This window comes from Sabethes cyaneus, chromosome 2, assembly GCF_943734655.1.
Source record: "Sabethes cyaneus chromosome 2, idSabCyanKW18_F2, whole genome shotgun sequence".
NCBI lineage: Eukaryota > Metazoa > Arthropoda > Insecta > Diptera > Culicidae > Sabethes > Sabethes cyaneus.
This window is the reverse complement of record NC_071354.1, coordinates 165,228,434-165,281,096: the sequence shown is the minus strand read 5'-3', so window position 1 is coordinate 165,281,096 and position 52,663 is coordinate 165,228,434. Positions and strand designations below refer to the sequence as shown.

General features: G+C 40.5%; 1 protein-coding gene across 1 annotated transcript; it reads left to right on the top strand.

Moving 5' to 3' along the window:
- The first annotated feature begins 21,736 nt into the window (after positions 1 to 21,736).
- LOC128737295 (troponin C, isoallergen Bla g 6.0101-like) lies at positions 21,737 to 49,501 on the top strand. The gene is made up of 6 exons (XM_053831901.1): positions 21,737 to 21,844; positions 31,265 to 31,292; positions 41,321 to 41,587; positions 41,786 to 41,917; positions 41,983 to 42,003; positions 49,479 to 49,501. Exons 1-6 carry the CDS (start codon positions 21,830 to 21,832, stop codon positions 49,499 to 49,501), a joined length of 486 nt encoding a protein of 161 aa, XP_053687876.1. The 5' UTR covers positions 21,737 to 21,829.
- Positions 49,502 to 52,663: the final 3,162 nt, after the last annotated feature.

Here is a 52,663-nt window from a genome sequence, read left to right as displayed (position 1 = left end):
GGCAGTGAATGCAAAAAAATAGTATTGAAACATACTCTACAAATCAATTATATGAGCCGCTAGTAGCTGAGTTAAAATATTTTATAATTCAATTGGTAAAAAAACTCACGCTAGTTAAAAACACTTTTGCATGCAAAATGCTTGTTTAGTGGAAATATCGGAGCAATCTCAATTAATTGCTAATTATAATATTTAATTAATTGGTGACCTCTGATTTCTAATTGATTGCAATCAATTCGTTATTTGGAACAAAAATGTTTGAAACTAAAAGTAATGCCGCCTCATAAGGTATATGTATTTGATATTCAATACATAAGGGGTACTGGTGTGTTCTAATTGACTACGCATGATTAACCTTTAGCAGTTTGAAAACAAGTCTATAAGTCACAAATAGTTGTCACATACCTAGTTGACCAACTAATCAACTTTCCTTCTACAGTGTAGAGTGGTTATCAAGCTTCATAAAAAGAAAGATTTACGGCAATATGGTTCGTTATACTGATGGGTCCCCGTGCGAAAATCATACTAGAGCAGAGGTGTGGCAGGTGTTTGATACCTGTTAGGCACCTGTTTGCTGCTATTGAAAAATTGGTTTCGGTTAGCAAATGTTGCATCGTTTTCTAAGCTACAATCTATGCGATTATATGCAGAACTCAGTTCGCGTTATTACTTTTTTCCGCGATTGCTGTTCATACTTTACGAACTGCCTATACCAAATGATGAAGTTAATCTAGCGAGTTGTAAATCAGGACCCCAAGTCGATACTAAATAATTTAAAACCAATGGACTTTTTTGAGACTCTAGTAAGAGAGTAAGAAAGAATCGTCCGTAACAGTTATACACTCTGAAAACTCGACACGTCCCACTCACGTGAAAATGAATGTATATTTCTGACAGCAATTTGCATGAACTTCAAATATGTGTACACATTTCGTGGACTGCCCATAAATGAAGAATTGGCTAATACGCCACGAACATAAAATTGAGAAAAATGCAATTTTATTAGTTTTATCTGTCAAAGAGATTTTACGCGGTAATCGCAATCTATTTAATGCGCATATTACTCGTCATAGGGTACGGGAGGGTATTTCCAGCTCATTAAGCGGTAGCCTGAACAATATTCAGGAATTACGTTGAAATTATATTTATTCGAGTCAAGATTTTTATACCAGTTGATAGAATAATATTTACTGAATATCAGCGTGTATTTTGGTCTTAATAAAACGCTACTGAATTTGAGTTATAGCGAGAAATGATGAAGTCGTTGCGGCTAAATTGAGCCCATTTTCTATAGTGGTGACTGTGTTTTTTAAATCCGACCGGCCGAAATAGCCAGCACAGGAATTAAATGCTTTTCAAAAACAGATCAAACGAGAGACCGATGGATAACGTGTCGATATTGCCTATATACCGGCTCTTTGAAGATAACTAGTTTAGCAGTGACAACTGCTTGCTGCTGGCGCTACCGTATCATTGAATCGTGCATATACATTAGCACCAGAAGCAAGTGGTTGTCACTCAAATAGTAGCTATGCCAACACGATAGAATAGTTTCAGGAGCAACTGCCTCACACGTTAGTAGTAGTGTAAATAGAGCACCATACGCTGGAATTAAAAATAAAATGCTGCATGTGCTAGTGAATGCAAATTGATTTATATTTTCATATCAGAAGGGAATTTTTGTATTCTTCCGTGATAAAAAGAAGTAGAATTGTTTTGTGATACCATATTCACAGCTGTTTAGTTTCTGGAATAAGTAAACGTGATCATAATTGTATGTTTTCCAAACCATCATCAAGAGCGGATACGTGTAAGCGATTGCTGCTGGTTTTTTCAGCCCGATTACGTGCCAGTGGAAAAACAGTGGCTTTGAAGTTTATTGAATAAAATTTAGTAAATTACTTATATTTTTATGAAAATAGTCATACATGCCAAAACCTTGCCGTTGAACTGAAACAATGATAATTGTGGCCAAATTCCCTCCGGGGAACATTTTTAACACAGTAGCCATTTTTTCGGGTATGAAATGGAAAGAGTTACCTGGTAGGAACGTCAAACATAGCTCTGACTCTCTCAAGCTCCCACCTAGCGCCTCCACGCAGATCTAAGTCAAATGATGACGGTCGGTGGCTTTACCCGGAAATGCTTCATGTGCTTACCGAAGCAGCTAAGCTAGGAGGTGTGAACCAGAGCACCTGCTCTCCAGGTGAGAGGCGGCTCACACAGCGTCTGTCTCGAAACGGGCAGCTGAATATGAAATGCTGTATCCCGCAAGCAATACCTAAGATGGCAGGTGAGGTAGTATACCAAAAAACTCAATTACCACGAATAACGAAGAAAGAAATTCAGGACGGAGCAATCGGTATAGGACACGGCAAGGGACAAGGAAATGATTAAGGGATAATGATTAGAAACTTGGTACCTGGAATGTCCGAACTCTCCATGAACCGGCATGGGCTGGCTTGCTTTTTTTTCTGTATGGACTCATCACTGCGACAAGTATCGTTGATCTATTGCGATTTCGCCCGGGTGTTTGCCGCACCCGCACCCGCACTGCATTTTTATTTTTGCTATAATCGCTATTGATTGAGCGAAATGCTTATTGAATTTTATGCGTGCTTGTGTGTAATTGGGTACACTTTCTTCAATGCTTTTTTCTACTTTACCCACCTCGTTCCACATGACAGCGCGCAGTTCCCAATTATAGCCATCCCTGGCGTGGCAAAACCAGTGCATTTTACTACAAGGGTCTCATTTTTGCACTGTCAATAGGTCATATCGGGATAATATAGAATTCAGCATGAAAGAAAGGTGCTGAGGGGCCTGAGAATAAAGCCATGCGAAAGTCACTTTGACAGCGAATGGCCTGATTCTACTAAGATTCGAACCCATGACCATTCGCTTGTCAAAGCAGACTCGGTAACCTTGCGGCTGGCTTGCTTGCTCGAGAGCTGAACCAACTCGGAGTGGAGATCGCTGCCATTCAGGAAGTTCGGTGGCCAAATTCTGGAGAACGGGAGTTCCGTGCAGTAGACCCTATTGCAGGCACTTCTTTCAAGGACCACATCTACTACAGTGGTGGTAAAAAAGCAGAACATGGAGTCGGTTTCGTAGTGTTGGGGAAACAAACGCATCGTGTTCTCCGGTGGAGGCCCGTAGATGACCGTATTTGCGTGTTGAGGATTAAGGGCAAATTCTTCAATTACAGTCTAATCAACTTGTACGCACCGATAAATGATAAATCCGATGATGCTAAGGACGAGTTTTACAACTGGCTTGAGAGGACCTATGGAGAGTGCCCAAAACACGACGTGAAAATCATCATCGGAGATGCAAATGCGCATTTCGGAAGGGAGGAATTCTTCCGTCCAGTCATTGGAAGACATAGCCTTCATCCGTCGACCAATGATAACGGTCTGAGGCTCATATACTTTGCCGCGGCCAGAGGAATAGCCATCTGTAGCACCTACTTTCCACGTTTGAATATTCGGATACACACCTGGAGGCATTCAAATGGAGACTCTAGCTGTCAGATCGATCATGTCTTGATTGACAGTCGACACTTTTCGGATGTTATCGATGTACGGTCTTTTCGGGGACCAAATATCGACTCTGACCGCTATCTCGTAGTGAGTAAACTTCGTGCGAGGCTGTCGAACACGGCGAAAGCTCGCACTGAGAGGACGCTGCGTTTCAACATCCAGCGGTTAACGGCAGACGGCGTAGCAGTGCAGCACGCCAGGAAACTCAACCATCGAATCGCAGAACAGCAGGTAGAAGGAGAAGATATAAATGGTCTGTGGAGGAACATCCATGGTGCCATCAAAACAGCTGCGAGAGAGGTGGTAGGCACGACGCGTGGAAGACAGCATAAAGCTGGTTTGATACCGAATGCCAGAGGGTGACAGTTGACAGATGAAAAGAACCAGACCAGGAGTCGCAAGCTCACTGCGGCAACGCGTCAAAACAGAGAGAAGTACAGAGAGAATAGAGCTGCGGAAAAAAGAATCCATCGTCTAAAGAAACGCGAGTACGAGGAGCACGTGCTCGCCGGTGCAGAGGAGCGATACGCCAGCAACGACCCACGGAGTTTCTATAAAACGGTGAGCATGCAGGAATTTTGCCATGCCTGTGATGTGCAATGATAGTGCTGGCAACCTGCTTACCGACAAAACGGCGGTAGCAACCAGGTGGAAGGAGCACTTTCAGACACTATTGATTGGAGAGGTAAATGCGGAGATCAGCAGGGACAGGATAAAAATTGTAAGCGATGGTCAAGCTGTGGAGCCACCACCCAGCAAACATTTTCGTGCGTATATCAAAGTAACAAATATGATATATGTACCGATATATATCTAGAAAAATCGCATTCGATGCACGAAACCAGCATATGCGTACTGTTTTGGAGGCTATATGCGTACTACAAATGATATGAAAACAAGTAACATTCATAAGTATTTGTATACGATGAAATCCGACTCAATATGATTAGTGCCATAATGCTATACAATTCTGTGACGAAAATCGAATGTGAATCAGTTACTATCATTTTGTACGAATAAATGTAAACTAGGGTGCGCTTTATCAAGCTTTATGTACGATTTCGAGTTTGTTTAGCGATATTTAAGATGATTTTCACACATTATTATACGATTTATGGTTTGCTGGGCAATACAGGAGGAGGTTAAAAAGGCAATCAGTGAGCTGAAAAACGGTAGGGCTGCTGGGAAGGATGGTATGCCGGCTGCACTTCTAAAAGCGGGAAGCGAGCGGTTGTACGAAGCAATCCACCGGATCATTGTCAGAATCTGGGAGGAAGAACAAATGCCGGAGGAGTGGTTGGATGGCCTCAATTGCCCGATTTTCGAAAAAGGACATTGACTAGAGTGTAAAAATTATCGAGGGATTACATTGCTCAATTCTGCCTACAAGGTGCTTTCCCGTATCCTGTTCTGCAGACTGAGACCGTTAGCGGAGTCCTTCGTTGGCGAGTACCAAGCTGGTTTTCGTGAGGGTCGCTCCACGACTGATCAGATTCTTACCCTGCGTCAGTTGCTAGACAAGTTCCGGGAGTACAACTTCCAGACACACCATCTGTTTGTAGACTTTAAAGCGGCGTACGATTCAGTCAAACGAAATGAGCTGTGGCAGATAATGCTAGAACATGGTTTTCCGACGAAACTAGTTACGCTAATTCGTGCGACGCTAGACGGATCCACATCATGCGTTAAAACAGCGGGTGAGACCTCAGCTGCTTTTGTGACGTTGGATGGACTGAAGCAAGGGGATGCACTCTCTTACTTACTAGTCAACATTGCCTTGGAAGGTGCATTACGAAGGGCAAACGTGGAAAGGAATGGAACTATCATCACGAAATCTCACATGCTTCTTGGTTTTGCGGATGACGTCGATATCATCAGAATCAACCGTAGAGCAGTGGAAGAGGCCTTCAGGCCTTTTAAAAGGAAAGTGGCAAGATTGGGACCTACCAATGTTAATGTTAACACCGCCAAAACGAAGTACATGGTTGCCGGTAGGGAACGTGGGAACCCAAGTGGTGTTGGTGCCGAGGTGCAGTTAGATGGGGAACGCTATGAAGTAGTGGAGGAATTTATATACCTTGGTGCACTCGTGACATGTGACAGCGATGTAAGCCGCGAAGTGAAACGACGAGTTGCAGCTGCGAATCGGGCTTTCTACGGATTACGTAGCCAGCTGAAGTCCCGTAGTTTGCAAATTTGCACAAAACTGGCGCTCTACAGAACACTAATCCTCTCGGTGGCCATTTACGGACATGAATCATGGACGCTAAAGGAAGCTGATCGGCGAGTGCTTGGGGTTTTCGAGCGTAAAATTCTGTGATCTATACTTGGCGGCAAAATGGAAAATGGAGTGTGGCGCAGATGCATGAATCACGAGCTGTACCAAGTAATAATGATAATGATGGGCCACCTCTTATCCTTATGAAGGTTTGAAGTAGACGATTTATCTATATGATAATTATCATAAAAATAAACCAGGAAAACAAAAAAACGGTCTGGTTTTTTTCACACAGATACAAATTCCTGATGGCACACACCAGCATGACTGCGAACAGCTAAACTCTCAAGTCATTCAAGCTAGAATACCTAGTAAAATCATTACACAACTTTCAGCAAACAAGGGATATTCAACATTTACATTAAGCTAACATCCATTGTAATCCGGTGCTGATCTAAGCAGTTCAGACGAAGCCATTCCCGCCATTGCCAGCAAGCAAAGCATAAGTCAAACTGCTTACCAAGCATTGAATTTATAAGGATATTCCCACCCAGGGCAGTCAAAGAAATTTCCCACCCGAAAAAAACCTTGACCAGCTAGGAAATTCTACCCCAGATAGCTTTCAGCTACTAATATGCTGATATAATGAAGGTAGTGCAATGTGGCAGGCTGCGGTGGGCTGGACACGTGGCCGGAATGCCCGATGAATGAGTAGCCAAAGCTATTCTCAGCAGAAAACCAGGAAGAAGCCGTAGACTCCGAGGCATACCCCGCATCCGGTGGGTGTGTGTTGTCGAAGACGATGCACGTTCAGCTGGTGTTCGTGGCGATTGGAGAACGGCAGCCCAGAACCGACGGTACTTGAGGACCATACTTCGTTCGGCGCAGAATCGGTAACGGACCGTTGCCACTAAAGTAAAGTAAGTAAGCCCTTTTTTTAAATTTATTTACAGAAAGAGAGTTTACAATCCAGGAAACTCCAGGAAAAATTTGGCTAAGATGCTTACGTTGTCAATTATCATACAAAATACAAAACAATAACAAATATTTTAACACAAAATTGTTAGAAGCTATAGCAAATGTATAACAAAATTAGTTATGATATGAACAAATTTATATCAAAATTTGTTATGATATTTTCAGCAGGTTTTGTTATAATTATGTTAAACTATAACAAAAACTTCTTTTCCTTCCCACCTACAATATCGACTTTTTCCCGGCGAATTGTCAAAGATAGTTACTATTTATCGGGAACATTGCACCCATGCACCTTCCAGCATTGGACAAAAGGTAGGAGTCACAACGACGACTTGTTAAGCGTAGCTACCTATTCCCTCTCCCCCCCTTACCTTTCCACTCTTACTCCTCCATTTTCCAAAAAAAAATTCATTACTTACCCCTCCATCCCGAACCATCGTTTCAAAAAACGCTCATAGAATTTTTTTCTTAAAAAAGTTGCAAAGCACACTAAAATACGCAACTTTGCTAAATATAGTAACTATCTGTCTCTAACTGGATGCAAAATATAATGGTTCGTTTCAACATAGCGTTTCAAAATCAATTCCGCTCAATTACTTTGCACGCGGTTGTTGTGGTGCTTTCAAATGTTCTACAAAATATTCAGTATATTAAAATACACATTTCTTCTACAGACTCTTTGTCGCTAAGATGCATATTTAATGAGTAATAAAATATTTAAGAAAAAAAAATGCACTGTTAAAAAATAGTTTCGGGCAACTTTGGGTACACCAAACAACTTTCATAGAAAAGTACTATATTTTATCCGCAAATCAATTTAATCAATTGAAAATTGTGTGATTGAAGCATGTTTTTTTAACGAGTAGGGAAATCTGCTATCAGACACCTGAGAAGACAACTCAGGGAGTGGGGTTTGGTATCCCAACCCCTCTACTGGGGCGTGAGGATCCAGACCCACTAAAACCCTACTCGAGTCTCCAGCCTCATTCCCCCCTGGCACCACGTTATCGGTATTACTTCAGAGAGAGGCTATTGTGCTAAACGCACACTCATAGACAACTACTGGACTATGGTAGTTAGGCTGTTTATTCGCCGTTGATCGGCTTTCCAGCGGTTTTGTAGCTCAAGTACGATCTGGGTAGCAGCCGCATTGACCGCTCCCCAGACGTCCGAGCTAGAACCCATCCTTTGGACTAAGTTATCCGGAGTAGTGTCCTGTCCGCTCACTGCCCGCGAAACAAGGGCATATGAAGAAAGCATGTTCTGCAGTTTCCTCAACGTCCACGCATTCGGGACACACGGGGGACTCCGCATGCCCAAACTTGTGCAGATTTATTTATTTATTTATTTTACAAGTCTTCGACTAATTCGTACAGACTGTCCCTACATATTACTTATTCTATGTTTAAAGGTTATTTTACTAATGTCAAAATCATAGCACTCTGAGATATTGTCAAACTCTCTACAGCAAACATTAAACGGATTGTTTTGGGCATATTGAGTACGATACACAGGAAGCCGAAGGAAATGAGGCTGGCGAGTAGGCCTTGGAGGCACGTTGATTGGAACACGGCTCAGCAAGTCGGGGCAGTCGATATTATTGCCAAGAAGGTCGAAAACAAAAAGCCGTTGCAGCAGTGTCCTTCTAGTTGTCAGCGTCGGTAGATGGATAAGCGCGCATCGGTTTTCGTAATGCGGTAGACGAACTGGATCACGCCAGGGCAGGAGTCGTAGTGCATATCGAACAAAGTGGCGTTGGATTCGTTCGATTCGATTTACTTGCACAGCATGATAAGGAGCCCACACAAGCACTCCATACTCCAGTATGCTCCGTACAAGTGCACAATACAACGACTTTAGGCAGTAGACATCTTGGAATTGCTTCGTGTTTCGTTTGACGAACCCCAATACAGCATAGGCTTTGGCAGTAGTAGACGCAATGTGCTGTGTGAAACTCAATTTGCTGTCTAGTAGAATGCCCAGATCTTTCACTGTATTTACACGGTTGATACTTGCTGCAGACATTTTATAATCGAATGTTATAACGTTGCGTCTTTTTCTGCAGAAAGAGATAGCATTACATTTCTGTACATTCACTTCCATCCCGTTCAGCGAGCACCAGTTTTCTAACGCGTCAATGTCAGCTTGGATTGCACAGCAGTCAACCGCTGACGTTACTACACGAAAAAATTTGAGATCATCTGCGAACATGTATTTAGGAGACTGTATGGTGGTGCACAGATCGTTTACAAATAGTATAAACAGCAGTGGACCTAGATGGCTTCCCTGAGGCACACCCGATTCGATCTCAAACGGGAGTGAACTCGTTCCATCTATGCGGACGTAAGCAGTACGCTCGGTGAGATACGACAGTATCCACCGTGTTAACCATTCGGGGAATCCAATTTTTCCTAATTTGGCCACCAATATGACATGCGGCACTTTATCGAAAGCCTTTGCAAAATCGATATAAACGGCATCGACTTGCTGTTGTTTATCAAGTGCACTGATCAGCGATGAAACGTAAGCCATCAGATTGGTCGTCGTTGATCGTTTTTTAACGAACCCATGCTGCCATTCGGAAATAATGTGGTGAATCTCCGGATACAGCAAATCATGGACGAGGCTTTCAAATATCTTTGGTAGACAGCTCAGAATCGAAATGGCACGGTAATTAGTGACTTCATTTAGACTACCTGCTTTATGAATCGGCGTAATTGCAGCGGTCTTCCACACACTTGGAAAAACTGTCTGATACTGTCTAAAACAACCATGCTCTGATAGAATTTGTGACCCACCCGGATAGTTCCGAGATAAGTCGATGTGTCCACCGGCCTTTTAAACCATGCCCGCTGCCATGTGGTCATCGAGGCCGATCTTGTGGTACTCCGTATGCCTCTAGTTTCACGTTGGTTGAAGCACTCTACGTCCTCGCTGATGATGATACCAATAGGCATCATACCCGCTAAGCCGCACATTGCGTTATGTGAAACTGTGCGATACGCACTCGCCACTCTTAAGCACATGAGACGATAGGTGCTTTCCAGCTTGGCTAGATAGCTTTTGGTACCTAACGCCGATGACCACACCGGCCCGCCATACCTGAGTATGGACTGGACCACGTTGGCTAATAGCCTTCGCTTGCTGCCATATACCGCAGAGCTATTAGACATCATACGAGACAATGCCGAAATAGCTATGGAAGCCTTCTTGCAGGTATAGTCGACGTGGCTCCCAAACTGGAGCTTGTCGGCGACCATGACTCCCAGGAGTTTTAAGGACCGCGTTGACGAAATAGTGCAGTTCCCGACGCTGATATTTGCTTGCTGCACCGACTTGCGGTTGTTCACCACGATAACCTCCGTTTTATGATGCGCTAGCTCCAGTTTCCTGGATCGCATCCAATCTCCAACAATGCTTATAGAGTGGGCAGCCGTCAACTCTACCTCTCTGATAGATTAACCATAGACTTACAAGGTGATGTCATCCGCAAAGCCGACAATCACCACCCGTACCGGGAACTTTAGCTTCAACACCTCGTCATACATGACGTTCCACAACACCGGGCCCAGTATGGAATCTTGCGGAACCCCTGCGGTGATTGGAACGCACTTCTGACCCTCCTCCGTGTTGTAGCATAGCACACGATTCTTGAAATAATTTTCCAGGATCCTGGTCAGCAACACCGGCACTTGGACGTTCCGAAGCGAGTTGGCTATGGAGTCCCAGCTAGCACTATTAAACGCATTTCTCACGTCGAGCGTGACAACTGTGCAATAGCGAATAGCTGTCCTCTTGCGCTGGATCGCCACCTCGGCTGTCTTAGTGACAGACAAGATGGCATCCACCGTAGATTTGCCTTTTCGGAAGCCGAATTGGTTCCTTGACAGACCGTTTGTATCCTCACTGTACTGTACGAGTCTGTTAAGGATAACCCTCTCCAGTATCTTGCCGGCAGTATCGAGCAGACAGATCGGCCTATATGACGAGGGGATACCCGCAGGTTTTCCGGCTTCGGCAATAGGACCAGGTTCTGTCGCTTCCATCTGTCCGGGAAGCGACCAGCTTCCAAGCATCTACTCGTTACTGCCCTGAATAATTCTGGAGCCTCTAGAATAGCCGCTTCAATGGCCATATTCGGGATTCCGTCTGGCCCCAGTGCCTTGGTCACCTTTAAGGATTTAGCGATCTCAATGAGTTCCTCGTTCGTAACCGTTACTTCCTCCCCGACCTCTGAACCGCCGTCGCCCACGTTACTTTGGATGTTCGGCACGGAGGCCAACCATCCTACGCTATGGTCTGAGATACTGGAACGTCGGCCGTGGGACGACTCAGCGACCTGAGGCCAGGGACTTGGCTCGTGGCGCGGAAAGAGGCCCTCGATGATCCGCTCCAGCATCTCTGGCGATCGCTCTGCGGGCGCCATCACGCCCTTGGTCTTTGCCATTACGACCCTGTAGGCATCACCCCACGGGTTCGTATTGGCACTGGCACATGACCTTTCAAAGCAGGCTCGCTTGCTAGCTATTATCCCACTCTTAAGCGCTGCGCATGTAGCAACTAGTGCTACTCGACATTCTGCTCTGCCCTCGTCCGAACGAGCTCTTTGAATAATTCTCCTTGCACGAAAGCAGGCTCCGCGGAGTTCCGCAATTTCTTCTGTCCATCAGTAAACCGGTGAACTATCATGCCTAGATCGGCTTTTCCTAGGCATGGTGGCGTAACACACCCGCGACAGCACCTCAACCAAATGATCAGCGTTCGGATCGGGCATATCGCGATCACCGCACTCTCTTCGGATCGCTTCCACAAATACTTCAGGATCGAAGTATGATGTCTCCCATCCACGGGTGGTTGGAGTGTTGGCTCTACCCGCCGCCTACCGCCTCGTTATCTGACCAACACCATAGCGGACCGCCTGATGGTCACTGTGAGTGTAGCCATTGTCTACCCTCCAGTCTCCTATCAGACCAGGACTGCCGAATGTCACGTCGATGATAGACTCTGCACCGTTCCTACTGATTGAAGCATGTAGATATAAGGATTCGCTACATGTTACAGTTTAAAAAGTTGTCTTATACCGAAACATGGTTTTAAAAAAAATTGCATTAGCGGTCGCCAATTTTGCTCTGTGTTGTGTGTTTACGGTTTTTGAACTAAGAACTATTAGTATTTTACAACTATTAGTATTTACATTATTTTGAAATAATGAACATCTTCATGGCGCCGATTTTGGAATGGAAAATTAGCTCTGGTATCGTTACCAGCTATGTCAAAGGGATTTGTTTTATAACGAGGTTGTCTTATATCAAGGTATCCCTGTAATCCTTATTTTATCCTGATGTAATGTTACGTATATTATAGTTATTGAAAAGTACTGTCGTTGTCAACACTTTCTTGAAGAGTAATAGGTGGTAATAGTTACGGTTTGATAGAAAATATCGCATTCGGTATTTGAGCTTTATACGTTGATGCAATAGAATCTCGAAGTTAAAAATTCCACTGAATTTACAGGGTAATCCTGAGCTGATTCGGGTTAAAACAAATTTGTATAACTTCTATTTATGTTTTTAAACTATTTTGGACCAACTAAATTTTAATTATGACGTCAAATGACATTTATGATATAATATATTACAACTGAGATTGAAATCCTTTAGAAGTCAAGAATCTACCCTGCTTTTACCGAAAAATAGATAAGCTGAAGTTCACGCCACGCTAAATCGATGCTTACTTCAAACTGTGAAATCACAGACAGAAAAGAAGACCGATTCACTCCCGCCATCCACAACCACAATCGATAGGTTGTCCAATTCGATTTTTCATCGTAATCTCATCGTCTATTCGTACGGTATTCGATCCACGATGGCAGCAATGATGGGGCAATTGAATCCCATGCGGAAGGTGGCACTGGGGGGGGGGGGGGGGTAAACGATTATATTTTTATTCTCGGACCAAACGGTGACGGAGCACGTGAAACTGCAAAAAGCACATTCGCCTAGCAGCTTCGTTGAACTGGGTTTTTTGAAAGGTGGATATTCACAGGTACTATTACTGCCTAATGCCTAGTCTCGAAACGTAGATTCCTGAAACTTAATTAGAAATTTAATAAAAAAAAATATTTTAAATCACAGACTGTGGGTGGATGAACAAGTTATTGTAACTCAGAACAGACTAAATAGTTGTCGATTGTAGCACTTTTGTTTTGGCGGGATGGCTCCTAACGTAACGACGCTCTGAATGCCAATATAGAAACGGTATAGAAAATGTACCACTTAATCATATGAATTTTCCGTCGATCTGAAACTGTGCGACAAAAGTGTCGTCTTAGGGTGCGGGTACGTTTGAACACGGTAGCAATACAAATGGGTGTTTTGCCTTCGGCAAAAACGTGAGCAATCCTGTAGCGCACCAGCCTTAATTGCTAGACGACGGATATGAAAATACAAAAAGAATAAAAAGAACGAAAGCAAAAGTATATCGTTTCAGCACATTTATTTTCCAGATTTAGTGGTCCATTTGGGTGGAAAACCAATATTTTCTATCCCAACCAGCATCGAACAATTATTTTCACGGCTCCGTGATCTCAGGCTGCCGTCATAAGTCAAAAACCGACAGTCATTGGTACTAGATTGCTTACCAGCCAGCAGTACTAGATGTACGAAAGCAAATCGCCAGACGTAATTTGTTTGCACAGTCCTCTAATTCTCTGGGACAGCTGTGATGGTTGGTGGGTGACATAGGGGTTTAATAAAATATTTCTGCAATCCTGGCAGATTTTGCTGTGCAACATTTGGTGCGCTTGGACTGATCCGGTCAGGAAGACGCTAGGTTTTATCGCAGCAATTTCTCATTTATACTCTACCAGTGAACGGATGACTAGAGATTGTATAACAGGTTACTTTTGCCAAAATTAGAGATGTGTTGCCATTCCCAATCGTATTATAATTATTCGGACTCGATTTTCGAGACACGTGATTTTGAAAAATAAAATTAAAAATATTTTCAATAATTTGCATACGCCTGGTAACCCGGACGGTTCGGTGTAAAGAATAAGAACGAAAATTTGCACAGGGAGGCACGTAAGCTCATGCCATCGTCACTGGCGGAGCCGTTCAGCGGAAAGGAATGTGAATTTTTAACGATGTTATCATTCGTCACGGTCGGATGGTGTCAATAAAATTCCTTCCAGACTCGGCTTTGAGCCAAGTTGGCGGTGGCAACCACTTCTCCGGTTTGTTTGGCGCGAGCGCCGTTTATGATTTTCTTAGCGATACAAATTTTGCGACTGCTGCCTGATGACTGACTGAAGGCAACATACAAAAACTTGTCGAAAATAAAAACACCTCGAATGGTGCCAAGTAAACTCGCGGACGAAACGTTTTCTTTTTTGTCAAAAATGATTCACTTTTGCTGTTAGCTCAAGCGTTAAGTGATTATGTTTTGGATTGATCGAAATTTTCTGGCTTCCGATCAAGTCCATGTTTAAGTTCAAGTTTAAAGTTCAAGTCTGTTTGAAATCACGGTACCTTCATGAAAATCAATGTAAAGATAAAGAATTGTAAATTTAGACATTATTTTCAAACATGGTCTATGGGTTGTAACTGGAATTTCTAGGAGTAGAAAGACTGTCGTCAAATGAAAAAGCGAAAGTTACTAACCATGCGTACCTACCGATTGAAAAAACATTTCCTGCTGGTTTGCACAATTTGCTTTCAAAGATTCCAAACGATATTCCACGTTGGATGGCTGACTATGAATTTTGTGGGCGAAAACTCAGCGGGGGAAACAGTGATTACTTTATCACTCACAGCGTGACTTCAAACAAAAAAAAATGTCGCAATAAAAAAATACAATTAGACCTGGTAAATGTGCTCTCAGCATTCACTTGGTGGATGGTTGTAAACTGCTGTAAGGTTATTTTGATTCAGACCGCAAAGTATGGTAAGCAATCAAATACGCAAAGGAAGTAATTAATGAGACTTTTTTCTACGAATCCTGCTGCTCCATTTGAATTCTATATACTAGCGTGGCACCGGTGCTCTTTAATTTGTGAGAAAGTTCAGTCATTAACCTATTGCAATTAAGCGTACAAAAATTCGTACAAAAAATATTGGTAATTTCAGCTTTTGGATAAGCAAATATTGTATTAGACATGGTAGAACTGTAATTTATTTCATTTATCGTATTCATACGTACGAATCACACATGCTTTTGATATCATACTGCCGATTCAATTTATGCTCTACCGAATTTATTTAGAGCTGGTAAATAAATGGTTATTTCATTCTGTTCGCTGCAGTAAAGAAATTAGTGGAATCATTTATTTTTTTGTGACATTTAATTACTCAATAAAGATTAAATCGTTTAAGTTTTACGACTCATTTAAATTTAGCCAATTTTCCCCAAACTAATGCTCCTGGATTCAGATATGAAACAAATTTATTACGACATGCTAATTATGCAAAAAAAGCATGGGCTCATGCTGGTTTACTGTCGAATCATTACTGTACTAATTTACTGAAGAATTTAAAGGGATAACCTCGTGTTTTTGTCTTGACCTATAATAAAGCCAGGCATTATTTGAATATTTTTTATTTTTTAACGATAGTCGCCTATTGTCGAAGGAAATGGTAACAGAAAGTAATGCCATGAAAGGTTTAAACCGTACCTTCAGAGCAGGTCGTAAAGGGAAATGAGCAGAAAATTAAATAGTGGCGAGTCATATGAGCACGCTTTTTTAGGTTCGTGGGTTGTTGTATTTTATAATGCTAAGAGATTTATGAGTTATTCGGCTCGAATTATAAGCCGGTTGTATTCCATTGCTACTTTTCTTAATTTTTGTCGTGTTGGAGACATTGTATTGTGAGATTTTTTACATTGTTCATTCCTTTTCTCAGAGATGATTGTTAGTATTGTCTTTGAACATGTGAAAATTTATCACTTCCGTCCACTAACTCCCAGTCTCCGCGTGGTACTGGTTTGGGTATGCAATATTGGTTGTCGTACGCTGACAGGAAAGAGGGAACTGTGGCTCTCGCCCTTTCTAAAATAAGCCCAAGCAACACAATTTTGGTCCTTCTAGTCACGGCGACTTATTTATAACCAGAAATAGTAATAGAATCAGTTGCTGTATCAACTTTATAACAACTGTGTTTTTAGGACAGCCCACAGCGGGATAGGCACCTTAGGCTAACAACCTTATCCGAAAATTAAAATTCGAGAAATCGATCTGGATTATTGCCTTACTCTGTTACATTTAATTTTGCTGTTTTCAGCAAGTATGTATTCCATTTCCTTCCGTTACCCTTTACATGCAAAGGCAGTGTTTTCATTTCATGGATTAAATGGGGGAATACCTCCATTTTGTGTTAATAAGAATAGTTGGATGACTTGGGATACTCGGTTCGTATCAGTTGATTTGGTCCTGAAAGGTGTTGCGAACAAAATTTGGTTGACTTAAACTGGATGCAATGCAATGCAATCGAGCATTTTAAAAACCTCAAAAACCCTCATTTAAGTGTGTGCGTGCAGAACAGTGGATCTATTTTGATTCTAACATTTGCACTTCTTCTCAATGTAGTCTTATAACAAGGTAGTGACTGTCAATCGCATCTTAACGGCGATATAATAGTAGCAGACGCAACGAAAGTTAACCTAGGAGTGCCTACAAACGATAACCTCGTGTCGGCTCCCGATCTCGAAGAGATCCGGCGAGAAATCAGACAACTGAAGAATAATAGGAATGGCCGCCGGAAAGGATCGACTCCCGGCAGAACTCTACAAAAATGGCCAAGAACCACTAGCAACGGCACTTTACTGAATAATTTCAAAGATTTAGATGGAGGAGCAACAATCGGAGGAGTGGATGGAAGGTGTGGTCTGTCCCATCTACAAAACGGGCGGTCGGCTAGATTGATATAATTACCGCGGCATAGCGCTGGTCAACGACACCTACAAGGTGATTTCCCAAATTTGATTACGTCGTCTATCCCCAACAGCAAGAGAATTCGTAAGCAGTATCAGGCGGGCTTTATGGAACCACGTGCTGCTGTGGGTCAAATTTTTACTCTTTGAAAAATCCTCCAGAAATGTGCGGAGTACGACGTGCCCACGCTTCATATTTTCAAGAATTTTAGGGCAGTATACGATACAGTTGAACGCGAACATCTATGGCAGAAAATGCATGAGTACGGTTTTCCGGACAAACTGACGCCGCTGATCAAAGTTATCCTGGAGCGAGTGATGTGCTAAGTGCGCGGTAGCCAAAGTAGCCAACTTTCGAGACCATTCGAATCGCGCAGAAGGTTGCGGCAATGGAATGGGCTGTCCGGTATGTTATTCAATGTCGTTATTGAGGATGTAATCGGGCGAACGGGTATCGAAACGAGAGGAACGATCATTAGCAAAAGTAGCCAACTTCTAGCGTTCACAGACGACCTCGACATCGTTACTAGAAATCTTGGGACGGCGGAGGTGATCTACCCCAGACTAAACAGGGAGGGTCGGAGGATTAGGTTACAAATCAAGGACCAGTAGTCCTATACGGACGTGAGACAGTAACTTTGCTAACGAAAAACATACGTGCTTACGGTGGGCCGGCCACGTCGGAACGATGCCGGACGACTGTGCAGTCTCCGTTTTCTCTCTTCAAGAACCCCACCGGTACCAGGAATAGAGGGGCCCAACGTGGCACGATCAGGTTGAAGCCGACTTACGTGTATCGAGACGAGATGAAGACGAGTAACCGAAGACGATGAATGAAGATGAAGACGAGTGAAACGAGTGAAACGAGTGAAACGAGTGGATGGATGGATGGATGGATGGATGGATGGATGGATGGATGGATGGATGGATGGATGGATGGATGGATGGATGGATGGATGGATGGATGGATGGATGGATGGATGGATGGATGGATGGATGGATGGATGGATGGATGGATGGATGGATGGATGGATGGATGGATGGATGGATGGATGGATGGATGGATGGATGGATGGATGGATGGATGGATGGATGGATGGATGGATGGATGGATGGATGGATGGATGGATGGATGGATGGATGGATGGATGGATGGATGGATGGATGGATGGATGGATGGATGGATGGATGGATGGATGGATGGATGGATGGATGGATGGATGGATGGATGGATGGATGGATGGATGGATGGATGGATGGATGGATGGATGGATGGATGGATGGATGGATGGATGGATGGATGGATGGATGGATGGATGGATGGATGGATGGATGGATGGATGGATGGATGGATGGATGGATGGATGGATGGATGGATGGATGGATGGATGGATGGATGGATGGATGGATGGATGGATGGATGGATGGATGGATGGATGGATGGATGGATGGATGGATGGATGGATGGATGGATGGATGGATGGATGGATGGATGGATGGATGGATGGATGGATGGATGGATGGATGGATGGATGGATGGATGGATGGATGGATGGATGGATGGATGGATGGATGGATGGATGGATGGATGGATGGATGGATGGATGGATGGATGGATGGATGGATGGATGGATGGATGGATGGATGGATGGATGGATGGATGGATGGATGGATGGATGGATGGATGGATGGATGGATGGATGGATGGATGGATGGATGGATGGATGGATGGATGGATGGATGGATGGATGGATGGATGGATGGATGGATGGATGGATGGATGGATGGATGGATGGATGGATGGATGGATGGATGGATGGATGGATGGATGGATGGATGGATGGATGGATGGATGGATGGATGGATGGATGGATGGATGGATGGATGGATGGATGGATGGATGGATGGATGGATGGATGGATGGATGGATGGATGGATGGATGGATGGATGGATGGATGGATGGATGGATGGATGGATGGATGGATGGATGGATGGATGGATGGATGGATGGATGGATGGATGGATGGATGGATGGATGGATGGATGGATGGATGGATGGATGGATGGATGGATGGATGGATGGATGGATGGATGGATGGATGGATGGATGGATGGATGGATGGATGGATGGATGGATGGATGGATGGATGGATGGATGGATGGATGGATGGATGGATGGATGGATGGATGGATGGATGGATGGATGGATGGATGGATGGATGGATGGATGGATGGATGGATGGATGGATGGATGGATGGATGGATGGATGGATGGATGGATGGATGGATGGATGGATGGATGGATGGATGGATGGATGGATGGATGGATGGATGGATGGATGGATGGATGGATGGATGGATGGATGGATGGATGGATGGATGGATGGATGGATGGATGGATGGATGGATGGATGGATGGATGGATGGATGGATGGATGGATGGATGGATGGATGGATGGATGGATGGATGGATGGATGGATGGATGGATGGATGGATGGATGGATGGATGGATGGATGGATGGATGGATGGATGGATGGATAATAACACAACCAGTTTTAACCTGATTTGAGTATTCTAATTTTTTTATTATTTCGTTATGATAATATCATATCATATCATTAATATCATAAAATGACATTTAAAATCTGGAGTAAAAGTTGGGTTCGAATTCTGTTATAATTGACCACCATTATAGCTTGGTTCAATACGCGCATCCCCCAGCTTGGGTAAAGAGGAATGTTCTATGAATCTAATAACCGTTACTTCAATAACGCTCCTTTACCTAAATTTCCACTCAATCCTCTTCACCTACCCAATTATCAATTAGTGCAATAAGATATTCGTATGTAACTTTTTTGGTGAAGCCATATGCTTACGATTGTAAGAAGTAGTGGCAATGGCCTGAAAACAAGTCTTAGAAATAAAAAGAACAGTTTTACACCAACAATTTATACTTGTTCGACCTTTAATAGTTATTGTAAAAATACTGATACTTCATGGCACGTACCTCTCGTAACGAATTGCAATATTCAGTACTTAAAGTTCAATCGCCAGTTTAACCTTTCGGTCATCGAATATTTTCATTAACTGAAAATTCAAATAACATACCACGTTGTGACTAATAAAATTTAATTACTGAGCCCCAAGCTGCAGGACTTTTGGTCCATTTGAAGTGGAATGACCTGCAATTGGTTTTTGCTCGGACCGACAGCTTTCAACATTCCGACCATGCGTTGGTACACGTTTATTCACACGTTCGTACTCTGCCAGGAATGCATTTCTGCCAGGGGGTTCAGGTTCACAAGTGCACACCCTGACCTCGGTAAATAATTCGAACGCTTGTGCAACACTAAAGAATATTTCGCACATGTTTTCATTACTCCATTTGCCGCTAAAAGTGTCAGAAAATTCATCTTCATTGTATGGATGTGGTACAATTTTCACACTTTGCGCTCTGCCCGGACATTTTTCCGGACACCTTGCAAACGGCACTGTGTGATGGTACATTAAACACAATTAGGACTGAGTTAATATTACGACGCAGTTCATAAAATTCTTCGCCGGTATCAAACGAAATCTATGGTAGCAGTAGCCGCAGCAGTCGGGGCCACTAGGTTCGCCCGCTATAGTATGTGTCCAACGCTGCTCGAGCTGTGTGTCTATACGGTACGGGTGACGGCGCACCCGAGGGGACGTTATGGCCGCGATCGTCATTTATCGCCCCGGCGTCGTCTAGTTTTTTTATTTTGGAAATATTGGTGGATTGTAGTGCTGGACCGTTAGCTCGTGAAACAGAGTAGCACTGGGTTGTACCGTGGTTTGTTATTTCCCAAATCGAAATTAAAATTACTCTCATGTTACAAATAGGAAAAAATGTATAAGCGAATCTCGATTTGTCTATTTATTTATACAATAAATAAACAAACATTAATTGTTATGTTATGAATAAAATAAGTATACTTGTTTTTGTGTACAGATGTAATCAAAGAAGGCTTTCTGGTTTGAAAGGAAAGAAGTTGAGAAAGTTAATCCCAATTTTTACGGAGTAAAATGACACAACTACAATGTGCGATCACCCATAAATTGTTTTTGGTAAACTTTTTCTGTATTACAACATTAGTAACTTAAAATTTTGAAATTTTATAGTATATCTTGGTATGCTCTAACGGCGGGTAAAGCTTCTCGCATATGATAAAAAACGCTAAAAAAAATTTTCTAAAATTTTCATCTTCCACCGTCATTTTCCGCCTGGTTGCACCTCTGGTTCCAGGGTCGGCAGCAATCGTAAGCGTGACAATTTTCGTTCCTCCAATCGCTGCCAATAGGAATGCCACCCAGCCGGGAGGGACCTCGCCCCGCCGACAGTGGCTGGGATTTTTCAGAATATGTCGACCATCCGCAGACGACTGCCAGCATCGGCTTCGGAAAGAGTGTGTGTGTGTGTGTGACGCGTTTCATCGCGGAACATCTCGCAGGATCGCGCGCCTGCAGCATTTGTCCGTTGTCACCGATCGTGGCGGAATCGATTTCGCGATTATTTTTTATTTCTCTGCTCCGTTCGGGATCGTGGAGCAGTTGAAAGTGTTTTCTTCCTTTTCTCAACATCCAGCAATGCTGGTGGCACATTTCACTGCGGACGGCGCTCGGTTCGCTTAGGATCGGTGTTTGGAACAGCTACCAAGAACCGGTGTCTTGGCGGAAGTTTCATTTGTTTATCGGAGTTAGCGTTCGTAGCGAGTGAACTTGTTCAATAGGAATATAATTACAAAAGGAGCAATTGCAGTAATTGCTGCCGTCGCCGATAGTTGATGGGTTGGATTGTGAATCTGAACCAGCCCAAAATAGACGCGACATTACGATCGATCACGGACATCACACCGGGCGAGGTGCTACCAAGACACGAGGGTCGAGTGGAATATCGCCAATTGGTGGTTTAGCAATCAATTGTAATTTGCTATTGTGAGAAGAAAGTGATTTTCGGTGACAAAAGGCTAGGTCGTTTGACAGCGGGCAGTCAATCGAATACTCGCTGGTATTAGCTTCGTAGTGTTACAAAAGTGCAAGCAACAGTTGAACAATTGTGCAACTGTCGCCAGACAAGGAAGTGATTTTGTATTGTTTATTGAAATTAGGTGTTTAACATTTATCCCTTGATTTCACAATGGATCCCAAGCAGGTTAGTATTGAAGGCATAACATTTCTAATGCATTTATTAAATAGCTGGAATTGAAACTGTCGTTCATCGCATACAATAATGAAGAAAGTGACATTCTTCCAAGGCCAACTGTCGTCATTAGCATAGACAGGTTGATGAACTCTTAATTTGATTTCATGCTGGGGTACGAATTGAAAAGAAATTGTATTATTTCTAACCCAGGCTTTCCCTGTTCTAGTTTAGTTTATAGCAATTGGTTTCCAACAAGTTTCATGTTAATTAAAAAAAAATTAATTATTTGTTTTTATAATATCAAACAATGACACACAATTTTAATGTTATGTAATGTTAGTCATAGCTCATAACTAAAAATCACCATATCAAAAAGTAATGACAAACAACTTAAATATTATGTAACAGCAGTAAAACTGCAGAAAACTATCTTGAGAAAAAAAAATTAAAATTAGTTCATATTTTCTTCTGACAATGGTTTATTATAAAATGATTATCAAAATAAGCTTTAAACATTTAAGGTTTATTTAGTTATCTTGAATGTGAGGAAAAAATAAAAATTCATTAATATGTGACGACCAGCTATTTTAATAATGAAATAAATAAATAACAACGCAGAACAAAGTTTATTTTAAAAATAAATCACTCATACAACCGAACTAGATTAAAAAACTGAAAAATAAATAAGACATATATCGTGATATCACACACACTACCTTACGACAACGTTTTAATACTAATACACCATTGTATGTAGTTGTGGTTTTCATTTTATGTTGTAATACAGTTCTACCTATTTCTAGATTACAACTTGTCGGATCGTATATTTGTGCAAATCTATTGGAGATGAATCCAGCAATTTGGGAAGTAAACATCTAGGGTTTATTGCTAATTCCCGTCGTGGTAAGGAAAGCCACGTCAATTTTCATCATTTCTTGAATGGATTCTGACGAATAATCCAAAAGTTTTTCTACTGATTTAGTTCAAACACAGTTACCTTTCGATCCTTGAGCTTTAATTTCACTAAAAAGCGATTACTATAAGCATTCTGTTGAAATTACGCAACGGACTTTATTTCTTAAATTCGTCTTACCGTTTTAAATTCCGCTCATCGAAATTTTCAATCGTCCAAAACTAACCTCACAATAATGCATGCACCAAGGGGTTTCCAGTAAGGCATATAAATGCGAAGCGTAATTATATATAATTTTTGTAATCTTATATGACTAAATTACGTAATCAATGCAATGGTAGACAACAGAATAATTAATGATAATCTTGAATAATCATTGGTAATTATTATTAACTTTTAGTAATCACAAGAGCTTGATTATCAAAAATTACTGTTAATCAGAAGTAATCAGTAATCAAAGGGGAAACTTTTTTTAAAGGAACATTGTAATCATAGCCGTTGCAAACCCCTTGGCATGTACGAAGTGATGTCAAATTGATAACCTCATGGTTTCCGAGGATTTTCGTATTGTAATATTTTTGGTCTAACTACAGTTGAATGACAAATATTCTCTTTTTATATGAATAAACATGCGCTGGTGATTACTTTACTTTAGTGGTGGTGATTAAATCAACTAATTACAGTAAACTAATCAAGACTAATTAATATATGGATGTGGTATAGTTTAAATGCGTAAAGCACTCGAGTACTAATCGAGAAATTCTGGGTTGGAGTCCCAGTGCCACACTAAGCCCAATATTTTTAGCCGCAGATCGAAACTTGCCCAGTATTCAGTCTAACATTTTTCGCACCAAACGCTCCTCTACTTAAATAAAAAAAATACACTAAACTAATTATGTTTTAAACTTTCAAATCGCCAATAACTCTGTAAATAAAGTAGAAAATTTATTTCGCATAAGGCCATTGCAAATTATTTTTAAAGTTTTTGTCAAACCCCCTTTGAAAATGGCTTGTAAAATCGGCGGGCAAAAACATAATTTGTGGGATATAAGTCAAGTTTTTTTTCTTATAAAATCAATTGTCTGTGGAACTTGAAAATTGAGTGTTCAGAGTATACGGATCGCTTCTAATACAAAACAGAAATGAAAATTTGAACAATGGAATTTCCGAACATGTAAACATTTGCGTGAAAAATATTAACGTACATATAAAAAGCAAGAACAGGTTTGGTTTTCATGTTTGAACATTAAGTAAAAATGCTTGAAACGCATATATTTTTGGTCGATTAAAAAAATCTCTCTGTTTTTTTTCGCCCCCCAATTCAGTGGCCCGACACCGGAAGGATAAAAACTTTATAAAATATGTGTAATGGCCATTGACTGATAGCCAAGCTGGCAACAAGGCTGGCGACATAATTGTTTTGATCGAAGAAACGAATATTTCTCACTGTTTGTGATGATTTTAAAACGCTTATCGCTCAGAAATCAATTCACCAATCTTAATAAGTTCGAAAAGCTCGGAAAGAATGGAAAGAACGTAAAGCTGAGAAAAAATGCTATAAGGAACATTCATCAAATTACATGTGTAGTGGCATTAAATAAACGAAACAATTGATTATCTGTATCAAGGCTTACAACTGTCATATAATGGAATATTTTGTTACAGAAAATTAATTGTTTTATTTAGTTAATGCCATTGCACACCTAACTTGATGATCATTTTTTCTCAGCTTTCCGATGGTTGTCTTGAAATTAAAATCGGTTGGGGGAACATGGCGAAAACGGCGATTTTTTATAAAATCCAACATGGCGGCAAACCCAAGATAACCGCCAATTTTTTTCACTTCTTTTATAAGCCCTATCTCTCTTCTTTATAAAACCGTGTCATTTGTAGTTTGTTTCATCGCAAATTTTGGAAATAACACAATAATTATATGAAAATTGTGAACCTTGCTACAAATAACTAGTTGTTTTACTCAGTTAATGCCATTGCATACCTAATTTTATGAATGTTTGTTGTAGCAGTTGTTGTCAGCTTTCCACTGGTGGTCTTAAAATGAAAATTGGTCAGGGGACTCATAGTGAAAACGGCGTTTTTGATAAAATTCAATATGGCGACCAAATCCAAGATGACCGCCAAAAATTTTTTTATTCCATTTAAAAACTCGTTCTTCTTTACAGAACCGGGCCCTTTGTTAGTAGTTTCATGGGAAATTTTTGAAATATCACATGATATGGATCCCACGGTTTGCTCAAAATTCAACTTTTTTTTTAACCTGTTAGGCCCCTTGGCGAGCGAGGGGTCCACCGTTTCGAAGTATCAAAAGTGTAATTCTTATTTTCAATCAATTAAGTGCACAAGTTCCAATATTTGAAGACCTCGTGTCTGTAGTGGCCCCGTTTCAGCGAGAATTAGTCATATATAAAAGTGAGCGTGAGTTTGTATGTTCCACAATAACTCCAAAGCGCATTAACCGATATCCACCAAATTTGCCACACATATTCCTTGATATAAGGGAATCAGAACTGTGGGCTTGATAAGAAGAAGGGGGGAGGGTTCGTAATAGGGGGGAGGCCATAACTCCTAAATGCCTGGACGGTTCTTCACCAAACTTGACATACATGTTCCTTGACATAAGGGAATCAACACTGAAGGTTTGACAAGAAGAGGGGGGGTTCAAAACAAGGGGGAGGTCATAACTTCGAAATGCCCGGACGGTTCTTCATCAAACTTGGCACAAACGTTCCTTGACATAAGAAAATCAACACTGGGAGTTAATAAAAAGGAGGTGGAGGGGAAATTCCCTAATAGGAAGGGGGAGGGTCCCTAATAGGGGAAGCCATAACTCCGAAACGTCTTGACCGTTCTTTATGAAACTTGGCACACATGCTCCTTGACATAAGGTAATCAGAACTAAAGAAGTTGACAAAAGTGGGGAAAGGATTCATAACAGGGGGAGGTCTCCCATAAGCGACGGTGGGACAAAAGGGGGAGCGATGACCAGAGATTGCTAACAGGAAGGGGGGAGTAACGCCCACATGACTGTAACAATTTATCCGTACAACAGAAAAAATCAGAATACGAATCACTAAACTGTAGATTTGTCAAGTGTAATTATGCACCAAATCAAAGTGACACGTAAAAAAACTGTTCGATCATTAGTGCTAAGTGTTATTGGCCGACTTTATTTGAGTTTCAGGGGCAATCATTCAAACAGTGTGGAGTTGATCTGAGAACACCATGTTTTTCTCATGGTCAACTTTATGTGGCATGTTCCAGTTTTTCCAGCCAATAATTTGTGCATATTTGCTCTTGGTGGTGGTGAAACTAAAAACATTGTTTACAAACAAGTTTTGTCTTGAAGTGAGATGAAAGGAATGACTAGGGTTGCCAAGTGGCCGGTTTTTGGCCGGCCCGACCGGTTTTTCACTTACAAAGCCGGTGGCCGGTCAATCCTGTAAAAAGGCCGGTTTTCCGACACATGAAGCCGGATTTGTACTTTTTGCCTGATTTGTAAATTTTCTGATAAATTTGTTAGCAATCCTGAGCAGTGGATTTATTGAAGATAGCCAGTTTTGCACTGACAATACTTTACTTCTGGCGGTAATATACATTAGATTGTCCACTAGTACCAAAAGCAAGTAGTTTTCGCTCTGAAACTAGCTATCTTCAATAATCCATTCAATGTTCGTTGTGGTTTCGACTGTGATGTTCTACCGTTCGCTATCTTCACAACTGACTGTTCATCCCATTTACATGGGAAACTGTCAACCGACTTCCGGCGATTACCCAAATAATATGTCATTAACGCACATTCCACATTCCAGGCAAATCCTCTAAAATTATGCTACCCCAATCCCCCCCCCGCATTTTTTGAAGGCAGGACCGACCGGCCGGTTTTTGTAATTTTCAGACTTGGCAGCCCTAGGAATGACAGGTTTGTTGTATCCATGGAAGAAACAGGTACACCACCTACTTTTGTTATTAGGATAGCTATTAGTACTAAACTAATAAATAAATGAAAATTTGTGGTTAGAAAAGTACAATAACAAAATTATTCATTGCCTATGGATGGGTGGCCATTGTTAAAAGCGGAAGGTGCAAATAGGAAATATGTCTTTGTTCCTCTTTCTTTACAGGGTTTTATAGGAATTTCCGTAAACAAAACAGATGTGCAGGTGGCTGGGTAGACAAAAGAGGGAAGCTAACAAATGGGGAGGAAGATCCAAAAACGGAACAAGCGTTATATTTTTGCATTATAAGCATTTCGGCTACAATAACTGAAGTACAAGTGGCTGTGAGACAAAGGTGCCCCTAGTAAGATCGGGCACCCAGCTAGTTTGAAATAATAGATGTGATATGTACTGTCCCGTACTAAGAACTATATTTTAATGACTCATCATGGTTTCATGCCTGGTCGGTCTGTCTGTACTAATCTGTTAGAATTTACATCAATGTGAAATATATTTCACAAATAAAAGACAAGAAACAAGTCAATGTAGTTTATACAGATTTGAAAGCAGCATTTGATCGAATTGACCTTACAATATTCTTACGGCTTGATGCTTCACAACAAATAGTTGAATAGCTGAACTCATACCTCAGTCGTACTGGGTGTAAAAGTACTGAGTACTGGATGTAAAACTGGAATACAGCGTTTTTCGGTGTTCACAAATAAGTCTGGAGTTCCTCAAGGTACCAACATAGAACCTTTGCTTTTCTTGTTGTTCTTTAACGATGTCACTTTACCGCTTCGTATTGGCTGCAAATTAATGTACGCTGACGATCTGAAATTGTTTGCTCTAGTACAGAATATAGACCGCTGCCGCTACTTGCAAGAATTGCTCTATTTGTTTGGTGAATGGTGCAAACTGAACTGGTTCATTGTGAGCATTGCCAAATGCGTGGTGACGACTTTTTACTGCACTAAAAACCCGATCTGCTTCAGCTACACTATTGATGGTATTGATTCACGCAAAGTGGACCGAGTTAATGACCTTGGCGTCTTACTGGACCCAAAACTGACGCTTGACGTACTTCATGCGCTAATTATCTCTCAGCAACATTCTCAGCAGCTTCGATTCAACTCTAAGATTGTACGAAGTTTTAAGGATCCCAACTGTCAAAAATCACTGTACTGCGCCTTAGTTCGCCCGCTGTTGGAATATTGTAGTTTAGTGTAATTATCGAGTTATCCGGCGAAGGCTCGTAGGTTACCAGATATATATGTTGAGAATTAAGGGCAAATTATGTAGTCGAAAAGTCATGCCTAAACAACGTTAATGTCTACGCACCGACAAATAATAAATACGGTGACGCCAAGGACGAGTTCTACGACAAGCTCGAGGGGACTTATGGAGAGTCCCTAAAACATAACGTGAGAATTATTATCGAGATGCAAATGCAACGATCGGGAGGAGGAATTTTTCCGTCCAGCCATTTGAATACATAGCCGTCATCTCTCAACCAATGATAATAGTCTAAAGGTCATACATGTGGCCGCGGTATGGAGGCATGGCCACTTGCTGCACCCACTTTCCACGTCTGAAGATTCAGAACACACCTGGAGGAATCCAGATGGAGAAATGGAGACTTCACGGTTGATGCTTTTCGAATGTCATTGATGTACGTTCATTTCGGGGACCTATTATCGACTCTGACCACTACCTTGTCGTGTGTAGGATTCGCACAAGGTTATCGAATAGTGCGAAGACTCGCACAGATAGTACGCTACGTTTCCCTGAAAGTTAAGTTTATAAAACAATAAAACAATAAAACTTAACTTTCAACATCCAGCGGTTGACGGCAGATGGCGTGGCAGCGGAATACGTCAGAAAGCTTGATCAATGAATCGCAGAGCAGCAGGAAGTATCGTAGGTCTCTTTTTTGATTCAAAAAAGGCATTCGGTACCCTGAATCATAATGTTATCCTAGAAAAACTGGAAAACTATGGAATACGGGGATTGGCAAATGATATTATTCGTAGCTACTTGACTGGAAGGCAACAATTTGTAGCCTTCAAAGATGCTAAAAGTTCTCTAAGACCTATACGCATTGGAGTTCCGCAAGGTAGTAATATTGGGCCACTTTTATTAAATAAAAAGAAAACTTATCCAATTTAATTCTACTATGTATATTTTATTCACGACAGATACGTATTTCACCTACGACTTCCCGGCTTCCTCAGTGTCTGTTTTCGAGTTCGAGCTGTCCTATATTCAAAAAAAAATCGACTCTAGTGTAAAAGCTATCGAAGCTTTACGTTGCTCAATTCTGCCTATAAGGTGCTCTCCCGTATCCTGTTCTGTAGACTGAGACTGTCAACGAAGTCCTTCGCCGACGTGTACCAAGCTGGTTTCCGTGAGGGCCACTCCACGATGAATCAAATGTTTACCTAACGCAGGGTAACTAGACTAGTTCGGAAAGCACAACTTGCAGATTTCTATATCCCTCCCTACGTCTAGCTCCATCTCTAGATCTTCCAACTACTTACTTCTTACTTCTACCAGCAGAGAGCCGGGGTGGCTCTTACCGTATCAAGAATTTTTGTTCACTGTATTTCATCCTGGACTACTCGTCCCCAATTCGTTGAACGTCTTGACATACGCAAGTCGGCCTTAATCTGGTCGACCCATCTAGCACGTTGGACTCCTCTATTCCTGGTACCGGTGGGGATCTTGAAGAGAATGGATTTCACTGCACCTTTATACAGTTTTACAGTTTTACCCAATGGGAATCTCTCCAAGTAGTGCCTGCAACTCGTGGGGTAATTACAGCAATCTAGCCGATCGCCCTTTTTGTAGATGGGACAAACCACACTTTTCATACACTCCTCCGATAGTTTCTCCTCCTCTCATATCATTGAAACTATCCAGTGATGTGCCGTTGGCCATTTTTGTAGTGTTTTTCCGGGAATCGATCCGGCTTTTCTTTCCACTTCCCCCCGTTCTGGTTACCCTCGTTCCTATTCATCCTCTCTTCCACTCTCCCTTTTCGCTGACACCGTGATAAAGTCTGGTTCACTTAAAATCTGGAAACTTGACTTATCCCATAGCAGCACCTCTAGTAGACAGTCCTGTAATGTTTTTTTGACAGTAAATTATTTTGAAAGAATATTGCTAAAAGTTTCATTGCAAAAATTGTACTAAATAAGGGGAAGCCAAAGCAGGCTATCAATTTGCTTATCGGATATAAATTGAGGGGAACTCTAAAAACATAAGTGTCTGGGGCGTTTACCACAAACCCAAGCTCAGTATTGTTTTCCTGAACAAAAAAGCACAAGATTTGTAATTAGCAGAACCAATTGTACCAATGACCAAATCATATATCAAAAGATTTTGACTTCAAGTTTAACATGAAAATGACGTCATCCAAAAGTTTCTGCAACCTTATCTTAACTATATGTTAACATGATGAAATGCACTGAATGTTGTCACTCTGTATTATAATAACTCGATTGTGGCACGCCTCAATCCTAATTTATTGCGTCTAGCTAGATGGATGCGTCCATCATGCCAGATGTATGGATGTGTCTTGTACTACGTAATATACGAAATAACCATGCATCAAATAGCGTAGGGTACGTTAACCTATAGTGGACCCTTTACCCATAATAGACCCTCGGGTAAATTTTCGGCATTTATTATCTTGTATTTCTTTTTTCTGAGGATATATGACTTGAAATGGAAAGGGCTAAACATTACACAAATTTTAGTTTATAAAATTTCTATTTCTCGAATGTTATCCTATTCTAAACTCCAAGGGTTTTCAAAAGGATAACGGACATTCAAAACTGTTTTGAAGAATATGCAAAATGCAAGGATTGGCTAAATATAAAGGTAGCATTGGATGAGTATTTAGCATTACTAGTTTAAAATAACTCTCAGAAGAAGACAACACAAGCAGTAAAGTGTCCACTACTGGTTGATTTACTCTATACTCTCGAACAAAATGTGATCTCAATGCGAAAAAGACAAAGCTGCAAAGCGATTCAGCAACCGGAAGTGATGGCAATTTATAGCTGGCAACACAAACCACGGTCTCCAAATACATAGGCTATAAATATGTCTGTTTCGATTGCTAGGAAAAACGGAATACTGTCACGTAGTGCAAAAATATAGTTCAAAACCAAAATAGATTTTTACAATTGCTTGCAATCCCTATTTGTAAATGTAAAAATTCTGATAATACACTAAATTCCTTTGAAGCTGTGCTTTATAACCGCAGTGAACCTTCTAGTTTCCGTTGGCAGTAAAAACAGTTGAAGTATACACTCGTAAAACCAGCGACTAACAAGTTGCTCATCGCAATGATAAATAGCTGACAATTAGAATCCAGCCAAACACAGCGTAGTAAACCGCCGTCAAATAGCGAAATACCCATCAACTTAAAAACGCCGCCCGCCTTGTTTCATTGTTAACGACCTCCTAAATAATGTTTTAACTGCTTTTTCCGCTGCAATGTACATTTATTCTAACCTCTTTTCTTTTTCCGTTCTCTCGCCCTCTTCCTTGCAGCAAGAACTCAGCAAAGACCAGTTGAAAGGTATATTTACGAGCGCGTTGGACATTCGTCCGAAACCTACATAGCAGCTTTCGACAGCTCTCGAAGGAACAGATGAAAATCGGATGGTCCACTGCCATCTTCAAGCCACGCGTCTTGCCAACCAGAACCGCCGCCTGGAAGAAAAGCACGAATGTCAGGTCGCGATTTGTGTGACAACAAAAAATAATTGGAAAAGTGAAAAATATGCGACTTGCGGCTTTTCGTGGTGCGAAGCGAGCGAGCAGAAGTGAGAGGGATTCTTCGGAAACGTGAATTATTCCCAGTGAAAATATGGGATAAAAATAAAACACGCGCAGGGAAAACCGATGGAATAAAATTCCGGACAAGTAGTGAGCCGCTTATGATAAAGTGCCTTGCGATCTCTGCGCTGCGGCTGGTGAAAATTTTCAGTTCAAACAGGTCGACCAACGATGTTTTGTGATCCGAAGAAAATGATTGGTGATCGCATGGAGGCGGAGAAGGCAGTTGTGAAAAACGAATCATAGTGTTTTCGGTATTGACCGCTCGCAGCTGGGAATTTCCGACTGAAGTCCGTGACGATGTGTGTGCGTGTGTGTGGCTGTGACACGGCTGCTGGCTGTGCTTGCGTGTGACCTTAGAAAGTACGTCGCCGTAGGGTTCCGGCTGGTTGGCAAGCCGGGTAGCAGACTGGACAAAAATAGAGTGATTCATCTGGACCATTCATCATCATGCTTCCTAGCGCCACTAGGCTGGGTGTGTTGTAGGTGGTTGAGTGCTGTTCCGATTCTTCTCGCACTAGGATTATTGGAAAGCGTGTGACAACGTTGTGATGTGCTGGCGAGACGACTTGGATTTTTACGCGTACGGAAGTGTTTTATCTATAGTTCGAAGTACCGTTCCTTACATTATTGGAATTAGAGTGTACAGAGAACAATTTTAGTGGATTTAGATTAGACCGTGTATAGAATTAGTCTAATCAGTAAATCGAGCTGGACGGATTAAAATTATACTGCTAATAACTTCCCCAGTTGACAAGCATTTTTATAATGTCAACGTTTCAAAAATTCCAAGTTATGACTATAAAAGTCAGACGTTACGTTTTTTTGTGTATAGATTATAGTCACTTTAACCAGTTTTTGGTCATTCGTGACTTCTGCGGGGTTGGGATTTGAGCCCGGGTCCTACTTCACGTTTTTGATTTTGGATAGGAACTGATTAAAATAATCCAATAATCCTCTTTATTTACCCTACGATCACAAACAAACCTTTTATTACGAATCCTGAGCCCTTTTCACTCTGATTATTCTAGTAACATTATTCGACTTCTTATTTACAATATAGAACGGTTTCCGTAGTAGTAATGTAAGCTAGCGAAGTAAAAGCTGTCAAATTATCAATAGGATGACAGAGCCACCTTGTCATACGTAATCACGGTGCACACTTTATTTCGAATTTATAAGGGAATTATATCCACAAACAAAGTTTTTGGCACTATATGAATCTTTCACTTCTTGCCTGTACATGACACCCATTTAGACAGATAACATATTTCGGAACTTACATTTTTGACTGAAACAAATTTTCTCGTTAAGCGGCAGCTTGTCATACGGAAACTGCACTTCGTCATAAACAAGATTTGCTTTCGTTTACCTTGGACAAACATAATTGTTTACAAAAATTTATGCATGTATTCCTTATGCAGTGGCATGAGTTCTCCAACTTGCACAAAAAAGTGCAAATAGTTTAAATCAGAGCTCAAATTTCGATGTGTATTACGGTAAGTAATCTGCTGTTCTGCTGCTGACGCTCTTCGTCATATTCAAAGCGGATAGAAAAACATAAAGGATTTTTATTTTTGAAAAAATTATGGAAAATAAGGCTTTTCTTACATAATACATGTTTGTCGATTACGAAGAGACAATTTATAAATAGTGATTGATATTGAAGTATTAGTTTGAATGTAATTCGCATCAAAGTTGGTTATAATACTGCTTTTTCGTCCCTATGTCCGGAAAGTAGACGAAGACCTGCCGTAGCCATCCAGCACCCTATCCAATTATTTTCCTCCTTCTCTAGCCTCCATAATCCCCCGAATTTCGCCAATGTACGAGCGGAACCTCACCAAGTAGTGCCTGCAGCTGGTTGGTTATACGTTAGGGCCACTCTTTGCTTTCAGTTTGCGCTCCGCCAAAAATAGTCCGCAACACCTTGCTACCGTCTCAAGTCCGTAGAGAGCTACCGTTCTGATCCGCGTTTTGCACATCGCCAGGAAGCTGCTACTGTTTCTAGCAGCGTTTTTTAAATGGGGGTTCGCTAAAAATTTGACTCACGGCAAAATTTTATACGGAATTCCGCCAAGGGGTTCACGAACCAAAATAGGTTGGGAACCACTGGTTTATAGGGTAACTTCCGTTACGCCTCCTTCTGTTATATCGTTGAGATGTTCATTGAAGAACCGCTTGTATCTGTCGATCACCTAAACCTCGTTTGTGTAAAGATTACCCTCTTCAGCCCTACACATATCAGGTTTCGGTGTGTATCCTTTAGGAGATTGATTTGCCTTCTCGTAGAACTTGCGCGTGTCAACAGCCTGGCATGGTTGTTCCAGACCATCATGATCTTTACCCTCCTTCTGGCACTTTTTTCTCATCAGGAACGTGACGGCAGGGGCGGACTGGGAGCCAAAGGGCCCACCGGGCCTTTGAGATTAGGCGCCCCGTGCAACTTGACTCGACTCAGTCACAGTCAAATGTCGAGTATCGGGAGAACGGGCAGCATAGCGGCTCGATGCTCGAAACAAAACAAACTCAGTCTCAGTCAAAAAATATTAAACTCAGTCGTTATTAGGACCGAGTTACCAACTTTTAACGTGTGCGGCATATTAGCGGTTCACGGTACTTTAGTTTGGACGCATTTTTCTTCAACCCAATCTTCGCTACTTTGAGTTTTAGTTTTTTCAGCCACCACCACAGATGTTGTTCTATCGACAATATCCATTTTATTGGCAAAGCAGACGAACTAACTAGATTTGCTGAAGATTGTGCCTGTGTGTTGCTCCTTTAATAACATCCTGTAACGGCATGTTGAACAGCCCACATGAGGGACCATCACGTTGATGAAGTCCACTGCGAGGTTAGAATGGCCATGATTTTACGGTCGATGGAATCATGCGCAACTTTGAAATCAAAGAAATAATTGTGCGTAGAATTCTGTATTCATGAAATTTTTGAAGGATCTGCCGCAGCTTGAATATTTGATTCTTTATATACCGTGCTTCAGCGAACCCGGAAGAGAACTTTTCACATTCTGATAAGTGCCACTGTGCATCTTTGCCAGCAATGCAACGTTTTCCTCATCTATCACCCATTTATATTTCTGCAGATTTTATGTTATAGGGTTAATGACATGCAAAATTGCAAGTATCAAATAAACTGATTTTATAAATGATGGGATGTAAACAGTTCAATATATATGAGTAGCTTACTGCGTCTTCAAATCAGAACAAAACAGTCCATAGTGCAGGCGATTCCCGTGCCGAGTTGTAGCTATCCCTGGGATTAAACTCTTGGATTTTCCTATAAGAATTCTGCTTCTATAAGCAAGGTATTCTGTGCGAATCCTCTGCAGAATTTCTTCACACGATTCCGATGTGAGGAAGGCCCGAAACTCTGCGCGAATCTTTTTGGTTCGTCCTGGTAGTGCTGCGGAAGAAAGAACCCACCGTCTAAAAATGTCAGTACGAAGAGCACGTGCTCGCCAGTCCAGAGGAGAGGTTCGCCAGCAACGACACACGGAGTTTCTACAAAACGGTCAGGTGCAAGAATTTTGCCATGCCTGTGATGTGCAATGATAGTGCTGGCAACCTGCTTACTGACAAAACGACGGTAGCAGCCAGGTGGAAGAGTATTTCCAGACGCTGTTGAATAGAGAAGTAAACACGAAGATCAGCAAGTACAGGATAAGAATTTTGAGCGACGGCAAAACTGTGGAGCCATCAACACAGGAGGAGGTCAAAAGAGCAATCAGTGAACTGAAAAACGGTAAAGTTGCTGTAAAGGATGCTATCCTGGCTGAACTTCTAAAAGCGTGCAGCGAGCAGCTGTACGAAACAATTCGCCACCTCATTGTCACGAACAGAATATGGGAGGAAAACAAATCTCGGAGGAGTGGTTGATTGGCCTCATTTCCCATAATTTAAAAAACGGACAACGACTTGAGAGTAAAAACTATCGAGACATTACGTTGCTCAATTTTGCCTATAAGGTGCTCTCCCTATCGTGTGTGGCTGAGTCCGTTAGCTGAGTTCTTCGTCGGCGAGTATTAAGCGCTTCACGATGGATCAGATATTTACCCTGCGTCTAGTAACTGACGAGTTCCGGGAGTACAACTTGCAGATTCATCATGTTTTTATGGATTTCAAGGCGGCATACGATTCAGTAAAACGAAATGAGCTGTAACAGTTAACGCTAGGACATGGTTTTCCCACAGAACTAGTTACGTTGATTCGTGTGACGCTGGATGAGTAAAAATTATGAGTCAGAATAGCAAATGAGACCTCACGTGCTTTTTGATTTTGCGGATAACGTCGATATCACCGAAATCAAAAGAAGAGCAGCGAAAGAAGCCTTTAGGTCATTTATTGAGAAATTGGGACTTACCATTAACACCGCCAAAACGAAGTACATGGCGCGGAAATCCAAATGGTGTTGGTGTCGAAGAGGAACTGAATATATTTTGGTATGCTCGTGATATGTGACAACGATGTAAGTCGCAAAATAAAACGACTAATTACAGCTGCGAATTGGCCTTTACGCAGGCATTACGTTTTGTAGCTGAAGTCCCGTAGCTTGCAAATTCGCATAAACTGACGCTCTAGAGAACACTAATCCTTTCGGTGGCCCTTTACGGACATGAATCATGGACGCTAAAAGAAGCTGATCGACGAATGCTTCGGGTTTTAGCGTAATATTGCAAAATCCAAAATGGCGTGTAGCGCAGACGCATGAACCACGAGCTGTATTAAGAATGTAAATATGCTGTTATAATGAAGATAGTACAGTGTGACAGTCTGCGCTGGGCTGGTCATGTGTCTAGAATGCCCGACTAAAGAGTAACCAAAATTATTTTAAGCATAAAATCAAGAAGAGGCCGTAGACTTCGGAGTAGACATCGCACTGATAGATGTGCGCTATCGAGGATGATGCACGTTCAGCTGGTGTTCGAGGGGTTTGAAGAAAAGTAGCCCAGGATTGAGTACTGAAGGACCATAATTCGTTCGGCGCAGGATCGATAACGGACCGTCGCCACTGAAGTAAACTAAGTATGGAGCTTAAGCCGACAGTTCGATATTTATAAGTAGTCAAATAACTGCGGATGAAATACTAATTCTACTTTTAATTACTCAGGATTGAACCTGGTAATATTTTCTGAGCTTGGACCCCAACAGCTCAACTTAAATGGTTTCATGAATCACGGGGCCCCAGCAATTGAACATTCGTGAGTCGTAGAAAAAGTTCAATTGAAAGAGAAATTTTGGTTTAATGTTCGGGGCCCCAATAGTCCCATTTGAAGCTGAATTTTCAATCATCAAATCGGTTGATTTCATAAATCAAGGGGCCTCAGCAATTGAACATTCGTGAGTCGTAGAAAAAGTTTAACTGAAATAAAAATTTTGGAAAATCTCATTTTGTGTAACGACGAAATTTTTACTGGGGCCCACCGGGCATTTGCCCGGTTGCCCGGTGGGCCAGTCCGCCCCTGCGTGACGGTATCCATTCATACTGTAATCTACTTTTGAGAATTAATATCTGCAATTCAAAATTTGTTAAGAAAATGTATGTATCACGACAAACGGCACCTTTGGCCATAAAATAGATCGTATTAACTAATGTTTATTTGAGCGTCTTAGTAGAATACCTAAAACGATAAAAAAGAAGAAAAACAAAAGTTGTTTATGTCCTTTAATTCTACTACTGTGATAGTACACACTTAAAAAAAAGTGCCGAAGTCAGCACAATTTCGCCAAGATTTGGACAGCCGAGCGTTCAGTAAAATTTTGTATGATGCCAAACGTTAGTAAAGATCCGTAAACGTCGATTTGCAAAACTGAAATTTTCACCGAATGCTCGGCTGTCCAAATCTCGGCAAATTTTGCTGAGTTTTTTAAGTGTGTGGATCATGTTTCCCGTTGGAGAAAAGGTATTTTTATTCACCTCAAAAAATTACAATAAAAGGATGATAACTTTACTGTAAATGAAAATTTTTGTTCGCGAAAAACTAGATTTTTTTTATTGTTAAAATGCTTAACAACCCGTCATTCTTATGGTAGAATCTCTTAAACCCATGAAAGTTATGGTTAACAACAATAAGTTTGATGGTTTGGTGATCTTTTCTCACATTGAATTTTATTGTTTTTACAGTATTTTGTATCCTACTGTTACAATAATTTTTATCTTCGTGTTATGTTTATTTTTTCCAGGCCGTTAATAGCCATGCCACGTGACCGTGGATTATTTTTGGCTATACTTTCACCTTTCTAATACTATAACAAAGGTTTAGAAAATGGTCTAAAAACACGAATTTGGTTCAAGGCCAAAAACAATGCCAACTTATCAGTCTCCAATTGTAGCAAATTGAAAGGCAGTAGTCTTACGTTACAAGATTCAATTAACGAATAATAATAATAATGTCAAAGATGATGGATGTTTCACAACCAGAGCCGTTTCACAACAGGAGACAATCCCCTACTTAAAAATCAATACTGCTTAATAACTGTACATGATTTTTTTTTTAATGGTTTCAAGTGATTTACAAATTTATTAGAAGCAAGAACATTGTTTTAGCTGCTATCAAACGACTGGAAAGCCAAAAAACCATTCCAAAAATAAAGTTTCACAGTCGATAAGGTTATAAGATAACTCCGGGGCAAGTGGAAATACGGGGTAAGTGGGAATTTGCATTTATGACCTATTCAAATTCAGGCCAGAAATGATGTTTTGGTCCCAGGCGTTCGTAAAAGTACATGTTTTTCTGGCAGTAGGTAAACATAATTAGTGTCTCAACAAGTTACACACGATAACTATTTGTAATATTTGACAAACGGCCTTAAATATACGAGTAGAAATGAAGACGGCAATTCAGAGCAACCGGGGTAAGTGGACATATTAAAAATAAAGTGTTTCAGTACAAAGCTTCTAATCTTAATACATTTTTTAGATGTACTACAGAACATTTTCAGTTCAATTACATAATATTTATATCGGTAAAACTTCAAACTGAAGTTTTTGGAGCGTCTTAGTAGAATACGAAACCTAAAAATTAAAAAAGAAGAAAACTTATCCAATTTAATGCTACTATGTATATTTTATTCACGACAGATACGTATTTCGCCCACAGCTTCGACCGATCCTTTTTTTCTACCGCAGTCACACCAACGCGCATTCAAGTTCACACCGTCCGTTTAGAGGTGGAATACGAACGCTATGCATAACATAACTGGCAGTTTGCTCAGTCAAACGCCGATGGCACGCAGCAGAACGAAGCAATCTAGAGCTTTTTGACATTTTCGTTTCGATCAAGTTGCCTTTACCGTTTGGAGCAGCGAATGACTGCAAAACAGTCAAAATTTGTCATTTAATGACTGGCAATCACCACGCTAACGAAAAGCAACCGCACAATCGTATGATTCAATACTACAAAAAAACAACCACTACATGTGCATGGAAGAAGTCGGTCGGACTCCGTCCAACACAAACGAATATTTTGCTTGCGTCGCACCGACGTCCGGGTGACAAACTATTACTGTGAGCAGCCGATTTGGAGACAAAAAGAGAAACGAAAAAATACGTCACCGTATGCTTCCAGTCAGTTTTCAGTTTATATTCTCAAAGCGCAAAGCAAAACGGGAGATCGAATGTTTGCTTTTGCTGAGATGCCGCATGAATTGTAAGACGGCAGCAGCGCAAGCGGCAGATTGACTGGATTCAAAAAACAGTCAAATTATCGTTCAAAAAGCGGAGTTTGAATGCGGAAAGTTCGCATTCACGGCAGTCACATTCAACTTGAGATCCCTTTTCAAGCCCTGATTTCGCCTACGACTTGCAGGCTTCGTCAGTGTCTGTTTTCGAACTAGTTCGAAATTGGGCTTTCGAACTAGTTCGAAAACAGACACTGAGGAAGCCTGCAAGTCGTAGGCGAAATACGTATCTGTCGTGAATTAAATATACATAGTAGAATTAAATTGTATAAGTTTTCTTCTTTTTTAATGTTTAGGTAGAAAACTTCAAAATAAAACCAAAAAGGGCCAAACCAAAGGCGATGTTAATTATGTCTGGGAAGGCAAAGTGGATATAATTAAGCTAATCTGCAACTGGAAGTGTAACAAATAAACGTTATGGTTGCTATAGCATAACATTTTTTTACGATAGTTTCACTAGTAGCACTATCGTATTGGGCTTGGTAGAACAAACAGGTCATAATCGTGTTTCTGAGCTATTGAAGAATGATTAATCATAAATTATGTCTCGCAAAATTTGCATACAGCTATATATTCAACTTCATTGCGATACTTTACTCCATAACTGCGTAATTGCTCACGAATTGTGGTTCATATTAACTATCTAGTCGCCGGTTGTGGTAATTTGATTTTGTAACGGCGTTTTTGGATGCACCATTCGGAGAAATCTGGAATTAAATAAAAAGAAAACTTATCCAATATAATTCTACTATGTATATTTATTATTGGCAGATACGTATAACGCCTACGACTTACAGGCTTCCTCAGTGTCGAGTTCGAGTTCGAAAACAACTATTTTTAGTCCTAACTAAACTAGCTTTAGGTCCCACTTGCCCCGGGGCACACATTTTCCGGAAACGCACACGCATTTTCTCTGAAGACTGCTTATCACTAAAATACACATAGCTGATAACCAACAAAGCGTTAACAAGCAGTTGAATTTGGTTCCAAATATTCATGATAAAAATCATAAAATGTAAAGTATCTCAAAACTATCCCCTCCGATTGTCCTCATATTTTTAAAGATAGCTTCAAGTGAGTTCTAAAATCTAAGGAAGAGCTATTTATGAACACTCTATCTGAATTTTTTTGAAAATGTTTAAGTAAAACTGTAACAAAATCAGATGTTACATATCATTTTAAACGAATATTTTTTATATAAAAGCCTATTTAATTTATTTTTAATCTGAAAAAAATACTCCTATTTCAAAATACGCCCTCTTGAAAAGTTACTTTTGCGAAAAACTATGTTTAATGAAAAATCCTTACGTGGAATCCAGCCTACAAGCCAAATTTCATTTCAATCAAAATGTGATATTCGAGGTGGACCGATTTGCTATTTGCGCTGGACAAGCTTATATCAAATGGAATTAAGACGCATATTTTGATTCAGAACAAAGAAATCATGCGAAACTGGGAATTTTATTTGCAGTCTTCTCAAATATTCCACCGTGATCCACCGTGACATACACAGCTACAAATAGAATTGATATTTTTTTATTTTCTTCAAATTCAATGGCCTTAACCCTTAAATGCGCAATGTTGCTTTAAAACAATATAGTGAAAAAAATCCCCAGAGTAAATTATGTTCACCGCCTTTAGATAAGTAAGTTTTCTTTATAAATGATTTTTTTCAGCGTGCGCATTTATGGGTTAAATATTGGCATTTTTTTTAACATGTTTTTACCAGTTGACATTATAACAAGCTTGTACTTGAAATAAACTTCTAAGTCCGCATTGTATAATGCTCCTATGCGGGAAGCAATGAACAAAGGTTCCTGATAAGAAAAGTTGCGCAAACACTTTTATTCATACAATAGTACGTATGGGCATAAGCATATTGCGTGTGACCGTCGCCGTCGTTTTTTTTTTGCTCAAGATTTCCAAATGTCTGAAACAAAAACATTCTCGGAAGCACTCAACCAAACGAACACACTAGACCGTAGTACGTGAGAGCTACTGCCGACCTCAGCATGTACCTAATCTAAATTAAATCTAAAGCCTTTCCATTATATCCTCTCGACAAGAACAGTACTGAAAGACGCCTTCGATGCATTCGACAAGGACAAAACGGGCAGCATTCCAACGGACGTGGTGGGCACCATCCTCGAGCTGCTTGGCCACACGCTGAACGAAGAAGAACTGGAGGATGTGATCGACGAGTACGACGAGGACGAATCCGGCCAGCTGGAATTCAACGAGTTTGTGCAGCTAGCGTCGAACTACGTAGAACCTGAGGAAGACTACGATGCACTGCGGAAGGAGCTGAGGGAGGTCTTCATGATGTACGATAAGGAAGGTAAGTCACTGGTGCTGGGTTTACTAGTTCAATTTAAGGTGAGATTATATAAAATTAGGTGAACTTTGGAAATGGTTATTTTATTGAATCTGATATTCTGTGCTATTTATTACTGCTAGATAAGAGTCATTGTAGTAGAGCCCACAAGTTTAACCTTTACTTAACCTTATCATTAATGCAATTTTCTCAAATTTGCAGCTAAGGGTTTTATTCCAGTAGATGCATTCAAGCAAATCCTCAGAGAGTTAGATGGAGCGGTACCAGAGGAGGAACTAGACGACATTGTAGATGAGATTGACGCTGACGGGTCGGGAACGGTAGACTTTGAAGGTACGATAGCGCCTGATATAAGCTGAACAGAACCGAGCAATAACTCAAGTTCGTTTTTCTTTCAGAATTCATGGAAGTCATGACAGGTGAATAAACGTTTCAGTTCTTTTTTTCCTTCCGCTTTCGCTGGGCCATTGCACCTACCAACGCTATGATTTCCAGGCTGTTCGGAAATCAAAAATGTGGTAAATAGTAAAATGAAGCAGTTCTACACACACATTCAAGAGCAAAATCCAATCATCGTGTTTGAATGTTGCTGACTGTTTTACCTTTACCGCATAAGCGTTGGTGAAATACATTTTGACTCATTAGTTTTTGCGCCATCATCCATTCAGCGACATCTAGAATCATCCATCCGTTTTAGTTAGATGAGCTTCAACCCAGTTTAGTTAAATTAGTAATTGTATAGTGTCCAATCTGTGAAATCCTGTTGCGTTTTTTTTTTGTTGGAACTCTAGTCCTCGTTTTTGTGAACGTGGTACAGTAAATTCCTTTAGACTGTGATGTGCAATGTAAATACCTAAATACATTTCCGTTTGCTTTTCTAGTACCCACACAAATATTTGTCTTTAGTGGATTGGATTTTCTCAATCAAAACACTTCTTTAAGCACATTAAGCACGCAATTGTCTAAATAAATAGTTATTTTTCTTTCTGATTCATAGGATTCAAGTATATTTTCTTCGACTTCAATCTGGTGCTATTCGAATACCAATGGTTTATATTTTAGATAGTGGATAATTCATGATCAGAAATAACATTAAGAAAACGATGAATGAAATCGTTCAGCCTTCATCACATAAAATCACATATTAGAGTTACATATCAAAATAAAAATAAATTTTCCAAAGATTTCGCATTATTTCTTCATTTATCGTTTCACTTTCGCAAATTCAACTCACAAACCACTAAATCTAATTTTGCTTTACATGTGGATTACTGATTTTATCATCATTCCAATAAAACAGGAGAGGAATGATGCTTTTCGGCATGAAACTCTATCGAGTGAGATTAACGCACCTGCGGTTTATTCCGAATCTGCTGCTTTCGAGTGTGCTTCTCGGGTCTATCACTCCGCTTTACGGTAGTTGTTAAGCAATGATTTTAATAAAGATATTTAATTTAAAACAATGTTACGTTTCGCATGTTTTGTGTTTTATTTAATGAAGACATTTCTCTTTATGCCTCTCTTTTCAAATGCTTTGTCTTAAAGGAAAAACACTGCACTTATATTTTTTCTCATAAATTAGTTTTATTAACTTCAAACACGCTGCTGAAGCTTCTTTAACAATAAATAAATCCTGCAACTGTACAGGGGTTAGACAAAATGATCGGGACAGGCAAAATTTTGACGAAATTCAAACGACCATAACTTTTGCAAAATAAAATATTTTTAGATAAAACCAAATGTATTCGACGGGGAATTTTTTCAAGTTTTTCTAAAATATTTCAAGATCCGCAGTAACCAGTGGACACCGGAGATATTCCGGGTTGTCCGAAGGTATGTCAAAAACTGATTTTTTTCATCGCTTGTATCTTTTTCTGTCATGAAAATTTCTTATTGTTCATATTTTATCCCGAAACTAGATTTCATTTCCAGTCGATTGGTGATACGAGGATGCAAATCTGTCGAGTAACAACCAAGTTACGGCAATTTCCGTGAAATCAGTACTAGTAACATCTATTGATATGGCCATTTTAGGATATGACGCAAACCTTGTCAATATTAACATCAAACATTAAGGTTTTATGAGCCATTTACACTGGAAGCATTTCCAGGTCCGCGGCGTGCCATCCCAAGTAACAATTTCAAGTTTTATTACGTTCGTATAATGGTTTTCATGACCAATTTCATAAAACCGCTAATAAAACTTTGAGCTCTACCAGAACTTTCTGATGACCGCTATAAAACTGCTTTTTGACCAAGTGGCCCACTCCTCAGAATGTTTTCATAACCGCTATAACAATCAGGTTATACGCGACAAGTAGTCGTATCACGCTCTCTGCTCAAAGCAGCAATAAAACCGGTTAAGCTTTCGGTTTTGCCAGCCATTGCCATAATTTAAAAAAGCTTTTCGCTTTTCGCATTTCGCTTTTCGCTTTTCGCTTTTCTGGCAAAAGCTAAATAAGATCGCTAACTTTGTCAACTTGAAAATATATCCGTGAGAAGAAAAGTTTAGATTTTACTGACAGATCATTCTGAACGATTTGGTTTATAGCGACCAGAATAAAATATCCCATAGAATATTTATTAAATTTTAAGCAATTTCATTGGTTTGCAGCATGTGCGCATTTAATTTCATCGTGCATATTAATATGATAGGTCGATAAAATCAGCGCGCCACTGAAATTTTGCCATTTTCGAAAACTGGTTGTTTTAACAAATTGAAAATATTCAGTAAGTTAATCTCAATTTCTAGCAAAATCATTTTAGTTGCTTCCTCTGACAGGAAATCCGGTTAATAACAACTTTTTTTCTGCAAAAACGTTGCTTTGATGAATTGTTGTTTGCGAGCTAAAACAAAATACTAGAATATGGCAGTATGGCTTCGCATAAACAAATGATTTTGGTGTTGAACTTTGGTATTCTTTATAATAGCAGCAAAAAATCTGTTTGGTCAGGGTGTTACTGTTTTAATCTATACCTATAAAGAAGGATTTCTGTCTGTCTGTCTGTGTGTCTGTCTGTCTGTCTGTCCGTATGTTCCTTATAGAATCGAAAACTACTAAACCAATCGGCATTAAAATATGCATGTAGAGGTTTTTTGGGGCCAGGAAAGGTTTTAGTGATGGTTAGAAACCCCTCCCCCCACTAAGAGGGGGGGGGGGCTCCCATACCAATGAAACACAAATTTCTGCATAACTCGACAACTAATCAAGCAAATAGAACAAAATTTGGCATGTGGGTGTTTTCGGTGACAAGAATTTATTCTATGGTAAATAGAGACCCCTCCCCTCTTTATTAGGGAAATTATAACTCCTCATTTCCTCATAACTGAAGAACTAATCAAGCAAATGGAACAAAATTTGGCATGTGAAAGTTTTCGAGGGCAAGAATATTTTCTATGGTAAATAAGGACCCCTCCCCACTTTAAGATGGGGGGCTCCTATACAAACCAAATTCAAATTTCCTCATAATTCGAGAACTAATCAAGCAAATAGAACAAAATTTGGCACGTGGGTGTTTTTGGAGACAAATTTTTTTTCTATGATAATTTGGGACCCCTCCCCACTTTAGGAAGGGGGGCTCCTATACAAATAAAATGCAAATTTCCTCATAACTCGAGAATTAATCAAGCAAATGGAACCAAATTTGGCATGTGAAAGTTTTCTAGGGCATGAATATTTTCTATGGTGAATTAGAACCCCTCCCCACTTTAAGAGGGGGGCTCTTATACAAACGAAATACAAATTTCCTCATAACTCGAGAACTAATCAAGCAAATGGAACCAAATTTGACACCTGGGTGTTTTTGGAGACAAAAAGTTTTCCTATGATGAACTGGGACCCCTCCTCACTTTAGGAGGGGGGGCTCCTATACAAATGAAATACAATTTTCCTCATATCTCGACAGCTAATCAAGCAAATGAAACCAAATTTGGCATGTGAAAGTTTTCGAGGGCAAGAATATTTTCTATGGTGAATTAGAACCCCTCCCAACTTTAAGAGGGGGGGGCTCCTATACAAACGAAATACAAATTTCCTCATAACTCGAGAACTAATCAAGCAAATGGAACCATATTTGGCATGTGGGAGTTTTAGATGGCAGAAATTTTTTCTATGGTGAATTACGACCCCTTCCCCTTTTAAGAGGGGAGCTCCCATACAAATAAAATTCAAATTTCCTCATAACTTGAGAACTAATCAAGCAAATGGAACCAAATTTGGCATGTGGGAGATTTTGGAGTCTTGAATTTATTTTACGATAGTTAGAGACCTCTCACCCCTGCGGTAGGGGGATATGGACTCTCATACAAATAAACAGAAATTTTTGCGAAACTCAAAAACTAATCGAACTCGAGAAATTCGAGACTCTTCCATAAAACAAGACCACAAAAACTATCTATAGTAACACTAGATCATTCAGGACGAGACGGTCGCGAGTGTTGCCGGTGACCCGCCGTCGGAAGCGCCGCCCACTGGGGGGCTTGCAAAACTCGAGATTGTGACAAAGATCATCCGAGATTCATGATTTATGTACAACACAGGTTAATTTGTGGCAATACGAAGTTTGTCGGGTCAGCTAGTAGCACTATAAAACTAACAGATTTATTGCGGTTTAACAAGTAACCGCGATAAGATCAATTTTGATTGGTGCGCCATTTTGTATTGATACGCCACACGTATGGTAGGTTTGTAAGAGACGTGGTGCAGCCAACAAGTTTTAACGTGGTAATTCAAGCAACCACAATAAATTTGCTTTATTAACAGTTTTATTATGGTTTTCTAGCTAGCTATAAGTGTGTTGGACTCGTATACTCTTGGTATTGCGCAACACCACAATAAAGCCAGAGGTAATGATTAATACCGCAATAAAACCTTTATAAAATTCAAGTAAAACCAAGTGGCTTTAGAATTGTCACTTGGGGTGCGGACATTGACTATTTGTAGCGGGCCGCGTAAATGATAAAAACGGTTTGTGCCTTACAAAAAAAGTCAGAAAGACTTTAGGGGTCATCCAGATACCACCACCATCCAGAAAAATATCAGTTTTCAACCTCCTCGTCCCCCTCCGTGGACAAGCGTGAACATTGACTTAACCCCCTCCCTGTTTGTCCACGTGGACATTTTTTTCCTTATGTAAAATTGAACAAAACAAATTGTGCTAAATTTTGTTTTCAACTTAATTTATGCAGTATTTATTGAAAAAGCTTACGTAAAAGGAAGCTCTAGTCTAAAGGCACTTACACAATGTTTACGGAATGCGGAAATTTAAGTTTTACAATGGATTTTCTGTCAAATTTCCGCAGCGTATTAAAATCCGTATGCAAGGTGTTAGGACCTAAATTCTTCTGTTCATAGTCATCTTATCTACTACGAATTATTATCGACTGCAAGAAAGTTCGTTCAGTTTGACTTTCGCTTGACGATTCTTCTCCGTCAAGAGTATCCCTGTCTAACTTGAACACCTCAGTTTGGACGTCTACTTTGACACAACACAAGACCTTTCCGACGCGCTGTGGTTTGTAAAATTTTCTGAAGACGAATCCTTTCATAATGCTCGGTTCATGTATTTACTTTATTAGAGCTTAAAAACAATCACTGATCAATCGTTAATGCTAATATATATAATCAATTCAATATTTCTAATTTCTATTGTTTGTATGAAAAAAAACTAGTCCACGTGGACATTTTTCATACCCCCTCCCCCCCTTCCGTGGACAAGCGTGGACATTTTCATACGCCCCACCCCCCTCTAAACTGTCCACGTGGTATATGGATGGTCCCATACACTGAAGAAAGACTGGAAAGGCCCAACAGCTAAACTGAAATATTTCAATCAATAGAAACCCTTTGTAAAGAAGCACTTAGTGTTCCGAAGTACATTTACAAAGCAGGATTCTTTTTTAAATATTTCAAATATTCAAAGTAAGATAAACTGGGCAATATTAAAAATACAGTGCACTATTAAAACAAATATTTCCCTGAGATGTCCGATCAGCCGTGAAGTAAAAAGGCGGATAGAGGCTGCCAACAGCTGAGGTCCCGTAGCCTACAACTCCGTACAAAACTCGCGCTCTATAAGACGCTAATTCTCCCGGTAGTACTCTACGGCGCTTTCGAGCGTAAGAACCTGCGATCAATTCTTGGCGGCATATTAGACGAAGGAGTGTGGTGCAGGCGCATGAATCATGAAATATACCAAGTGTACAAAGATGCGGATATTGTGAAGCGACTAAAATACGGAAGGCTACAGTGGGTTGGCCACGTAGCAAGGATGCCGGATGAGAGACCAGCGAAAACAATATTTAGTAGAGAACCCGACAGAGGTCGACGACTTCGAGGCTGACCCCGTACCCGTTGGATGAGCGCTGTTGACGAGGATGCTAGAACAGCTGGTGTTAGGGGCGACTGGAGAGTGGCAGCCCAAGACCGAGTAATGTGTAGACGGCTCCTGAATTCGGCATGAATTCGATAAGCGGATTATCGCCGAAAAAGTAAAGTAAGTAATTTCCCTTAAATTCCAGCTCATGTACCAACTACTACCCTCCATGACCGTGATATGTACACTCCTAGAAACAGAACAAAAGACTGAATGATAAGTAAGCAAATGGAAATCTATGTAAGCAACTTAAAAATAATATTATAAATATATTTTACCACAGTACCCCTTGAAAAAGCCACCAACAAAGTGTCGAAACGTCGGGAAAACATCAAACTTCAGTCTTGATAAATTTCTCCAAAGACTGCCCTGCAAAATATTAACAGTTATGCCAAAAGCTTACTATTGGGTTATAGCTTATTTTTTGAAAGTTTGAAAAGGATCGGTCAGTTAGGTAACTTTTTACAGCGTTTCTTCCGTGGTGCAATTTGATGCGGGACACTTTTTATAATGTTAGTGTGACAGGAGTCGACCGGCAGGGTCAATGCGCATCCCTTCCCAATATGGTCGGTGTTCCGCAAATATTGGTCCGCCTACTGTAGGGGTCTGCGCTAGGCCCTAAGTGGATGATGTTTCTAAAGTAAGTTAGACACAGAACTACCAACGTTCAATACACTGAACCGAATTACACTCAAGTACTTTTTTACACGCTTGGTTTTTTCAGAATACAGTGGACCCCCGTTTGTTTGAACGATTCCTCATGCAAACTAACGGGGTTACTTTTTAATTTGAACAACTGGTAACCCGAAATATCCTGAAACCTGTGTGAACTGGCCGCCCTGCTCTTTGTTATTGTTTTGGTGGTTTGTTTTAGTTGGCAGTTGCAAGTGCGAATATTGCATTTTCCGATCGGATTTCTCTCTTAATCGTTAGGAAAACGAAATGTGAAACCGATTAAACACGCTAGGTCAGTACAAACGAATCGTGTTTATGTGCATTGTCTGCATAAACAAATGATGTCATGTTGAGAATGACATTTGAACCATTTTTAATTTGCACGTCGTGCAAACCAACGGGGTTCAAATTAAAAAGTGTTCAGATTAAAAATGGTCAAACGAACGGGGGTCCACGGTATTAAGAACGGGGCAACTTAGGAACCATCCATTTATTTCTCAGTACATTTGGGAGAGGCCCGATATTCGTCTCGTATTTTGTAATTGTAATTTAGTATTTTGTCTCTAAATTGCACCGTTCTTGAGTAATCGAAAAGCAACAAACCGTGTAAAAAGACTTGAGCCGAGTGTATAAAAAATTATCATAAAGCTGGGTACACCATAAGAAGGTTAGCTACCCTACAACCTCACACGCAGTCTATTTTTCTAGCAGAGTGCGTTGCTTTTTCACGAACCATGCTTTAAAGATTCGCTTCTGCAAACTGCTTTTGCAATTTAGTTAGGGTAAGAAATTGAACTGATTCATGAACTTGTAAGTAACCTTTAAATATTTGTTCAATTCACAGATCGAGATCCAAACAAGGATTAAATCCGTCTTCGACATCCAGTCGGCAAAAGAGAACCGTTGTTGAATGTTATTTATTTCTGATTTTAAACAATCTTAGACATCGAACCCAACTTTCTAGGTGACTGAAAGCTGCTCTCGCGTGAAAACAAAACACCATACCAATGCACCAGCCGCAGTAATATCCGAGCACCAAAAAACACACCCACCATGTTGAGCAACACCGCGAGACAGCTAGCAAGAAAGAGACAGGGATAATGTATGTATAGAACAAATAGATGTTAATTTTCGAACTTTTAAAAAGCTTCTTAACTTATCCAGTCATGGTCATCATATAACATAGAATCGAATCCTAATCTGACAGCAAAAAATAACCACAAAAAATGCACCAAAAATAAAACGGTTTAAATTTCACCCCTCAGTCTAGGTTCTGTTTTATTTTCATAAACCATCAATTTTTTAACCTTTTTGGTATTGAGCGAAAATATACGTTGATATCTTTTAGTTTAATTTAATTTTTTGGTGATTTTATGACTCGCAATCGGTTAAGATTTCTTCGATAGAATATAGTTTTGTTTTACTTTTAAAAAATGCTAAAATATTTTACCGTTAAAAAACAAGGCAAAATGTAAATGGAACACAATCGGTGATTTTTTTACTCAATATTATAAGTTCTAGGAGTTTTTTCTTATACACGTTAATCCACTGAGGTCAGTAAGCTCCCAGAAAAAATTATGATCGACTGATCACCTACAGAATACTTGAAACAAGCGAACAAGCACACAATAAACCAGCAAACAGAAATTGAGAAATCGAGGGAAAAATTGACCAACCGTTAGGATTAATTATGTTGATTCACAATGAAAGGGAAACCAATAAGCAAATAAAAGGTTACGCAAGCGTTTTCATTTCGGCGGATGCGAATGAGTAAGCATTTTTGACGACAGTGATGAGCGAATTTGGATTGGTTTCAATAAATCGATCCGGATATTGTGTGTCCGATTCGCATTGTGGTCTGCTGTTGTCACCGTCGTCGCCATGGTCTTCGTCAGCGGCGGCAGCGCCGTCATTGACGTTTTGATGGGGCCTTTTGGCAGACAAGTTACATTAAGACCATGAAGTATTTAAGAAATTAGGTTCAGTAGATGCGACGGGGAATTTGTAGGTAGGTAAGTATCGCCATTAGGTTCGACCGGTCCTCGCCAGGGCTAACATTGCAAATCACGAGAGTTCGAAATGACTTTTCAAGGAAGCCCATCAAGAAAAGCTTTCTATGTAGGTTTACGACTGCGTTTCGTCTGGGAATGTACATTTTATTGCTTTAGGCCGCGAGTTTCAATAATTTGCATCAATGCTTTCGTATTTCGTTTTACTGCAGGACCAAGAACAGCGAGTAGAATCTGTCAATTTCAAACTGCTAACAACAAATCACATATCTAGAGCACCTAATAAATGCAGCATAATTTTAACACCTTGAAACGAAACCATTTCGTTCCAGCGTTCCAGTATTGGCAGATACCGCGTGAATCTAAACTGGTTTTTTCGCCGTAAGGTGCTATTGCCAATATGCAAATTGGCCATCGCGACATCTGGTTTTCTTACGAATAGAATTACAAACCAAACTGGGTACGAATTAGTTGAAACTAATAGCACCCTTTATTAAACTTTATTATTTCAAAGAATTAGTGGAAAAAAATTGTATGTTTCCATTTTCCAAATTTGAAATCTTAGTAGCGTGATATGAATCTGGGCTTGTTACAAACATATTATTAGTCCCACATTACTGACCACCTTGTGAGTAGATAAACAGTGCCAACATAAGGTGTTATTTAATGTGAATGCAATTATCAGCAAATATCGTTCTTAACTTCGAAGTGTGAACTGGTACAGTGCGTAGCCGATATCTGGGTGCAAATGTTTTACACAAAAATGCGCATAGCGGCGTGTTCGAGTAAACACTTACAGAACACTTCGACTTCGACTTGGACTTCGAAGACTTTTAAGGAATGGTTGAGTTTATAAATGCTGCTATGTTACGTTTAATAACACACTGGTAACGAATGTAGGTATTATTAACTTTGCATGTTGTAACTAATAATCGACACGACGAACAACCCCGGTATAGTCTATCTCAGCAGCGCTTCAAAACTTACAAGCAAAATTTATTCTGAAGTCTGAAATGCAAATAAAATTTATGCAGTTCATTTGCGAAAATTGACAAGAAAAGTAGAATTTCAATGTAAGTGAACTCAAACCTTCTGAGAATCAACACACACACAAAACGAATGTGTTCAAATAGTTTCTCACCATTCCATCGTAAAAAAAAACTCTTAAACGAGCTCGTGAAACCTACCCATTCGTTATTGGAAAAGATCTTCATTACGGTTGAAGTTAAGTAATCCGTTGGCAACCGGAATGCGTCTCTGTCGGTGGAACTAATTAAAAAATTAAAGGGATATTGTTTCGCTTGCTCTCGATGGTTTGGGCTGCTGGCAGCGTGCACGTACACACGCACGCCATGCGTGCATGCAACAATATATTGGGTGGTTTTTCCGCGCCGCGCCGATTAAGAAGATGTGCGATCTTAACTGATGCAGTTAACCGCAGCCACGAAGTGCATTCCAATCATTTTGGTGAGAGTTTTCTTTTCTTTGATAGAACAAGCAACGGTTTTGGGGAGCAGAAGACCTGCTGAGTGTATACTAGTTTGGTTCAATGACTTTTGAACTTTATATAAATTTTGATTGAGTTGAAAAATAAATTGAAATTTTATTACATCCAGAAAACTAGAGCAAAACGTCATTCATTTATCCAAAAGTATTATAAATAGACGCTTGCCTAGGCAAACACGATACCATCATAATACGATTACTATTTTCACAAACCATTAATCTATTTGGTTGAAATCAGAATGGAACTAATAAAAAAGAAAACGGCACAGAAACGGCAACGTACCCAGCAGCTCCCTGATATCAATTGTTAAACGACTCTACTTCAGATTTCGGTTGTTACGACTCATTTACTCACATATTTTCGTGAATTTCAGGGCAGTATACGATACAGTCGAGCGCGAACAGCTATGCCCGACAATGCACGAGTACGATTTCCTGGAACTGACGCGGCTGATCAAAGCTACCCTGGAGCGAGTGACGTGTTACGTGCGTGTTTCACGGGCTTTTTTTTAAT

Excerpts from the sequence above, each read along its gene's own strand:
- LOC128737295 (XM_053831901.1), top strand. Across the intron at positions 41,588-41,785 it reads CATGATGTACGATAAGGAAG|CTAAGGGTTTTATTCCAGTA; the intron begins GTAAGTCACTGG and ends TCAAATTTGCAG. Across the intron at positions 41,918-41,982 it reads GGGAACGGTAGACTTTGAAG|AATTCATGGAAGTCATGACA; the intron begins GTACGATAGCGC and ends TTTTTCTTTCAG.